The sequence below is a fragment of the Amphibalanus amphitrite genome, unplaced genomic scaffold (assembly GCF_019059575.1).
Source record: "Amphibalanus amphitrite isolate SeventyFive unplaced genomic scaffold, NRLGWU_Aamphi_draft 000023F_arrow, whole genome shotgun sequence".
Taxonomy (NCBI): Eukaryota; Metazoa; Arthropoda; class Thecostraca; order Balanomorpha; family Balanidae; genus Amphibalanus; species Amphibalanus amphitrite.
In genome coordinates this window covers 1,138,889-1,210,977 of record NW_024881519.1, presented here as the reverse complement: position 1 = coordinate 1,210,977, position 72,089 = coordinate 1,138,889, and the positions used below count along the sequence as shown (strand labels likewise).

The following is a 72,089-nucleotide window of genomic DNA, read 5'->3' as shown; positions in this document are numbered from 1 at the left end:
CGCGAGCGAAGTCAAAGGCTACCAGCACATACTTCTGGGCCGCCTCGCCATCCGGAACCTGCTTCTTGGAGGGTGGACACGGCTTCTTCTGCCACCCGTCCTGGACTTGTTGTGTGAGTCGGGCGATGACGTCCTCGACCCCGCGCTTCTCTCTGAACCCGACTTGTTCGGGCGGGACGAGCTGTCGTTCCGCGACGAGGTGGGTGAGTCGGGTCGCGATAACCCGCTCGGCCAGCTTCGCGATGTGTGAGGTGAGCGCGATGGGCCGATAGCTGCCGATTTTCCTCGGGTCCTTGCCCGACTTGGGGATGGGCACGATGACGGCGCGCCGCCACTCACGCGGGACAACGCCGGTCTGCCACGATGCGTTGATGAGGCTGAGGAGGGCGAGGCGCGCTCTCGGACCCAGGTGCTTGACGTGTTCATTGCACAGGTCGTCTGGGCCCGGGGACTTCTGTAGTTGCGCCTGGGAGATCTGGCGCGTCAGCTCCTCCTCAGTGAACGGTGAACAGAAGCCCGTTCTCTGCCCGCGGCACTCGTTGCAGGTCCTGACGTTGGACGCCTTCAGCCTTCTCTTGGCGTCACGGTCTACCTTCGGGTTCCGCACCTGTTTGGACACGGTGGCGTATGTGCGGTTGAAGGCTGTGGCTTTCTCGCGGTCCGTCACGAGGGTGCGTCCGTTGTCCTCCATGGTCTCGGCAGCTCTGTGTTGGTCGTCTGTGGAGCCCTCCCACTTCTTCAGCGTTTTGTGCACGCGTCCTAGGTTCTGGTGTTTGTTGAGGGTGCTCGACACAAAGTCCCTGAACTGCTGCTGGGAGACACGGCGCTCAATCGACGCTGCCCTCTGCTTCGCTGCCACCCATCGCTCCTTGGCCGCGCGGTCTCCGCTCCTCATGTCGCGCCGTGCCGCGCGTCTGGCCTCGACCGCCTCTTCCAGCTCCGGATCCAGGGCCCACGGCTTAGCACCTGCGCGTGCTCCTCTTGACATCTCGCGGCTGTGATTCACGATACTGCTTCGCCAAACTGCCTTTAGATGGTGGGTCAGTCGGTGTCCGTCTGCTGCTGTGCGCCGAGAATTAGCCCTATAAATTACCATGAATTACACCTTCTAGTGTGACGATACAATCGCATTATCATATAGGTCGCGTTTAGATGCAAATGAAGAAACGACTGCGTTGAAAAAATATGTCATTTCATCGAACGCTGAAATGCTCGAAGTGCTCGCTAAAAAATGAACTCGCTAACTGAGCCCTCAAGGTCGGCTGCCGTGTTGCATTGCATTTAAGCCAAAAACGCGGGCTGGGTGTAAGTTGTCGAGAAACAATTTTTGGCCTAAAGTGTTCTCTAAAGTATTATCTACATAGATCCAGGGAACATATTTGCTATCTGTGATGGCTTAGGAGATATTGAATCGTAAGTCCTCCGGTGTACCCTGTTTTGCGGCGGCCCACGTGTTAAAAGCTGCTGAACATTTTTACTTTGACCAAAAAACGCGGGCACAGTTTTGCTTGTACGAAAATGACTCTTGTGCTATCGCATTCAACGTGGACTGAAAATTCAGAAACCAGGGAACATATTTGCTACGACCAGTACTTTTCACGATTCAGACCGAAACGTGAAAAAATAGCCCCAAAACCCTATGGCGGGCACCTCTCAGCGGCGCCCGGCCGCGGGTCGCTAGTTCCCGAAACGACACACCATGCAGTCCCTCTCCCTCGCAGTCATGCCACACGCCTAGCCTCGCTTTCCCACACCCAATCCCCCCCCCCCCCCAGTTCCCTTAATCTATCACTGTCCGCACAGAATGGGCAGCCGTTAAACTCCCATTAAGACGCGCGCTTTTGGAGACAGCTACCGCAGGATGAACGATTCGAATCCCAACAAGTAACAGCTGGATCAGTAACACTGTCAACAGCTCGTGGACCCACGCCGAGGACAGATAACGGCTGGGAGCGCTGGATCAGCAAGATACGTCATCAGATCATGGAGCAGTGTAAAGGATGGATTCCGGCTGGAGCACACAGCCTCCTTTTCGGGGTACAACAACCCAGGGTGAGTGACCCGGCAGAACGCCTTGAAGGTGACCTGCACAGCAGCCGCAAGCAATGACCTGTAGTTCCAGATTTCGCCACTGAATAGAAGAGGCAGCACGCTACGGCCACACCCCGCAACCACAAGGCCTGGCGGGAAAGGTCAGCAGCGAAGCGGGGGGTGCTAGCCAGCTGACGATGGGGACACGCCCAAGGTACTAGTTGCCAGAGCTACCACCAACCGAAGGGGGCAGCACTATCCAGACGCGAGAAAGGTTGACAACAAAGGATGTATGATTCTGGGAGATAAAACCATTTTGACGGAAGATCGGACGGAGGGGTAGCTCCTAAAGTAATCAGCCAATACAGTAGCCGCGGGAGAAATGACTGACAAATATGGGGCTTGTGGCAAATGCAGGCTTGAATTCCAAGGGCTAGAGTCACCGTCAGGTTAATAGCAAAATACAACCAAGAAAATGGAGCAGCCGGCCATGAACAATGTCTGCAAATCCCAAGCCTGGAGACTAAGCAAGAGGACGTCGGGAAAACAGTTATACCAGCTCAGCGCAACGGTCGTGTCGGAAACAGCAATACGGAATACACCGATTCGCCAAAATCTAAGATGAAGGCTAAGATACGAAGTGTCGTCTCCTGAGTACATTGTAAGTGGCTGGAACAAAGAAACGCTGTTGAGGCTAACTAAGCTGTTATAGGATTCAACCCAATTCAAGCAAACAACGACGAGCTATATGGAATGTGATGAGATGTTTAGCTACCGAGGTATTTGGATAACCAGAGGAAAAGAAGGCTGCTGCGGGCAGATGCGCAGTCGATATAAGAATGAAAGTGGTTGAGGATAAAGAAACGGCACGACAGAGCTAATTCACACTTTTATCGTTCTTATATCCTACACATCGGTGAACCGACTGGTAAAACTCCCAATATGAAGATGGTGAGCGGCCAAGTGAAAACGCACGGGAGTAACAAAGACACCCTGGGTGCAATGACTCGGAGGTCGGCTCAGGGCGTGGCAGCCCCTCGAGCTATAAAAGGCGCACGATTCACCCCGGAGACACAGTCGAGCAGCCGAGAGTGACAGTCTGCAGCCGGAGCCGGAGACGCCATCTGGAGGTCGCCGTCGGTCCGGGGTCACCCGCGAGAAGCCTCTTCAGTTCGACCGACCAGAGCCGGAGGACAACCGCCGACGCTTGTGACCACACTGGGAAGCGGAAGCACAGAGGAACTCCAGAATGTGAGTGTTGTTGAAAAGTGTGCTCAATCACGATCCTTGCCCCCCCCCCCCCTTCTGCCCGGTTGCCGTGCCGTGACGACTGCCAAACATTTTCGGTTGCCATAAAATGCACTCTCAATTGGAATTGGAAAACTTAAATTACTTTGAACTTATTGGTCCAGACACCCTAGTAGCATATTAGGATCTGAATTGTGAGGTCATGTCAGAGCCGCCAGTAAATACGTTATTAACAGTTGGAGTATACGGAATACATCGCGATTCGGTCGAGAACGGGATGCTAAAATTTGAATAAGCAGCTCAGTGTCTCGAGCGCTGAAATTGATGACAGGATGCGTGACAGCGTTGAAATGTCTTTGTCTTTGGTTAAACTGGTTCGTTCGATTTATTATCGGCGGGTGCGATTTGAGATTGGAACGTTTGTGAAATTGAGGGTTTATATTCGTGCTGTACTCACTAAAAGTTGCATTGCGAAATCATTAGTAATATTGCTGTAAGAATTAATTGCGAAGTCGAAATCATTCAGTTATAGAACAGGTAAATACGGTTGAAAGAATGTAATGGTTTAAGGTGGCGACTGATTCATGCAATCGATCTATGAATATGGCTATGAGTTATGATTTTCGACAGATACGAATGCTTGAGCTTACGGCGGAATTTCTTCTGTTACTTAGGTGCAGAGTTGAGAGTAGTGGTTTGAGGTCGACGGTTTGACACTTTGCAACTTTAGATGGTCCTTGTACTTTGCGTCATTGAGGTGGCGAAATGTCGAGTAAGAGGTAGATGTAGAATTGTTTGTGGTTAGAACTAATATGCGACTAATATAGGTACCGATCGTTATGCTTTTGTAGAATAAATACTAGAAAGACTATCTTTGTTGGGAAAGATTAAATGGGACAGGAATTTAATTTAAAAAAAACTTACGTGGAATGGAGCTGATGAGATATCGAACAGGGAGATATTGCAGCGATATTTTACCAGATTCACACTCACTGACACATCCGGTGAATCTACCCGGCCAGAAGTGACAACACGCACGAGCACTGTACCGCGACTGTTGGCGCGCCCATAGCGGCGTGGCTGACTGACGGTGTCGACGCGGCGCCCGCCGGCGGCCGTGGTAATCGTCGTTCCCGACGCGGGGTTGAGCCGCCAGAGGGCGCGAGGAGCAGCGGCCACAGTAGGGCAGTGGGCTAGCCGTAATTGGGCGCGTGCGGTAGGTGAAGGCCATCGTAGGTATACGAACATGGTTAGTTGTGGAAAGTTGCCACGGGATAAGAACGTAAACAGTTAATGCATAATTCTAAATACGACATGCTATGTAATATCTAGACTGCAGTTCGTTTGATGTGCATTGTTTACTGTTGATAGGATGATTTAAATTAGATTTCCTCTGAAAAGCTAGCGATCCGTATGACAATATTCTGGCATTCTATAACGATAAATTGTATAGGTAACTAGTAGTCCATCAGAAACTGCCATCAGAAACTATCGAGCGAGTTTCAAGGAGTCATTTCCGTTTGAGCACTCAGTAATTTACTATGACACGGCGGTCACAACCAGACGACAGATCGGTGCGTACTAATTGGTTCTAGATCATCTGATTAAATCAAGAGCGGTTCAAGGTCTGCTAGGGTTGTATACGAGAACTGATGATTAGGTTCACGTGTGCAGCAGAAATCATGACTTGAGATTACGATTTGGTTTGGATAAATAATGCGTTTCTGTTATACGCGTTCTTGCGAGTTAGCGCCAATAATTACTCCACCAATATTGGCACAGGGCATTGTGAGGCACAGACGGCTTGTTTGCCCGTCTCCTATGGCGTAACGTTTACCAGCATGACTGTATGAGACACAGATGCACTTCTCTAAACCCACGTCCAGACCGGAATAATAAGAGGGACACACCGTCACGTACGCAGGGCATATGCACGTTTTCCGCCAGTGGTACCGGCCACTGTTAATTTTCCCGCTTAGGTAACACTGGGTGAGAAGGCAGTGAGAGGTTTCTACGGCAGGGGGAAGGGGAAGATTGGCACAGTGCAGTGGAGAGTAAGTTATGCCAAAGGCAATAAGCCGAGGGTCAGGGGTGAGTCACCCAAAGGGCGGATAAGTCGAGCCGTAGTGTCCCGGGTAAGTCCTCATACTTATTTCGTAAAGGTACTCTTATCGTTACTGGACAGCCTCAGGGGAGGGAAGAATGTACTCCAGGACACGTAAGGCCTTGAAGAGTAAATCCCATGGTTTAAGGATAGTTCCAGGATATGAACTGTGGTCCCTGGGTCGTGAACGGGAATGTTACACGCGGACCGGAAGAGGGCATAGGTAATCTCTCCCGGTAGAGAGATAAGTCGGATATAAATCGTGTATGTGTGTACCATAAGTCTATCGGACGTGTAGTGAATCCCATAAATTAGTAGGGTGGATATTTGTGCAATTATTCTGGACGGCCCTGCGATAAGTATCTTTGTCGCCGGTTAGCGGAGCATGCATATGGATTTCGGAAAGAGACATTTATCTCGCCGGGGACTCGGGGAGATCGTCGTCAGCCAGACACCTAACACTATCGGAGGGAATTTCGGGGGCTGCTAAATCGATTGGGGTGAGTGAATGGAGGGCAAATGCTTTGTGTGGATGAGCGTAAGAATGATGAAGGATAAATCTTAGGATAAGGCCGATAGGAGTTAAGCAGAACTCAGGTTGGGCAGTCAAGCTAATGATTCTCGAGGGCAACTAAACTAGCAACGCTAATACGAACTAAGTGGGCAATTTTCGTAATGGGGAGGCCAGAGATATAGGAATGGGTGACTGGACGAATGATCACATTCAATTAATCAATGTAATTACCACCCATAAGTTTGGCAGTGGTCATCGGGACTTCGAATGCCCTGTCCTTCACCTGCCCATCTGTGCCGCAAACCCAGCTGATCGGATCCCGTCATCCCTAATCCGAGCAGTGAAGAAGCATCTCGTGCATCATGGTCTACACAATGAACAGAATCATCAAGCCTCTAAATTAAAAAGCATCTTCCATCAGATGTATTTGTATGCAAGGTGGATCTATATCTACATCTCCATCAGGTGGATCTCATCTATCTCAGGATCTCATCACTATCTGGATCTCTCTCTAGATCTATCTCGGGATCTCTTCAACGACTCTCAAGCTCCCCTGTTCTACAAGCTCTACTATCGAGTTTTTTCCAGCAGCAAATAGCTCTGTTCTTCTACAACCAGCTGAACGACAGCGGACTGCGGTGGTTGATGAACCGCAACGATGCAGCAGTGTTTACTCGTCCGTCTTCTCTTCCTTTCCCTTGCTACACCATAAAAACGATAGTCTCGCCAGCACCGATGTTGTTTGACCCATAAACGAATAGGCAGAGCAATTCTAAACATAGCTTCATTTGAAAAAGCAGCACAACAACAAAAATAACAGTTGCAGAGTATCAATATCTGCACGCTGCACACCGGTCAGTTGACAGAATTCGCCTCTCTTCAATGAACAGAACGTCTATCATCTCCGTTCGATAAAAACCCTACCAAACCTTACTTCATCTGTTATAGTGGTGCCAATCGGAACCTGGACATTCGGAGTTTCGATTCTTTATATTGTCCAATTCGGAATTGATTGCACAAAGGTATAGTAGTCTGGACAACATTGGACGATAGCCTGCCACACTTACGCATTTTCATCAAGTAATCGTGCGTAGCATTGATTGGCGAATGGAAAGCTTGTTAAGCTCTCAATATAATGAACACCTTTCGGCTGGTAAAATTACATGATAAGCAATATAAATGACGGTTTTGAGTGTCGATAGCTGCATAATTTTCGGACATATTTGGACAAATAATTGATTTTAACATTTTTTGGACGGAAAATCAACAAAAATGCCGAACATTAGACGGATATTAGACGTAAATTTTCTAAAACTGGCATCGCTTATCTGCTACTGCTTTGGGTCGAAAATATTGGCAAAAAAACTGGGAGCGTTGTTTTTTCGGAGCTATCCCTGTCTTCATTGAAATTCTCACACTATGTTCAAATTACCCCAGGCGAAAAGTTATTTTGCCATTTTTAAAAACAGGATTCAAAAGCAAATTTCTTGGATTGAAGGCACTGATTAGGTCATTGTACAACAAAAGCCGTTGCGTATTAGGCGCTAGCAATGCAAGATTTTGCGCTGCAATGAAGTTGCAATGAAGTGTTGTTAGGCGTTTTTCCTTGCGAAATTGATTTTTTACACTGTGCGTCAACATCTACATTCCCTGAAACTTTAAACCCCGTTCATATGATAGCCCTTTTGGTTACGATAATTTCTCTCAATGGTCTTATTGTCATGCCACTTATGGATTTTCCGTAATTTTGTGTTATTCACAATGCATAGGTCATTGTAGAGGTAGAAGAAAATGTAGCCGTTTTTCTGGTGTCCCTCGCCCAGAACGTCGGCCTCGTCGACACAGCTGACTCGGCGATCGTCATAGTGGTACCATCGGTCCCTGCCGAGGCTGTATATGTCCAACACGTAGTGTCCGGAGTGCGTGGCGCCGCCGTAGTGGCTGACGACGCCCACCAGCCGGTAGGTAAAGTCGCCGGCCAGGTTCACTGAGCAGAGACACTGGCCGTCTTCCACGCAGAACTCCGAGAGGTGTGCCCGCTCCAAGGCGTCGGCCGGCGCTCCCTCCTCTAGCAACCTCATGATGGCTTTCTGGGGCTCGCGGTTTTCGTCCTCGCGGGTCCGTGCCGGTTTGGACTCGGAGTCGGCGTCCAGTATCACCAGCTCAGCCTGCGCTGGCGGCGGCGGTGGCAGCGGCTCAGCACCGGTCGCCGGTGACGGGGGACGCGCCGGCGCTGCGGTTCCGGCCGACACCGGCGATCCAGCGGCGGGGGACTCCGGCGGGCCGGCGGTGGCGGCCGGCACTGACGACGGTCCACGGGCGGTGGACGGAGGTGACGGACCCGAGCTGGGTGCCTCAGACTCCTCGAAGTCGGAGAGGGTGCACAGGGAGGGCTTCCTGCACTTCCAATCGGGAGGCCGGGTGACGTTGTCCGCGACATATTCGTTCAGCGAAAGGAACTTGGGAATGCCGACATTGGCGCGGATTTTCTTGGATTCCTCCCTAAGGAAGACGCACCGGTTGAGCTGTAGTATCAGCGTCCTGGGCAGCTGGCTGATTTTGGTGGTAACGCGGCACTCATCATGGCAGCAGTGCTGACAGAGCCGCTCGCGCCGGTCAGGCCGCATGCACATCTGCAGTGCGTCCTGCAGCGTGGGCGTCTCTGTACCCTGACGGCGTGGCACGCTAACAAACCAGCATATGTTATCTTGCCGTTTCAGCACCGTTTCATGACACTTGGTGCACATGTAGCTCTCGACGGTCTGGCCCTGAAAGTTGTCTCGCACCGGGTTGTCGGTCGGCCGACGTGCGTCGATCTCTTCCTTCATGGTGTCTAGCAGGCGCAGCAAGAACTCGTTGGCGTCCTGCATCTCTGTGCCTCTGAACGCCGGGTCGATGTCGGCGAGAACGTCGCGCAGGTCGTTGAGATGGTTGGAGACTAATTTGCTGAGCGCCTTCTGGCGCAGCACCATCAGTTTGGCGACGGCGCGCAGCGTGCGACACTGGCCACTCTCGCCCGGGACGGAGATCAGGGAAATCATGTCACTGAGGAACGGTCGCAGGCCCAGAAGCGACTGCAGGGTGGCGTTCTGGTAGCAGGAGTTTCCGTAGTTGGGTAGGCCGATATACAGAGGGTCCTTGCCGTCCTTGTCGGAGTCGAGCGGCCGGATGGCCGGGATCAGCTGCAGGCCGCGGCTGGCCGTCTGCGCCTTACCGCAGTGCAGCTGCAGGTTCTTGCCACCCTCGCTGGACTTGCGCGGCCACGGCGGCGGCCGTATCTGTGGACTGGCGGCGAACAGCGAGCCGCCGGCGTCGGCCGAGTCACCGAAGAACCGACGCGAGCCGGCGCTGGCCACCTGCAGCAGCTTCGTGTTCTCCTTGTCAGCGCGGTCCGGGCAGCTGGGCGTCCGCTCCATCGATCGCGGCAGTCGCGGACGCTTGGCCTCGGACTGGTGCGGTGAGCCGCCCCCTCGTCGGGTGACATCGCTGAGCCGGCGCGGTGACGGCGACTCGTTCTCGCGCGCCCGCAGAGGAGAAGAGCGCCGCCGTGGCGGGGAGCGCCATCGCGAGCCGCCGTCGTCGTTCTGGTAGCTCTTGCCGTAGCTGCTGTAGCTCGACGTGGGCTTCCTCCATTCGCCTCCTCCCCTTCCACCGCCGCCTTCCGGCAGACCCTCGCTTCGGTAGCCGCCGGTGACCAGGCGGTTGTTGCCGTTACTGTACTCTGACCTGGAGGATCTGGCGTTGCTCGGCTCCATCGGTGATTTGCTGGTGGCTTGTTTAGCTGGTTTCAGGGGTACCCGACCCTCTTGAGTTGAGGCTGCAGTTGCCAGGACGGCCGCTGCGTTTCCCCGAATGATGGCCAAGGACACGCGTTGCCGCAGCCAAGCGACCTCTCTGCGATCTCCTGTGAACTCGGAGATCCTCCTACCCAGCTCTGCAAGGAGGGCTGAGGCCGCTGGCCCCAGGACTCCGGTGGTTTCCACGGCCACTGGGATGAAGATGTGCCTCTCAGCAATATCAGAGTATTTTACTCTTTTGCGAGCTTCTGCGGCTATCGCTGACGAGCCAGGCTCCAAGGCTGCTTTTACAACGGCGCCGTCGGCAAAAGTGTCCACGCAGGTTGCATCCCACACGAGGCTTTTTCCCTGCCTGTATGGGAAGAGAGTGACGCCGTCCGGTCTCTTGCCGTCCCCTCGGTCGAGTCCCTGTGGCTCTAGGATGGATGGCATTCCTGCGCTGGTCAGCGCACGCCTTACCACGTCATTGAGGTTTGCATGACGTGGAAGGCGTCCGGGTGACTTTTTACAGGAGAGCCCATGGTGACCTTGAGTGTCCACTGGGCGGCTACACTGGCTGCAGTTGTGCGGCTTGCATATTGGCGCTCCCAGGCGCAGAGCAACAGCGACTCTGACTGTCTCTGCATCGAGATGGAGGCCGAGATTACTTGCCGGGATAGCCTGCAGCCAAGCGGCCGTGTGAGGTGTAGAGGCGGCGAGGAGGCGAGCCCGGTCGACTTGATTCGCTGATTCCATCAGTCGTTCGTGAATCGTTTCGCATACCATGTCGTCCCAGGCTCGTTGCGGATATTTCTCATGTCCTTCTGGGATGTCGCTTGGTCTTATGAGCTTCTTGAATTCTTGCTTTGCTCGTTCCACGATGTTGGGCGTGGTGAAGCCAACACCCATCGGGCTGATGGTTGCCATCAATGGGGCTGCGGCATACAGGGAGGCCAAGTAGCATGGGAGAGCGAGTGATTCGACGGAGCGAATACCGAGACCTCCGTGCCTTGTAGGTAGTGATGCTTGGGTCCAAGAAGGTCCTGATATTTCAACGTTGGTTACGTCGGCTAGGGTCAGCCTCACAATGTAATCGATTTTGCGAAGACCAGCTTTTTCCATGTATAGTGGGCTGGAACGCATCAGGTAGGTGATTCGGGGTGCCGAGACATGGTGCGCGAGGAAGAATAGGCCGGTGTGCCGATCCAGGAGGCGGATCCGCTCGCAGAGCCGAGCAATCATATCAGCGACTGTTGTGGCAGCATTTGAAAGGTTGTCTTCATGCAACGGGGAACCCAGAAGCTGAAGACATGATAGCGGAGTCTCTGAAATGTCAGGGAGAGCCTGCTTTACTTGCTGGATCAACATGTTTTGCTGATCTTCGTCCGCGTCGTCTAGAACTGTCACCTCGCATTTGGCAGGATTTAAAATGAGGCCGACATCTGGCAGCATCTTGGTGACTGTTTGAAGGTCAGAGATGACGTCAGCAACTGGGCCTGCAATCGTTGCATCGTCAAGATACCATATGTTCAATGGTGATTTGAGGCTGCGTGCGCACGTGTTGACTGCCAGCGCGAATGCGAGCGGGCCCAGCGGGTCACCTTGCTGGACACCCGTTGAGGACATGATTTTGTGACCAGCGTAGAGAAGTGGAGTGGGCGTGCTATACGCCTGATGGGCCATCGCATATACCTCCGGGCAGCATTCCTTCAGACATCGAAGCACGACGTCACGTCTCACAGTATTAAAAGCGTTTTTGACGTCTACCTTGACGAGCACTCGTGTGCCTCCCGGATGGGTCCGCCTTCACGCGGTGGGAGGTGTGGGCCTCGTGCCCGCCCCCGCTGGGGCGACCAGCGGAGGAAACCAAACGGACCCAAACTGCCCTCTACGAGAGGGTCCTGCTGGCGGCTCCCCGTCGCCTGGCGCCGCTCCGCGCCCCTTCTTCTCCTCTACTCTACTCTTCACGCGCCGGGGCTGCGTATGCCCACTGCAGGTCCAGAGCCGCGTCGCACGCGGCCGGACCTGCTGAATGAGTAGCCCTACGGCCGCGCCCCCCTCCGAGAGCACCGACGGAGGGGGTGACGACCGGGGGGCCCGAAGAGGACAGCATCGAAGGAGAGCAAGAAACCGTCGCCATCGTCGCAACCGAGCGCAGCGTAGTCTCCACATAGTTGGTTGGAACGCTGAGGGGCTCCGGACCAAAATCCCGGAACTCCAAAGCTGGCTCCCGTCGGTCAGCGCGGACGTGGTGGCCATACAAGAGGTCCAGCTCTCCTCCAAGAACGTTGTCCGCATCCCGGGCTACCAACCTCCGGTAGTCACGAAAAGAGAGCGCGGCAGACAACTAGGTGCGGCGACCGTGAAGGGCGGAGACGTAGCAATTAACGTCCGTGGTGGAATCCCATTCACCCCCCTGACCGGGCGCCCACTCGCCCCCTCAGACGACAGTACTGAGGTGTGTGGCGTGCGCATACTCGGCAAATCACCGATCTCCATCTTCAACATCTACAGGCCGCCCATCTGTTACGGGCGGCTGTGGCCGCCCGTTGTGGCACGCCTGGCGCCGCCCGTGGCGCCTCCCCGGCTGGCCGCGCCCGGCGCCGCCCCTGCCGCGTGGCCCTGGGGCGGGGTCGGCGGCTAGCCCTGGCTGGGCGGGCGGCGGCCCGGGAGACGGGATCGGAGGGACGTGTGGAGCGGTACGCGCTTGTGCTCCCTAAACTGCAAATAGAGTGACATTCGGATCCGGTGTGTTCAGCTCCCGCAACATTTTGGCGCGGTCGGTAGGACCGGCGACGGCAACGGTGAGTCTGTTGTGTTATTATCGTTTGGCATGATTGTGTTTAGACTGTAGCCGATTAACTAATGGCCGGAGCCGAGCGGTCTGCTCGGATCAGTGGTGGATGAGGGGACGGTAGGGTTACCGCAGGCATTTTTCGGGGCGGTTAGCCTTGATTATTTATTATTATTTAGAGACTGAGTAGTATCGCAGGCGGTTAGCCTGTGAGACAGCGTCGTGCTTTTTTGATAGGGTAAACGGCTATTGCCTCTGTTGGATGGTGTCGCACTCGACTATGCGCGGCCCCTGTATGAGACAGGTAAAAGTTATTGAAACATAAAGGAGGAAACACTGATACGGAACGAACATCGAGTGGGTCGGTAGCATTAGCCTAGCGTGACGCCGAAACTGAGCGCGCGATGCTCCAGGACACAGTAAGTCAGCTTCAACAGGAGGTTGGGCAGCTGCAGTCGTCCTTGGAGGCACTCACTGTTGCTCGTTTCAGCCCTGATACGTCCAAAACTAGCGGGTGTTACGGGTGTGGTGCTCCTGACCATTTTCGGCGGGACTGCCCAGTGGGGCGTCTTGGTCAGCTGAGGTCCGGGACACCGGGGTCACAAAGTTGAGGTGTCCCTCGTGAGGAGGGGAGGCCGCAGTCGAGGTGGGTGCCCGTTAGTCGCTTCCAGCGCTGACCCACCTCGACCGATGTGTCTTCTCGATCCGGTTTTGCGGCAGAACAGGAGCGTGACCGGTCTATTATGTGACTAGGTCAGGATGTGTGTCAAAGGTTTCAGGCGGGAAATCAAATTTGGTCCCTCCTGATCGAAACCGAAAGTAGTGGAAGACCCTGTTACATCAAGTAGGGTCTGCTCGGCTGTTACATCAAGCCGGGGTCCTACCGACCGCGCCAAAATGTTGCGGGAGCTGAACACACCGGATCCGAATGTCACTCTATTTGCAGTTTAGGGAGCACAAGCGCGTACCGCTCCACACGTCCCTCCGATCCCGTCTCCCGGGCCGCCGCCCGCCCAGCCAGGGCTAGCCGCCGACCCCGCCCCAGGGCCACGCGGCAGGGGCGGCGCCGGGCGCGGCCAGCCGGGGAGGCGCCACGGGCGGCGCCAGGCGTGCCACAACGGGCGGCCACAGCCGCCCGTAACAGATGGGCGGCCTGTAGATGTTGAAGATGGAGATCGGTGATTTGCCGAGTATGCGCACGCCACACACCTCAGTACTGTCGTCTGAGGGGGCGAGTGGGCGCCCGGTCAGGGGGGTGAATGGGATTCCACCACGGACGTTAATTGCTACGTCTCCGCCCTTCACGGTCGCCGCACCTAGTTGTCTGCCGCGCTCTCTTTTCGTGACTACCGGAGGTTGGTAGCCCGGGATGCGGACAACGTTCTTGGAGGAGAGCTGGACCTCTTGTATGGCCACCACGTCCGCGCTGACCGACGGGAGCCAGCTTTGGAGTTCCGGGATTTTGGTCCGGAGCCCCTCAGCGTTCCAACCAACTATGTGGAGACTACGCTGCGCTCGGTTGCGACGATGGCGACGGTTTCTTGCTCTCCTTCGATGCTGTCCTCTTCGGGCCCCCCGGTCGTCACCCCCTCCGTCGGTGCTCTCGGAGGGGGGCGCGGCCGTAGGGCTACTCATTCAGCAGGTCCGGCCGCGTGCGACGCGGCTCTGGACCTGCAGTGGGCATACGCAGCCCCGGCGCGTGAAGAGTAGAGTAGAGGAGAAGAAGGGGCGCGGAGCGGCGCCAGGCGACGGGGAGCCGCCAGCAGGACCCTCTCGTAGAGGGCAGTTTGGGTCCGTTTGGTTTCCTCCGCTGGTCGCCCCAGCGGGGGCGGGCACGAGGCCCACACCTCCCACCGCGTGAAGGCGGACCCATCCGGGAGGCACACGAGTGCTCGTCAAGGTAGACGTCAAAAACGCTTTTAATACTGTGAGACGTGACGTCGTGCTTCGATGTCTGAAGGAATGCTGCCCGGAGGTATATGCGATGGCCCATCAGGCGTATAGCACGCCCACTCCACTTCTCTACGCTGGTCACAAAATCATGTCCTCAACGGGTGTCCAGCAAGGTGACCCGCTGGGCCCGCTCGCATTCGCGCTGGCAGTCAACACGTGCGCACGCAGCCTCAAATCACCATTGAACATATGGTATCTTGACGATGCAACGATTGCAGGCCCAGTTGCTGACGTCATCTCTGACCTTCAAACAGTCACCAAGATGCTGCCAGATGTCGGCCTCATTTTAAATCCTGCCAAATGCGAGGTGACAGTTCTAGACGACGCGGACGAAGATCAGCAAAACATGTTGATCCAGCAAGTAAAGCAGGCTCTCCCTGACATTTCAGAGACTCCGCTATCATGTCTTCAGCTTCTGGGTTCCCCGTTGCATGAAGACAACCTTTCAAATGCTGCCACAACAGTCGCTGATATGATTGCTCGGCTCTGCGAGCGGATCCGCCTCCTGGATCGGCACACCGGCCTATTCTTCCTCGCGCACCATGTCTCGGCACCCCGAATCACCTACCTGATGCGTTCCAGCCCACTATACATGGAAAAAGCTGGTCTTCGCAAAATCGATTACATTGTGAGGCTGACCCTAGCCGACGTAACCAACGTTGAAATATCAGGACCTTCTTGGACCCAAGCATCACTACCTACAAGGCACGGAGGTCTCGGTATTCGCTCCGTCGAATCACTCGCTCTCCCATGCTACTTGGCCTCCCTGTATGCCGCAGCCCCATTGATGGCAACCATCAGCCCGATGGGTGTTGGCTTCACCACGCCCAACATCGTGGAACGAGCAAAGCAAGAATTCAAGAAGCTCATAAGACCAAGCGACATCCCAGAAGGACATGAGAAATATCCGCAACGAGCCTGGGACGACATGGTATGCGAAACGATTCACGAACGACTGATGGAATCAGCGAATCAAGTCGACCGGGCTCGCCTCCTCGCCGCCTCTACACCTCACACGGCCGCTTGGCTGCAGGCTATCCCGGCAAGTAATCTCGGCCTCCATCTCGATGCAGAGACAGTCAGAGTCGCTGTTGCTCTGCGCCTGGGAGCGCCAATATGCAAGCCGCACAACTGCAGCCAGTGTAGCCGCCCAGTGGACACTCAAGGTCACCATGGGCTCTCCTGTAAAAAGTCACCCGGACGCCTTCCACGTCATGCAAACCTCAATGACGTGGTAAGGCGTGCGCTGACCAGCGCAGGAATGCCATCCATCCTAGAGCCACAGGGACTCGACCGAGGGGACGGCAAGAGACCGGACGGCGTCACTCTCTTCCCATACAGGCAGGGAAAAAGCCTCGTGTGGGATGCAACCTGCGTGGACACTTTTGCCGACGGCGCCGTTGTAAAAGCAGCCTTGGAGCCTGGCTCGTCAGCGATAGCCGCAGAAGCTCGCAAAAGAGTAAAATACTCTGATATTGCTGAGAGGCACATCTTCATCCCAGTGGCCGTGGAAACCACCGGAGTCCTGGGGCCAGCGGCCTCAGCCCTCCTAAAACGCCTTTTGGGCGAAGAACGAGCGAGCGAGATAGTGAGCCCTGCACGTGCAGAAGGGCGAGAGGGTACTTCCAACGGGCTTGTGCAAAGCACCCTTCTAACCGGTCGCTAGCGGTGTGCCAAATTTGAACGCAATCGGCCCAGCCGTTCCTGAGATCTGGAAGCGGCATTCTGCACGTGCGCACGTGCAAACGGGGTCCAAAATGACTTTTGCACGACACCCTACTAACCGGTCCCCAACTGTGTACCAAATTTGAGCGCAATCGGCCCAGCCGTTCTCGAGATCTGGAAACGCCCCCTGCACGTGCGCACGTGCAGTAGCACCCTAACCGCAACACATGGGAATGCATTGCCTGGTGGGAGCCTACCTGTATGCCAAGTTTCAGCGAAATCGCCCCAGTAGTTACCGAGTTATTGAAATGGGAACAAATTTGGCACCTCTTATTGTTGTATTTTGCACGTGCAGTGGGGGTCACTCACATAGATCAAGAGTATCCGACCTTTGATAGAAGGGATGCAGCTACCTTATAAAAATGACCGCAAGACAATCGCTAAAGCCGCTGCTGAGATATGGGCCTCTCAAAATCATTACTTTTGCAAAACTGCTTGAACACCCTTGACTTTTCACGTGGCACGTGCCACGACGGTCACTGAGATGTATCAAAAGTAGTCAATAACGGGGTAGAAGGGATGGGGCTACCCAGCAAAAAAGACCGCAGGCCAATCGGTCCAGCGGTTGCTGAGATATAAGCCTCTCAAAAGCGTTACAGGCCGGGCCGGGCCGGGCCGGGCCGCTCATACTGAGATTTTTCCGTTAGGCCGCGTTCCCACTACGACCGTTCAACATCGTAAATTGCAAGAACGGGAGAAAACGGACGAGATCGTTGATCTAGAGACTTTTCTAAAAAAGTTGAACACTTCCCTAGATCTGGTATACGGGGCAAGATGGGGAAACATCGTGAGACATCGGCAAACGGCTTGGACAAAGCCGGTTGAGAGGAGCGATGATGAAGGAGGGATCGGCACAATAGGCTATTGTAAAAAAATCAGAATATAGGTAGTTGACGTGGTAAAAGATCCCATGCAACTGAATGAATGATAAAATTAGAAAAAAACTTAAAAGTTATCAGCGTGTTGAAAGTACGCGAGCATGAGAAAATCTATCAACAATGTCAACGAAAAGCATTCACGGCTGTGATAACGCCAATCTATTGACTTTTGAAGACGAAGAGAAAATGTGTGCAGTTGATATAACTCATTGTGGTTTTGCTGTGAATACCTTCGGGAAGCTGTAACCGATAAATTGCAAGTTCCGATGATTTCTTAACAGTTTATTGTGGCAATCCTCGATAAAACATCTAGCAAGATGAAGCAGGCTGCAATGCAACTGAATTCGTCGACACAGGTTCAGCGATTTAGGTTTACGAGTACAAGTATATGGAGCCGGCATTCCAACTTACAGCAGTGTCACAGCTCATGTCACCATCATCATGTGACTACGCCATCTCGTCAGGCGATGCTAGAATTGTATAAAGGCAATTATACTAATATCAACTGAACAGACGAGAAACACTTATGAGTTCAGCAAGGAAACTGACGCCGTGTGCTCAATGAAGATAAACGAGTGTATTCGAGCACAACGGTTCACAGCAGATGGTGGCAACTGTCGACGTTTGTCTGACTCTGCAGTGTGGCGTGGCATTACAATGCAGCGGTCTTCCAGAGGAGAGCTTGGCCTAAGCGTTTGAGATCCCAAGCCTGTCTACCTGAATCTACGATGCAACTCTTGGTAGCTGGCGCGCAACTGGGTGGCTACTTTATCTATCTCCGAGATTCTGAGTTCCGGAGCGGTGCTACGAAAAGAGGGAGATGAAGTGCAAGTCGCACCTGTTCTGACATAGCGAGGATCATTCGCTCAAGAGTCGCATGCGATGTGCATAACAAGGACCACACAGCCCAATGACAATCACATGCTTCGCATGTGGTCGTCCCAATCACATGGCGCGGTCCAGATGGCCTTGATCCAGAAGACACTGTGATTGTTTGAGCCTCGAGTGAGGCCCTCAGTGACGATCCGACGGCGGAGGCTGCGTGTGTTGAACGAGGAGTGGCCGCCCGTTTGAGGTCATAAGTGAGCGACGACGCCGGTGGCCACGATTGTCGGAAACTCTGCCTTTAGTTTCACAAGAGCAAGTGCTGCTACAGCTATGTATCACTGTTAGATGATGTAAATAAACGTCTGTTATTTGCGCCGCATTTGCAGTGGCATGACATTATTTTAAGATTATTATTTTCCAGACGCTGATGGTAGGTAAATGAATAAATTGCACTAGACCTACGGTAAACCTGCCGAAAAGTTGTTATTCATCGCCACTTAGCGCTCGCCTACATCTACATATGTATATAATTAGAGTTATATAGCTTTTATCCGCAAAAATGCACCACCTTTCATGTCTTGCTGCTTGTCCTCTCACTTTGAATATCAAGAAACTTCCCAAAAAGGGCTTCCTGCTCTATGCACTGCTTAAAAATGCTTATTTGTGTCATCTAATATCTGCACAAACCTTCAAGAACGTTCAAAAAGTTGAACACTGTTCAACTTTTTGGCGACCTCACCAACCAACCAACATGGGGAGCAAACTTTCAAAACCTTACAAATGCCTCCACCCGAAAACACGTGTCAAATACCCGGTTCCCACCACCACCGGCAGAGATCGTAAAAATGCATGCTGTGATTTTGCCGATCTTGTCGATTTTCTCCCGTTATTTTACTTTACGATGTTGAACGGTCGTAGTGGGAACGCGGCTTTATATTGAAAAGACTTCGCTTCGCTCGCTGCGCTCGCTCGCTCGTAATTAGAGGCCGGTGTGGGACCTTTAGAGGCCGGTTTGGGCCCTCAGAGACCAGTACAGGGCCTGCAAAGGGCAGTTTGAGACCTTTAGAGGCCGACTTGGGTCATCAGTGGCTAATATGGGTCATTACAGGCCAGCATGGGCCCTCAGAGGTCAGTGTCTGACCCTAACCCTCGCCCGTAAACGGTGTTTTGCCACCTTCGCCCATGCAGGGGGGGGGTTGGTGCGACCCCCCCTGGCGTTTGAAAACCGAGCGTCGTAGAGCTTAGCGGAAAAGACCAACGGATTGCTCTCAACGAGATCTCGCGATTGGTGGTATATTTTTGGTCCTAGGTCAACATTTGACCTACTTATGACCGGTCAAAGGTCAAACTTTCGGAAAAATCTAACTTTTTCAGATTTCCGCGCCAATTGCGGCAAAACGGTAAGAGATATCGACTTGAAACCTTCACTGTCGTGATCCTTGATCAATTCTCTATCGTTTGGTGTATATTTCGATGTCATAACTCTAAAAATGATGCGTTGGGAGCATCGGAAGTCTGCAAGGTCATTTGTGCATTGGGTCACGTCAGGCGTGTGACGTCACTGACCTGACCCTGACCCAAAATGAACTACAAGAAACAACCGACGATGCCTGAAATGGATAGCAAATTCGAATTCAGGGCATCAAAATACCCCGAAAAGGCATACAAGTGCAAGAAGTCATTACAGGTCAACCGAGGTCACTGACCTGACCTTGACCTTCAGTAACCTTGAAAAGGTCAACGGACATTGTGCCAATGTCAAATCAGCCAGTTGTGATTCTAAAACAATCCATCAGTGTGTCAGGTCAGTCGGCATTTATACCAATGTGAAGCAATCTCCAATTTAGCGTAAATCTGGCCGGAGGTTGTTCCCTTTATGATGTCATAACTCCGTGACCTGACATGACCTTGACAATTTTTTTTTTTACCAAAAGTTGCGCAAAGGATGCCCCAAAGGGTACTGAAAATTTGAGCAGGCTATCTGAAACGGTTCGGCGTGTAACTAAGAAAAACCTCGGGGGGGGGGGGGGTGCACCAACACCCCCCCCCCTACATGGGCGAGGGCTAAAATACCGCCATGGGCCAGCGTTGGACCCCAAAGGCCAGCAGAAGGCCCTCGAAAACCAAGATGGGCCTCAGAGGCCGTAATCGGGTCTTCAAGTTCAGAGTTAAGAATCCAGTGTGAGGCACTAAGAGGCTAATGTGGGTCCTTGCAGGCCAGCATGGGTCCTTAGAGGTCAGTGCGGGACCCTAAAGGACCGGCATGAGCCGGCGTTGGACCCCTAAGGCCAGGCTGGGCCCTCAGAGGCCGATGCGGACCCAAGGAGGCCGGCATCGGGTCTTCAGAATTCAGTGCGGGGCCCTCAGAGGCACCTAAAGGTTAGTCTTGGGACCCCAGACACAGAAATGAGGCCACCTGAGGCCGGTTTAGGAACCATCGAATGCCAGTGGAGGGCCCTCAGAGGTCAATGTGGGTTCTCACTCCTCAGAGGTCAATGTGGGTGCTTGACCGCTACTGAAGGGCCCTCCGAGATCAGTGTAGGACCCTCAAAGACTGGTATGGGAGCTGTTAACCCGCGCCGTGCTGGAGGGTGGGGGGGGGGGGGGCTGTATGAACACCCCCTGTGTTTTTTTCGCGAATATCTCCAAAACGGCGGCGCGGAGCGCCACCGTTTGTGGCACACCTTATCATACATCGGTTCTACACATGTTGTGAAAATTTCAGACCAAGGTCATTCAAGGTTAGGCCACCAGGTCACTTGAAGTGACCACACCTCATAAAAAGTTTCAATGTCTGCCATACCCACACCGAGTGACCGATCGCTTTGAAACTTTCAGAAGTTGTTAACAGCAATAGTGTGTACAAAATGTACCTCTCAGAATTTTGATATCGATGACCTAAGGTCAGGTCAATTTTGCGACATCCTCAAGTCATCATAAGTCATGGGAGAAAACTGAAATGCACCTCTTTTGGACGAAAGCCATTATAAACACTCCCAAACACTGAATTACAAGTAACTTAGACACACTGAACATGAAAATAGTGTCCGTGACCCCTGTTATGCCCCTCAGGTCATCTCAGGTCACGAATGGTGTCTAACAGTTTTTCGCGAATAACTTTTGAAAGAGACATGCTAGAGCGATGAAAACACCTTAGATGTGGTCATCTCGACGATACAGATCGATCGATATGCAACATGACCCTTTTCGGTCAGGTCACCTTGACCTGAAGTAAAATTTTCAAGTTGACATTTCAATGTCAAATTATACCTAGTTCATTCGATGCGTCTTATAGACAAGAGGAACACGATGCCGGTAAAACTAAGCTCGTGCATGGCTTGAGTCAAAAGTTATTAACATAACATAACATAACATATATTACAATGTAACAACAGGCTACAGGAGCCCAACAAGGTTACAAGGATGAAATACACAGTGATGTACACATTTATGCACACTGAACAAGATTTACATGACAATGAATGCAATGAGTGTATCCTAACAACGAAACCTATCAGAGTTGTCTACGTCTTCAATGGTGTCAAAGACCGCACCACGCTCCGTAAAATACAAATCCACGTTATGTTTGAATTTGTTAAGGGAGGAACTATCAATAACCCAAGGAGGTAATCTATTCCACATATCAATGACGCGGTTAGTAAAAAAGGATTGCCTTAAACGCGTTTTTGAAAATTTCTTTACCAATTTACATCCATGTCCTCTTGTAGAGTTCGACCTTATCGTGAATAAGCTCTTAAAATCTAGCTTATCAATACCTCTATAAATTTTGAACAATTCAATCAAATCACCTCTCACTCTCCGGTAATGGAGCGAAAACATATTTAACGAGACAAGCCTTTCTCTGTAAGTCATCCCGCGAAAACCATGCACCATCCTAGTCAGTGGCGGATCCAGGGGGGGGGGGGCTGCGGGGGCTGGCAGCCCCCACCCAAGGAAAACTGGCGCCACTGCGCCGAAGGCGCAGTGGCGCCAATTTTCAATTCGCAACTCATCGGAGTGCCGCATACTAGGACTAGGATGCAAAAATCAGTCGAATAACGTCGTTTCAGTACGCTCCTCACCGATATTTCCAATCGTGTGGTGTCACTGTACGGTTCTCCAGGGTATTAGTCGTTGGTCGCTCGGCGAGCGGGAGGGCAACCAGTTCCGCCCCTGTATCGCGTGACCCCTTGCTCCGCCCAGTTACGCACGAGCGTACTCCACGCCGCGTAGTAGCGTGGGGAGGGGAGGGTTAGAATGGTGGCATGTGTAGAGGCTAGAACCGGTTTCCACCGCCATGCCACCGCCCAGCGACATGGAGCGGGGTCAGTGACCAGGGCGCAGGGAAAGGTCAGAGGTCAGCTATAACGTAGAGCTTTGTGTCTCCCTCCCCTCCGTGTGTAACGACCGCACGACAGCGGCCGGCCGCCAATCAGGCTTGACATGTCAAGGTCACCCGCAGTCAACGGGCTCAGAGGGTTGGTCGAGTGCGTATCCGTGGGTGACGACAGTCTCGACCATGTGCTATGATGCCGATAGACTAGCGTGGGTAATAAGTTTTTGTTCAGTGCATATGGCTGCTGGGATGTGTCATCTTGATATGATGCTTTGTAACGCGTATAATACGTTTCAAACCTCGCTGGCAGTGGCCGAGAGGAGAGGGGGGGGGAGGGGGGGGCGGGGAGGCGGGTGCCGCCTCCACATGTTTATTTTTGTTGATAGCTGCGAGAGCTGAAATTTGGCAAGCCTGACCTTTGATTCAAGCTGAATTTTTATGACAGCAGCTGTATTTTCACCTTCGCCCATATTGGTGTTTTGCCAGCGTCTTTCGTAAAGGGGGGGGGAGGAGGGTCCGTTGGACCCCTTTGCCGTTCAGCCCCTGATCGAGCTAGAGCTTCGCGGAAAAAGAGCGTGTTGCCCGTGACGAGAGGAGGCCGATGATACCCAATTTTAAGGTCCTAGGTCATTGGTTGACAGGTCAATATAACTCAAAAATCGGGGAATCGGGACCTGTTAGAGCTTCGTAAAGTGAAGCTGTTATAAGGTTTTGCGGGGTGATGATCACCAATTTCAAGTTAGTTTTGATCACAGATGATGTTTTCGTGCATTTAGGCCAGGTCGGGTCAGGTCAGGTCAGGTCACATGTTACAAGGGAACCAAAACTACTTCTTAAATGTTCAAACGGTTTCTAAATGCGTTAAATCAACCCAAAAATCTACCCTAAAAACATGTAGAACTCGAAAGAGTGAACAAAGGTCATCAAAGGTCAGTGACCTGACTGACCTTCACGTGACATTGATACCCACTAAAATCCATGGGATCAACATCCTTTCACATGTTTGATCGCTTAAAGCCACAAAAAGACAATAAAACGCGCTCTTCTCGAAATACCCCAAAACGCGATTCCGGCCAAACATGGTCTCGGAAAACAGGTCACAAGTCAAAGGTCTTTTGAGTCAGGGTCATACAAATTATAGGGTAGGCGTAATATTAATTAACTCGAGGGTACTGGAAGTTTCGTCGCAATCAGTCGCTTTTTGCGTGAGTTATTTGCGAAAAACTGAGGGTAGGAGGTCTGTTCGACACCCTCCTACAAGTGCGAAGGTGAAGGTCAGGCCGTTGACCAATGACGTCAAAAGTGAACCTCTGTAAGGTCCCAAAATGTCGCGACGTCGCAGCACCCTTCGTGCCAGGGGACTTTTCAACGGGGAATGAAGCTTATATGATCTAGTACTATCTCCCAGAGGCCTCACAACTTGTATGTAGCTATCTCGTATTTTTCTCAAGAGTCACGTCAGGTCGGTCACGCAACCTCACGATTATTAATCAATTGGGAAATACGAAAGCTGGTATTTTGGCGCCGGGAGCCATCTAAAGCTGTCTCAAGCGCATTAATTCGCAATTTTATACAATCTTTGCAAGCCCCAGCGGCCAGCATTCACTTTACATTCTTAAAAGTTAGGCGACTTCATTTATGACGTCACTAAGGTCACAGGAGTTTTCACCAAAAAGTCCCGATCAAATTGAGCTAGCGAGTCGGGAAGCCACCAGTGGACTTGTGAGGACCTACCGAATCTAAAAAGCGATATGACCTCCTTGGGCCAGCTTCGTGGCCTGAGTGGCTCTGCCCAGTGCCCTGACCATGACCTGATGTGAACACCTTAAATTGACCTCAACAAAAACAAAGCGTATACTATTCGACGCGCTTGAGCATGCAAAACCCGATGGTGCCATTATCTTGGCTCTGTAACCACTTATGGTGGCTGTTTACCAAAAACCGATCCCACGATTTGGAGCACTTATACTGACCTCAGAGTTTATCGGTTGACCTGAGACATTCAACTCGGGTACCAGTTGCTGCATCTCATACGACGCACGCGCTCAGTTTTATCCGCAAGGCGCTAGCTCAATTAGGGGCAAAAAGACGGAGAGGGGTCGTAATCGCCCCCCCCCCCCTCGGCCGGGGTATGTGTAGAAAACCCAAAATTCCGTTGAGGGTTAAACACTGAAGTGATATATTATGATGCGAGAAGGTATAGGTCAAAGCGAGTATGCACACGAGCGGGTGTGAATAAAACTGTGTTTGAGGCACTGGCGGATCCAGGGGGGGGCCACCGGGGCCATGGCCCCCCCCCAAAAGCCTGAAAGGGGGGGCCAACATATCTTTTGGCCCCCCCCCAAAACGCTTGGAGAAAAATTAATGTGAGAAGGTTGCGTAGTAGATACCTACTAGAATCAGCAGCGTGATTCAATAGCGTAGAGAAAGTCAGGGGCGCGGGAACTACTTTCAGACTGGGGGAGCACACCATAATAGAGATCAACCTAGGGTCCCCCCAAATCTAGTTTTCTCACGGTTTTAGGCCACTTATTTTTCATCCCTTGGCTTTTTCAACAAAAAAAGAAACAGTTGCAGAAAAAGGACGGTATTCCGTCTGAAAGTTGTGGGGGCGCCGCCCCCACTGGCGGATCCAGGGGGGCCACCGGGGCCATGGCCCCCAAAAGCCTGAAAGAGGGGGCCAACATATCTTTTGGCCCCCCAAAACGCTTGAAGAAAAATTAATGTGAGAAGGTTGCGTAGTAGATACCATAATCAGCAGCGTGATTCAATAGCGTAGAGCAAGTCAGGGGCGCGGGAACTACTTTCAGACTGGGGGAGCACACCATAATAGAGATCAACCTAGGGTCCCCCCAAATCTAGTTTTCTCACCGGTTTTAGGCCACTTATTTTTCATCCCTTGGCTTTTTCAACAACAAAAAAAGAAAACAATTGCAAAAAAGGACGGTATTCCGTTTGAAAGTTGTGGGGGCACCGCCCCCACTGGCGGATTCAAGGGGGCCACCGGGGCCATGGGCCCAAAAAGCCTGAAAGAGGGGGCCAACAATCTTTTGGCCCCCAAAACGCTCGAAGAAAAATTAATGTGAGAAGGTTGTGTAGTAGATACTTACTAGAATCAGCAGCGTGATTCAATAGCGTAGAGAAACCCAGGGGCGCGGGAACTACTTTTAGACGGGGGGGGGGGGGGAGGTCACACCATGATAGAGATCAACCTAGGATCCCCCAAATATAGTTTTGTCGCCGGTTTTAGGCCACTTATTTTTCATCCCTTGGCTTTTTCAACAAAAAAAGAAAGCATTTGCAAAAAGGAGCGGTATTCTGTCTGAAAGTTGTGGGGGCACCGCCCGCACGGCCCCAGAGTTGGGGGGGGGGGGGGCAAGCTGCCACCACTGCCCCCTCCCCCCGGTTCCCGCGCCTATGGAGAAACTACCGGGTTTACTAGCTTCCTTCATAAAGTGTCGTCATGTCTTATCGTCACCCGAGAAGGTCTTATTGCATAAATATCGATTGAGCTGTCAAGTTAACAAACTTGCTGTGGCAGCCTGACCTGACATGACCCGGCAACTTTTCATTCACGGAATATGCGCAATAAATTTTTTAGGAAAACTCACTGAGTTTTCGTTGAAAAAAAAACTTGTTTTGTTTCGTAATTGTACAAGAAGCATATGAGGGACCTTTTTGTCCCTTCCTGCGCCAACGGTAAAAGACTTATTTCGGTCACAGCTCAGGCCAACCTCTAAGGGTCAGTCGGGTCACTTACTTCTTAAAAGGGTCCTTACGGCATCCAAGGACCAATTCCGGCTTTTGAGTGCGCCACATCAGCATTTGATGCTACGACAGATGTCGAAATCTGAATATATGTTACAGGCCGTATGAAAATTCGGTCCGTTTGCAAACGGCCTGACCCAGTCAGGCCATATGAAACTACCTGAAAACACCGGCCGTTTGCAAACTATGACCTGAAATATCAGACCGTTTGAAAACGACCTAGTTAGTTTCGGCCTAGCGGATCCAGGGGGGCCACGGGGTCATGCCCCCAAGCCTGAAAGGGGAACAACATATATTTTTTGTCCCCAAAAACACTTAAGAAAAATGAATGTGAGAAGGGCGTAGTAGGTAGAGAGAAAATACCGTATCATCAAAAATCTGTGAGCTTGATAAAAGTGTTGGTCTTGTCTTCACCCAAGAAGTTCTTATTGCACACTTTAACCATGGATGAAAGAACCTTCATCCCCTGGTTCTCCTTCATCCATGCTTTAACTCTCGATCGACGTGTGAAGTTATCGTGTAAGGTATCATGAAGCCGATCGCGACGAAACTTTAGTACCCTCATGGTGACAAAGTCTGAAAATTTCATGACCCTGACCCAAGTGAACTTTGACTTGTGGCCTATTTCTCGAGACTATCCGTGCGTTCGGAGAGCATGGAATATTCACCGTCCCCGGGAATATTCCCCGTGCCGCGTTCGGAGGCGTATCTCTCTGAACGGCTAATCTCCGGAAATATTCCGCGCGCATGGAATATTCAACGGATTCCACGTGGAATGTGCCTCTCCGAACGCACCATATGTTTGGCCATGTTGGAGGCCATGTTTGGCCGGAATAGCGATTCGGCGTATCCGTATGTCGGCTCACATTATCCGCGCTTTCATAGTCTTTTCGTGGTTTAAAACGCTCAAACATGTGATATGATGTTGCTCCCACGCATTAGGGCGGATGCCAATGTCACCTTACGGTCAAGTCAGGTCGTTGACCTTTGATGACCTCGGTGCACTTTTCCGAGTTTAACATGTTTCTAGGATAGTTTCGTTTAGCTGATTTTGAATTTAGCATTTTGCAGCCATTTGAACATTTACGAAGTAGTTTTGATGCCTTCGTATCATGTTACGTAGCTGCCAGTGGTAGTGGACACCTGCTATACGGACGCCAATAAGTGTACCTACCCCTACTGGTTGATCTGACCTGACCTGCCCCGACATGGTCTAAACGCATGAAGACATTATCTATGATCCAAACTAACATGAAATTTGTGATCAGCACAAAAAAAAAACGTATAGGTATTACAGCCTTACTTTAGGAGGTTCTGACAGGTCCTGATTTTTCCGTCTTTTGGGTCTGTGACCTGACCTGGGCGGTGTTTCACGGCACGCTGCCAGCCGCTGCCAACGCTGATGGCACTTTTGGTTTCAATGGAGACATCAACAAGCCTATACCCACAACACTACCGAAGGCTGACCTTAGCTCGCGGAATGCGCTGTCAACGGCTGTCAGCACGACCGTGAAACACCGCCCTGGAAGGTCAACCAATGACCAAGGACCTTAAAATCGGGTATCATCGGCTTCGTCTCGTCACTCACGGGCAACACGCCTGTTTTTTTTTTCCGCGAGCTCTAGCTTAACCCGCGCACCGACGGGGGGGGGGCGGATATCCGCCCCCCCCCTGAGGTTTTTCGCGGATAGCGGGAAAACCGCGGCGCGTAGCGCCGCGAAATTTGGTATGACTATTCTCTCATCAATTTTACACATGGTGTGCAAGTTTGAACCTCCTAACTTTTAAGGTCAGGTCACCAGGTCACTTTGAATGACCCAACCTCAAGTCACTTTTTTGCAACTTTGTCACCGTGCCAGAGCTACAGTAGATGTCGGAGGCCTTTGAAAGTCGCAGGATGTTATTAGGTCATTAGTAGCTACAATTTGTATATCTCGGAATTTTGATGTCGGTGACCTAAGGTCAGGTCAATTTCGCGACCTCCCCATTATAAGTCAATGGGGGAAAAATCAACTCCCTGTTTTTACCACTAAAACGGGTCGGAATGGCCCCATATACCATACATGACTTCACATACGATCAACCTTCACTACCTTGAGGTCTGTTTTGCTGTTGGGCAGCTGTAAGGTCATGTGACGTCATCAAAGGTCACCAAAGGTTTTTTGCCAATAACTCCTTACAGGAACAAGATACAGCCGCGCGGATGGTCTCATTGTGTTCAGCTCGTCAAGACGCATCGAATGATATACATGATGACCTCGAGGTCACGTGACCTGAGGTCAACCTTTGACCTTGACCTTTCGAGGTCAACATATATATCATTCGATGCGGATTGACGAGAGGATCACGATGATGCCCTTAGTTTGTTCCTATCTTGACTACTTCGAAAGTTATTCGAGAAAAACCCTCTCCATATCTAGCGCCGCCATTTTGACTTTTTCGACCCCTGTGACGTCATCTTTGACCTGACCTGAAAATGACCTTAGTAAAAATTGTAGACCTTGTCCGTGCGTATCCGATGCCGTTTACCGCTTGTCGCTATCTTGCTTCGTTCTCGAGATCTCAGGGGGGGGGGCGGTCATCCGCCCCCCCCCCGTCGGTACTAAGTTGGCGCAGACCCCCGTCGGTGCGCGGGTTAATCAGGGGCCGAACGGCAGGGGGTCCAACCGACACCTCCCAGCCCGCGAAGGCTGCGCCACGCACCGACCCGGAGCGGGCTAATTGGTCGACAAAAGCAATTTGAAGTGTTTTCAAAGTAATATTTAGGCTCGGGTTGGGTGGGCTACCATTTCTATATTTTTTTTATTTTTAGTTAAAAAAAAAAATATCGTTTCAGGGCTGTGACGAAAAAATAAGTGGCCTAAATCCGATGAGAAAACAGGATTTGGGGGTACCCTAGGTTTGGTTACTTGCAGGAGTTGGCCCCCCCCAAAACGCAAGTCTGGATCCGCCAGTGGTTTGAGGTATGCCTTTCATTTACTATACATTCGATTTGCTTTAGTTATTGGTAAGAACAGATACAACCAAGAAGAGCGCCTCTGAAGAAAAGGTGGCGCACCGGCCGGGTGCGGTTTTAAGGTCTAAGGTCAGTCGGGGACCTCTAAGTTTGGATCAAGCGCTGCATGTTAGGGGTAAAAAAAAATGGAGACAAAAAAGCATCCCGATTTTGGCAGCATCGTCATGTTTTGTCACGGCACTCATCCACTCCCTCGGCCGAAATATTATTTCCTTTTTGTATGAGTTCTGGCATAATCCCGCCCATTATGTTGCATGTTGTTTGCCATGAAAAAAACAATGCATGTTCAGCTACGTTCTACGCAGTACGCACTAACCTAACCGCCATCCCATCATCCACCACTAGCCACTATCCCGTTTCCGTGCTTCCTTCTACCCCACACGAATCAGCCGAGATATAGTCAGTCGGGCTAGCGCTATCCTATCCTCCCTTCCTGACTGCACAGCGCTAAAACCCAGAGCCGAGACTTCCCGAGCGCGACCTCTGACCCCACGCGGTCCGAAGGGTCGGCCGATGCCTAAGGGCGCGCCGCGCGCCGGCCACCCAGATAACCTCTGCCGAGTCTCCCTTTCATACACCGTTTACTACGCGCTCGATTCATTCATGATTCTGTGTTTCCGCGTTCCTGTCGTTAGATGGCTCTACTGATGTCATAGGCGATGCCAGGAAGATTGCGGCCAGAATACCCCAAACGGCAGAAAATGAGGTTTTTGGTGAATATCTCGGAAAGTATTTGGCATACAACGATGCAATTTCACAGTTTCGTGGTAAATGTGCATACACATAATTCGGGTTGAGACTTATGCATTTGAACATTATATAGGACCAGATATGTCCCAAAAAGCAAAACCAACAAGACTTTTACTGGAGAACCGTACATACTGATCCTGGGCGCCTCTTGTCAGGGCCACTGGGCGCCAATATTTCAGCGCCAATACGATGCGACTATGGCGCCCATCCGGGGCGTGGCGCCCAATTATGACCTGCAGCCCCTCCCCAGTGAAAATCCTGGATCCGCCACTGATCCTAGTGGCCTTCCTCTGCACACGCTCTAGAGACTTGGCGTCTTTTTTAAAGGGCGAGTACCATGCCTGTGCACAATACTCTAAATGTGGACGAACAAGAGAGCAATAAAGTTTTTTCATAACGTCTTTACTTTTATAATTAACGTTTCTATATATTACTCCCAACATTTTCAGAGACTTTTTACGGGCTTCTTGACATTGATGACTGAATTTTAGATCATTTGTGATTAAAACACCTAAATCTCTTTCTTCAAAAACATTTTGCAGTTGACTGCCGTTTAAATAATATCGATCATTTTCATTTACCCCAACGCTAAGAACTTTGCATTTCTCTACGTTAAATTCCATCTGCCATTTTCTGCTCCAATTGAAAAGAATGTTTAAATCTGATTGTAATGTTTTCATGTCCTCGTCTGATGTAATTGCTTTTGCCAGCTTAATGTCATCAGCAAATTTCCAAAGCCTACTGCTTAAATTATTATCCAGAGAGTTTACAAAAATAATAAAGAGCAGTGGGGCTAGATCCGTACCTTGTGGTACACCACTCTTAACCTCCGCCCACTCAGACTGTTGTCCATTCAAAACAACTCGCTGCTTACGTCCTACCAGCCAGGTCTCTATCCATCTAAGGAGGAAACCGTCTAAGCCATGACACTGTAATGAAACTAATAATCTTTGATGTGGAACCTTGTCGAAAGCTTTACAAAAATCTAGATACACTACTGCTACCTTCTGTCCCCTGTCTAATAGCTCTGTTACATATTCGAGAAAGTCTAGCAAATTTGTCAGACACGATCGTCCAGCTCTGAATCCATGTTGAGAAGGCAATAAAAGTTCATTTTGCTCTAAGTGATTCAGTATATTACATTTTATTATTTTCTCGAGTATTTTACAAGCGATAGAAGTTAAGCTAACAGGCCTATAATTTTCAGCCTTAGTTTTACTACCCCCCTTAAAGATTGGTACCACGTACGCATGCTTCCAGTCTTCAGGAATAATACCTGTTTCAAATGAGTGTTTGAATATTATATAAAGAGGCACGGAAAGCTCTTTTGCAGCTTCCTTTAGTTGCTTTAAGGCTTTCGAGATGTTTCAAGATGTCGGTTTGAACTAAATCGATAGTTGTAAGTTTGCTGAACAGTCTGGCATCATTTCTACTTATTGGCATATTTGCTAGACACTCATCAGTAAAAACACTTGAAAACTGCTTATTAAATGTCCTAGCTTTGAGCTTATCTTCATGATAAACTTGCCCATCTTTTTCTATTAACCCGATTCTTGGATCATGCCTGTTAACTTTATAAAAACCGAAAAACCGCTTGAGATCACCTCCACATTCATTTGCCAATCTAATCTCAGCTGCTCGTTTGGCCTCTCGAATTATCTTTTTGAGTCTCGATCTGGCTTTGATATAATGCGATTTATTGTCAGCCGATGGAGCTGTTCTGAACAGACGAAATGCTGTTTTCTTTTCACTAAAACTCTTTTGCACATTACTGTTAAACCAAATTGGTTTTAATGGTTTTCCTGACAGCTTTCTTTTCATAGGAATAAAAAGATCTTGGGCCTCTGCTATTGTTGTTTTGAAAATACTCCACATTTCGTGAACATTTTTCCCTTCAAGCATTCGTACCATTTCATGCTTCTAAAAAATGCCCGAATAGCTTCATAATTTCCTTTTGCAAAATTTTGGGTAAGGTTTTGTCTGATGCTTGTTCTCTTTAATTTACATTTAATGTTGAACCTTATAATCACATGGTCACTGTTACCAATTGTTTCACCCAATGTGACATCTTCAATAAGACTTTCGTTGTTGGTTAAATTAAGTCAAGTATTTCATCTTTTCTGGTGGGCTCCAGAACATGTTGAGTCAAAAATAGTTCATCAAAGTTTTCCCTGAATAACCTCGTTTCCCCAGTAATAGATGTTAGACCCCCCACAAGTCTGGGCAAATTGAAATCCCCTAAAAGAATTGTTTCACTGACAATGCCCTTTTCTATCTCGTCAAGCATGGCAAGATTATTCTTAGGTGTTGTTTTTATCCGCTGGGACTGAGAGCGTGAGATGATGTTTTTCGTACTCCAGCGTAGGTGGGTAGCCATACGGCTGCCACGGTTGACAGTGATGACGTCAGTCATCTTTTGCAAGCTCGTTAGAGATTTGGCCTATACGGGGATTCGAACCCCGGTCCTTTGGATTCGCGCTCCAATGCTCTACCTCTGAGCTATACAGACCAAGCACTTTAACGAGCTTTCTGCCAAGTTTTATGCGGATCATTCTTAGGTGTTGTTTTTATCCGCTGGGACTGAGAGCGTGAGATGATGTTTTTCGTACTCCAGCGTAGGTGGGTAGCCATACGGCTGCCACGGTTGACAGTGATGACGTCAGTCATCTTTTGCAAGCTCGTTAAAGATTTGGCCTATACGGGGATTCGAACCCCGGTCCTTTGGATTAGCGCTCCAATGCTCTACCTCTGAGCTATACAGACCAAAAGATGACTGACGTCATCACTGTCAACCGTGGCAGCCGTATGGCTACCCACCTACGCTGGAGTACGAAAAAGCTCTCAGTCCCAGCGGATAAAAACAACACCTAAGAATGATCCGCATAAAACTTGGCAGAAAGCTCGTTAAAGTAATTGGTCTGTATAGCTCAGAGGTAGAGCATTGGAGCGCTAATCCAAAGGACCGGGGTTCGAATCCCCGTATAGGCCAAATCTTTAACGAGCTTGCAAAAGATGACTGACGTCATCACTGTCAACCGTGGCAGCCGTATGGCTACCCACCACGGACGTATAAATAAACTGGACCCACATCCACCTCCATTCAGGTGAAGCCGACAAGGCGCCATTTTACGTTGCCAAAAAACCGTGCTCTGGAAGGTCATCGAGCCAATACAATTAGAACTGCGTCCAAATGGATGATCGGATCGAGATGCTGGTGGTACCGTTCGACGGGTAATTCCTTGAGGCAGATGATGATGGATGTCACATGTCACCCGGTGTCACATGGCGCGTGCCACGTGCCGACAAACTTACAAAGGGCAAAAACCTTTAAGCGACGCTTCAAATCAAACGAAGGGCCGCACAGGTGCCAAACTCACAGGTCACATGTCCCAGTGTTCGACCACTAACATATGGTATGCTCGGCATCAGGAGGTGCGGAATGCACGCGCTAGTGGCGAAAAACATGTTTTGAGGAGGCATCCTCCGATTCCGGAAAACCTTGACCTAGGCACACCAAATTTGGCACACTGACACTACTGGACACGCGCTTTAAGGTGCTGTACAAATAGGCGTGCTGGGGTACACGGTGCACGTGCTATGCACGTGCAAACCTTTTGATGTTGCACTCTGTGTCACATATGCGGGTAGGGCAGGTAGCGCTGGCAAGCTCAAAGTGCCAAATTTACACACACCACCCAGAATGCATTCCAGCATAGTTATTGAGCATATCCATCTCCTGGTGGCCCCCAAAGGTGCGCTCTGCACGTGCAAAAAATTATCCGCGCCGGGCGGTGAAGATGCTTGGACACCCTATGTGGATTTATGTAAATATCTCGAAAACGGCGTTGTGTAGCGCCGCCGTTTTTGGCACACCTTTTCATACATCTTTTTCACACATGCTGCGTAATTTTCAGACTTAGGTCACTCAAGGTTAGGTCATCAGGTTGCGTCCAAGTGACCCTACCTTAGAAAAAGTTATAGTGCCCGTCATGGCTACACAGACTGAACAATCGGTTTAAAACGTGCTGCGATTGATAAGAGCAACAGTATATACGTAGAGTACCTCTACCTCGGAATTTCAATCAGTGGCGGCGGAACACCTTCAATTAAAGGGGGGCACTGCCGACTTTTGGTCCCATTCTTTCCATGCAGGCTATGTTAAAATGCGAAAATCAAAGGGGGAGACACGGTGCCCTGGTTCCGCCGCCTATGATTTCCATATCACTTGCTTGCTCAATGCTCATTGCTCAGCTCGTATTGTAAGAGCACTGCGGCACAGCATAGATGCAGGCGCTTTGCTACTGCCATCTATGGGTGAAAGATGAAGATAATGGTTATTGCGGTACAGTATTACCTACTGCAGGCGCAAACAACGTAGGTAACAAAGATGCCTATGCTGCGCTGGCCGGCGATTGAGGCGTAAATTTGCGTTGCTGGGTAGCAAAAAGTTTAGGAGCCAGAATTTGACAAAATAAATGATTTGCCGTGCTCGTGGTCTGAGGTCGCAAAATCAACAGAACCCTAGGTCAGTGATATTGAAATTTCGAGGTAGAGGTAGGTACTCTAAGTATATATGTACTGTTGATCTTATCAATCGCTGCACGTTTTAAACCGATTGTTCAGTCTGTGTAGCCATGACGGGCACTATAACTTTTTCTAAGGTAGGGTCACTTGGACACAACCTGATGACCTAACCTTGAGTGGATTAAGTCTGAAAGTTACGCAGCATGTGTGAAAAAGATGTATGAAAAGGTGTGCCAAAAACGGCGGCGCTACACAACGCCGTTTTCGAGATATTTACATAAATCCACATAGGGTGTCCAAGCATCCCCACCGCCCGGCGCGGATAATTTTTTTGCACGTGCAGAGCGCACCTTTGGGGGCCACCAGGAGATGGATATGCTCAATAACTATGCTGGAATGCATTCTGGGTGGCGTGTGTAAATTTGGCACTGAGCTTGCCAGCGCTACCTGCCCTACCCGCATATGTGACACAGAGTGCAACATCAAAAGGTTTGCACGTGCATAGCACGTGCACCGTGTACCCCAGCACGCCTATTTGTACAGCACCTTAAAGCGCGTGTCCAGTAGTGTCAGTGTGCCGAATTTGGTGTGCCTAGGTCAAGGTTTTCCGGAATCGGAGGATGCCTCCTCAAAACATGTTTTTCGCCACTAGCGCGTGCATTCCGCACCCCCTGATGCCGAGCATACCATATGTTAGTGGTCGAACACTGGGACATGTGACCTGTGAGTTTGGCACCTGTGCCGCCCTTCGTTTGATTTGAAGCGTCGCTTAAAGGTTTTTGCCCTTTGTAAGTTTGTCGGCACGTGGCACGCGCCATGTGACACCGGGTGACATGTGACATCCATCATCATCTGCCTCAAGGAATTACCCGTCGAACGGTACCACCAGCATCTCGATCCGATCATCCGTTTGGACGCAATTCTAATTGTATTGGCTCGATGACCTTCCAGAGCACGGTTTTTTGGCAACGTAAAATGGCGCCTTGTCGGCTTCACTATCTTCCATAGGAGGTCCATTGGGATTGTCAGTCCAGTTTATTTATACGTCCGTGCTACCCACCTACGCTGGAGTACGAAAAACATCATCTCACGCTCTCAGTCCCAGCGGATAAAAACAACACCTAAGAATGATCCGCATAAAACTTGGCAGAAAGCTCGTTAAAGTACTTGGTCTGTATAGCTCAGAGGTAGAGCATTGGAGCGCTAATCCAAAGGACCGGGGTTCGAATCCCCGTATAGGCCAAATCTTTAACGAGCTTGCAAAAGATGACTGACGTCATCACTGTCAACCGTGGCAGCCGTATGGCTACCCACCTACGCTGGAGTACGAAAAACATCATCTCATGGCAAGATTAGTTTGTTGTATGTAGTTAGGATTTTAAATGACCTTTTCCTCGATAATTAATAAGAAATTCAATAAAAAGTAAATATTTTATTGTTTGGCAAATTTTCGAACAACAGTTCATTCTCAAGCCACATGAAACAATTGACAACGAAGTTTTATAACTGCCGCCAAGCTACATTTTTTTGAATTATCACACGTGATGTACAAGGTGGTCTTCTTAAAATCAGAAATCTGAACTTAATCGATCATATCCCAAGCTGCTCCGAATCCACATATTCACATATACATACATACATGGCCATCAAAAGTAATATGCGAGCACAATCACATAAATATATACATGGTTCGTTTTGGTCGTGGTCGTGATGAATAGATCGCGTAGCATTAAAAAAGGTGACAACAATGACAATATAAACACTTTGGAAGTCTCGTAGCAGATTATGTCGTATAAAGTTCGGTTCGGTTTAAACAATCATACAAATGCATACAACTACTCGTAATATGCGAGCACTCTCAATTCCCATACATGAATATGGTTCGTCTTGGTCGTAGTCGTGCTAAATAGCTGATCGTGTCGCATTAAAAAAAAAAGAAGACAACAACAATAACAATACAAACACTTCGAAAGTCTCGTAATAGATCGTGTCGTAAAAGGTAGGGTTTACACAATCATACATATGTATACATCTTCGAATCAAGCGCAGTACCTAACTATTATCCACACATAACAAATTTCAATGACAGCCAGTGGATAATGAAAACAAACAACTATCATTCTATAGTATGGGCCATGAAGACATGTTGGAGTTGAGTTTTGGGCGCTTCTTTTGGATCAGGAGGGATTCCGCGATTTTCCTATCTGGGTGGTCTTTCGACTTATACAAAACGCGTACTTTGAGGGGAATGCCTCCTTCGTGGGTGGAGTGGCACTCTTGAAAATGATCTCCCATGGGGGTGTCATGTGTTTTGTTGAGCGCGTCCCTCAGGTGTTCATTGAATCGTAAGCGCACCGGGCGCTTCGTCTCTCCCACGTATGTTACGGTCATCCCATTGCTTTGACAGACAGTACATGTAATCTCATAGACTAAGTTTTTCTGCGTGCAGTCCCCAGAGAACCCCGATCTGCATGTGTGACATCTTTGACCTCCTGGGCATAAGGGCTTACATAGTGCTGACCTCACTAGTTTATCTTTTAGTTTTTGTGAATTTGTCCATGCTAACTTTACATTGAGGCCTGATTGTCTCACTTTGCTCTTAACTTCGCACAACAGTCTTTCATCTACGTAAGGAAGTGTGAGGAATCCATCACAAGGTTCTTGGGTCCTGTTCCTTCTAGTTCCTGAGTGAGTCTTATTCCCCCTAGCCTCTCTGAGCAACCTGTTCAGGACGTGGTTTGGGTAGCCATTCTTTAAGAGTAACTGCCTTATCTTTTCTACACTTTTCCTCTCCTTCATGCTGCTTGATGAATTCCTGATAGCCCGTTTAAATTGATTTCTAGCCACGTTGAGTTTGGTCGACTTTGGATGTGCAGAATCGAAATGAAGGATAATGCCCGAGTTCATGGGCTTGATGTAGAGCTCTGTCTCAATTTTTGTGACATCGTCCTTTTCCTCGACCGTCACCAATGTGTCTAGAAATGGCACTCCTTTTTCTTTGTCAGAGTAGTCTAAAGTGAACTTTACCGATGGATGTAGGGAGTTGAGGTAAGCGAGGAAGTCTTTGAGCGTCTGCTCACCGTGAGTCCACACTCCAGCATAATCATCAATGTAGCGTACCAGGAACGACGGGCTGTGAGTGGCTCCTTCTAGGGCACGCCTTTCAAACTGGTCCAAGAAGAGAATGGCTATGGGAGGAGCACAAGGGTTTCCCATCGCGATCCCCAGTGTCTGACGGTAGTACTCATTGTTGAATGAAAAGACGTTCTTTGTGAGGCTTTCTTGCAGCAGTTTCCTAATGTCCTCTACCGACAGCCCAAAAGTGTCTACATCTTTTAGATGGGTGGCCAGCTTATCACAGACTGCATCAATGGCCTCCGAAATAGGAATGCTGCCGTACAGGTTCACCACATCTATGCTAAAGAAAATGGAACCTTTTGGGATCCCCTGTTCTTGAGTGTGTTCATCTAGTCTTTTCAAAAAGTGTTCTGTGTCCCACAAGTGTGTTGGAACAAATTGTAGTAGCTGTTTCAGGACGCGCTCTAAAAGACATGACATCTTTTCAGTAGGACCATCGCAAGCTGAAATAACAGGTCTGAGTGGGACCCCCTCCTTATGGTCCTTCGGAACACCATAGAAAACCGGTGTCCTGCTGTGGTTCGGGATCAACTCCTTAATCGTGCCCTCTGGTAACTTATCTCTAGAAACATCCTTGAATATCCTTTTACATTCTGCCTCGACTTTAGGTACTGGGTTCTTGTCTATAGCTTCATAGTTGTTCCGATCGTCTAAAATAGCATGAGATTTGTTGACATACTCCGTCCTATCCATGATAATAAGACCTTTGCACTTGTCACTCTGCTTTACAACTACGTTGTCGTTTTTCTGTATCTCGTCCAAGAACTGCATTTCACTCTCAGTTACGTTGCTCTCAGACACATGGTGCTTTTTGTAACACCTAACTACGTCTTGTTTTAGCTTTTTTAGCTTACATTCAACTTCCATAGCTGAGGGCGGGGGGAATCTTTTGTCCGTGTCAGGGAATCTGAAAGACAGACCTGACTTTAACCTTGGCATACCATTTGCCGTCATTCCTGGAGGCTGGTCAGCAGACTGACCGGTCGCTGGAGGTCGGTCGACAGACTGACCGGTCGCTGGAGGTCGGTCGACAGACTGACCGGTCGCTGGAGGTCGGTCAGCAGACTGACCGGTCGCTGGAGGTCGGTCGACAGACTGACCGGTTGCTGGAGGTCGGTCGACGATCTGGCTGGTCGCTGAAGATCGGTCGACGGACTGGCTGGTCGCTGGAGGTCGGTCGACAGACTGACCGGTCGCTGGAGGTCGGTCGACGAACTGGCTGGTTGCTGGAGGTCGGTCAGCAGACTGACCGGTCGCTGGAGGTCGGTCGACAGACTGACCGGTTGCTGGAGGTCGGTCGACGATCTGGCTGGTCGCTGAAGATCGGTCGACGGACTGACCGGTCGCTGGAGGTCGGTCGACAGACTGACCGGTCGCTGGAGGTCGGTCGACGAACTGGCTGGTTGCTGGAGGTCGGTCGACGAACTGGCTGGTCGCTGGAGGTCGGTCGACGGACTGGCTGGTCGCTGGAGGTCGGTCGACAGACTGACCGGTCGCTGGAGGTCGGTCGACGAACTGGCTGGTCGCTGGAGGTCGGTCGACGGACTGGTTGGTCGCTGGAGGTCGATCGACAGACTGACCGGTCGCTGGAGGTCGGTTGACAGACTGGCTAGTCGCTCGAGGTCGGTCAGCAGATAGGCTGGGCGCTGGAGGCTGGTCAGCTGACTGATCGGTCATAGGAGGCCGTTCGGCAGGCTGACCGGTCGTTGGAGGTCCGTTCGAGGCTGGTCCGTGCGTCGTGTCGTTTCGCATTCTTGAATTCGTCCGTCGAATCTCATCTTGCCAGCGTTTGGCGTACGCTAAACGTTCGACTCCCTTTTCCACCTCCAATAGAATATTGCTGGATATCTTTTGTGTGATAGCGAAGTTAGGTCCCTTGGAGAGAAGCGCCAGATCTTGTGCTTGCAAGTCTAGTGACGAAAAGTTTTTAACCCGATCTTGAGCCAGAGGTGGACTGCTCCTCTCTTCGTTCTGGTTCGAAGTTTTCAGTCCGATCAGTTTCTGAAACTTCCTGAGCAGTCTTGGACGATTCTCTTGTATGGTGATGTCGAACACCTGGCTGCAGGTTTGTCTGATGTTGTTGACACTTTGAGCTTCGAGAAACTCTTCGGTTTCCGCGAGAAGTCGATTACGTTGCCTCAAAAGGTAGGCCTTCGTACGGAACGCCTCCGAGATTGACTCGTTCAGCAAGTTAGTCTTAAAGACATCACATCTAGTCTTGACAGAGACATTGTTGCTAAATAGCTTATTTACAGAACTTAAGGCATCAGTGATGAAACGGGGACTAACCTTTGCTTTGCGGCAGGCAGTTAAAAACTCAATTCTCAACAGCGTTTTAGCTAGTTTTTCTGGGTTTTTCATCATTTTTGTGAGCACTTCTTGGCGGTCACTTCTTGTTGTGTATGAAGAAATGGTATGCAGTGCTCTAGCGAGGAACATCTTGATATATGTAGTTAGGATTTTAAATGACCTTTTCCTCGATAATTAATAAGAAATTCAATAAAAAGTAAATATTTTATTGTTTGGCAAATTTTCGAACAACAGTTCATTCTCAAGCCACATGAAACAATTGACAACGAAGTTTTATAACTGCCGCCAAGCTACATTTTTTTGAATTATCACACGTGATGTACAAGGTGGTCTTCTTAAAATCAGAAATCTGAACTTAATCGATCATATCCCAAGCTGCTCCGAATCCACATATTCACATATACATACATACATGGCCATCAAAAGTAATATGCGAGCACAATCACATAAATATATACATGGTTCGTTTTGGTCGTGGTCGTGATGAATAGATCGCGTAGCATTAAAAAAGGTGACAACAATGACAATATAAACACTTTGGAAGTCTCGTAGCAGATTATGTCGTATAAAGTTCGGTTCGGTTTAAACAATCATACAAATGCATACAACTACTCGTAATATGCGAGCACTCTCAATTCCCATACATGAATATGGTTCGTCTTGGTCGTAGTCGTGCTAAATAGCTGATCGTGTCGCATTAAAAAAAAAGAAGACCTTTTACCTACCTTTTACGACACGATCTATTACGAGACTTTCGAAGTGTTTGTATTGTTATTGTTGTTGTCTTCTTTTTTTTTAATGCGACACGATCAGCTATTTAGCACGACTACGACCAAGACGAACCATATTCATGTATGGGAATTGAGAGTGCTCGCATATTACGAGTAGTTGTATGCATTTGTATGATTGTTTAAACCGAACCGAACTTTATACGACATAATCTGCTACGAGACTTCCAAAGTGTTTATATTGTCATTGTTGTCACCTTTTTTAATGCTACGCGATCTATTCATCACGACCACGACCAAAACGAACCATGTATATATTTATGTGATTGTGCTCGCATATTACTTTTGATGGCCATGTATGTATGTATATGTGAATATGTGGATTCGGAGCAGCTTGGGATATGATCGATTAAGTTCAGATTTCTGATTTTAAGAAGACCACCTTGTACATCACGTGTGATAATTCAAAAAAATGTAGCTTGGCGGCAGTTATAAAACTTCGTTGTCAATTGTTTCATGTGGCTTGAGAATGAACTGTTGTTCGAAAATTTGCCAAACAATAAAATATTTACTTTTTATTGAATTTCTTATTAATTATCGAGGAAAAGGTCATTTAAAATCCTAACTACATATATCAAGATGTTCCTCGCTAGAGCACTGCATACCATTTCTTAGTTTGTTGTGTTTGATTGGGAGGTCTGTAGAAAGCACCTATTCTTATTTTATCGTTTTTGCCTAAGTTAGGAAAGATATCGATCCAAAGAGATTCGACGTCGTTGGACGTGCCAATATCGCTCCTTTCAAAAGGTCTTAGATTTTTCTTTACTTAGACCAAAATACCTCCACCTACTTTGATTTTCCTTTGGTAGACAAACATGTCATAACCAGTAATATCATAATCTTGTGTACGGTCCCCTAACAACTTTTCATTGATCCATGCCTCCGTTATAACAACCACATCAAGATCCTCGGTTAGTATGTAAAGTTGTAGCTCTCCGAATTTATTTCTTATACTCCTAGCATTGGTATAGAAACACTTGAGGACGTCCCTAGAGATATTTCTATTTGAGACTTCCTGACCTGTAAATGTCACTAGTTTCCCTGCTGTAGTTCTTTCTCATAAAGTTCACTCAGGAGTAACACCCCATTCCTACTTAAGTGATAGCCATCCATCGAATAGAGGTCCCTCCTATCCCAGAAGTTATCCCAGTAGTCTAAGAACTCTATATTGTTTTTCTTACAGAGTTTGCTTACCCTTTCGTTAATCGCAATGGCCCTCGATGACCATTCTGTACCAGCACCAATTTTGGGCAGAATGCTAGTAACTAGGCCTTTCCTCCCAGACTTAACCAATTTTGTGATCACCGTCCTGTAGGTATCAATGAGTTCCTCCGAGTGCGTGTTTCCAATATCATTGACACCACCGTGCAATATGACAACACTGTTAGGGCTACTTCCTCGAATTACGTCATCAAACCTATCAGATAAATCCCTAAGTTTCGCCCCTGGCAAGCACACTCGCAATCGCTTGTCCCGGTTTCGTTCACAGAACGCTCTATCCATGAACCTGATCCGAGAGTCTCCATAAACTAGCACCTCCCGTTCCCCTGGCTTACGAGCATCGGAATTTTCACTAAAAACATTAGACACCGTTTTGCAGACTGTGTGACGACCAACAGCTGCCTGACCATTCCCCTGCAGACCATGTGTTGAATTTAAACCATTATCAGTCGAACTCTTTTCTACATCCCCCGATAGTTTAGCCTCGACGGGTCTCGTTCCTTTGTGACTTATTCCAGGCGACGAGTCACACAGCAGCGCATCTACTCCCTTTACATTTTGCCCGCTTTTAAACAGTTCCTTTGACAGTGTCTCTTGTCTCAATTTTATGTCTCTTACATCCTCCCGCACCTGATCGATACTGAACTGCATCAACCTAATCGCTTCCATCAAGTCCATTAATGTGACACCTAAAAAGGAAGGGCCTGGTAATGGCAGATTTCTGTCCATTGTTTCCATACTTGTACTCACACCGTTTTGACTAACGCAACCCCTGTCGTGTGTGACCTGAGAAGTGTAGAGGTTTCCCCTGTCACCCAGACGGTGTGACGGCGGTCCCTCTGGCTGTCCTGTAGCTGTCGGCTCCTCCAGCTGTCTTGAATCCAGCCCTGGGGCCGCGGAGGATGGGATGGTCGCCTGCCCCTTTGGCTGTCCGGAGGCCAGACCTGGTGCCACGGAGGGTGGTGTAGTCGTTGACTTCTCTTGATGCCTTGAGGCCAGCCCTGTTGTTACGGAGGATGCTGACGACAGCTGCCCTCCTGGCTGTCCTGAGGCCGACCCTGGTACCCCGGATTGTGGTGCAGTCGTCTGCCGCTCTGACTGTGGGTTTATAGCCGATGCTTTACCTTCGGGCGGTGATGATGGATTCTCCTGCCGTCCGAAGACTGATACGGATGCTCCAGTGCCCGCTAGTTCACGGTGGTGCACACAGAGCCAGATGTCGCTCTGTTCCCCAACGCAACTGGTATGTGCCATTTTCTGGCATGAACTGCTCGCACAGGACCGTACTCCCACTGTCTTCTTGCCTCTCAGCCGCCTGTACGTCAGTGGCAAAAGGCACACCGAGCAAAACATTGCCTTTGATTCTTCCTCTGACAAAGCCCGGCTTATCTTCTCCTTCATGTCTGATTGAATGTTTGTCATAGGAAAGCTTGCAACTAAATGATCCAAGAAGGGGACTAGATAGTGCTCCGTAAAGATCATCGCTGCTCCCGTGCCGTCCTGTCCCTTTTCATTTGACTGTATCAAAATAGTTGAAGTGGTGTAGTAACACGTCATAGCTACTTTCAAGCGTTTGTAAACCAGTTTCATGAATACCTTTGTAATCAATTTAGAGCGGTCCTGCGACGTCTTCTTATCTGTAACTAAAACTTCTTCGTTCTCTGAAAAGCTCCCATACTCGTTCTTGAACAGCTCGAAAAGCGCAGAGTTCAGTTTGATAGTCACTTGCATTCCATCACGAGTGCTTACAGAGTAATCAGAGCGATTCAGGCCTCCATCTTTCTTCTTGAGTGCCTTTGTACGATTTAAAACAAAATTTTCAATACTGGAAATTGGTTCATCAGCTAGCTTTGGAGAAGTTTCATCCTTCATTTTCATATCTGTCGGCCCTGGGTTCAACGATGTCAAGGTCAGGGCGCTCGGACCAGGGTTCAGTTCCACATCTCCCGCTAGAAGTAGCAGCAAGAGGACGATATAAAGACGCTTGCTGTTATACTTCTGACATCGCTTGCTAGGTGCGGGACGAGGGATCAGGACAGTAAGCTGCGCTGACACTTTGCGGCTGCACCATGGCGTGTACTGAACACTGTGAACAGTGTCCTCTACTCTGCATACCGCACACACAATCACGGCAGCGAGCAGAGCGAACGTGTGTACTTTTCCTCCAATCATCTCCCGAGACTGGCTCTAACGAAAATCTCGACAATAGATGGCGCTAGTGTCGCCACAATCTTTCACAACCTCCCCGGGAAGACAGGACTCTTGACAAGTCACGTGCGGTGTCAAGGTTGATTGTCTCAATTTCGTAACCGAATTATAGCAAAACATGCACAACTTAGGAGATGATTTATAAAATGTTTCTTACTTGCTCGTCTTCACCGCGCGGCCCATAGCAAATAATGCTTCATTGAAGTGATTGTCGATATTCTTGCTTCTGGACACATTCTTACATTTTCATAGATCCGCGTCAAAAACATGCGTCATCCATGTCTCAAACTCGCCGCAACTCGTCGATGTGACCCAGATATGGAAAGTGTCCCTTTTAACTAACTTATTGCGATATTTATGCTACGTAGGGTTGGCTAATGACTTTTAGCATCAAGCCCTATCGTTCGGCAAATGTCATCTGACAAAAACCGTCCAAAATGAACATGAAATACGGACTGACCAAAAGGCTGTCAAACCCGTCGGACACTCCGACGACCTTGTATACATATATACCCCCCCTGCAGGCCAAACTGCTGATGTAAGGTCAAATCTGAGAGAATTATTCAGAAAGGTCGTTGCTAGGGCTATCGAATGCGCTTTTCCACGGCGCTGTAGCTCTATTGGTTACCGAGTTATGCGTTGGCTTCTTGGACATTGTTGACAATACATTCGACCTGAAAATCGGCGAAATTTTGCCTTCAATGACCTCTAGTGACCTGACCAAAAAAGTGACCTAAGTGATTTCGTCATTATTTTTGGCGCTCTTTCGAACGCCGCCTTTCACGTCTCGCTACGTGGCCCCGGGGTGTTCAAACACCCCTCCCCCCCCCCAAACAGGGCGTGGAAATCCAGGACCCCCAGCGGGGCGCAGGTTAATAGCTGGCGTGAGTTTCTTGAGTCTCGTGACAATCGAATAAGGGCCAGAGCCCCATACACCCATGGGGGCCCATTGGCTGTCGGGGGGAGGGGACAAATGAATGATATGATGGCCCCCTGATTTACCTTTGGAAGGGGAACGGCATGTCCCTGATTCATCCCCCCTCTGCGACCGCCACTGCACTGAAAGTGGAAGGGAGAGGGGCAGATACAGACATGGCTGGCCCCTAGCCTGTTTGAACCGAGGCAGGGGGGGGGGGGGCATTGTCACCCTGGACCCAAGCTACTGCGCCCTTGACGAACTATGCCGAGCCGAGACCCCAAGCAGATCCAGTCAAGCGTTGGTCGTTTGCATACGCATTCTCTGGCACCGTGCCAGTATTGTATTATACCTTTTCAGTGCTCGCTGCCCTGCCTCGTATTCAACAAAATGCTGCCACCAGGATTTACAGTTTTGTCGCTGATATGGTTTCATTCATTGAGTGAAGGAAATTGCGATCAATAACGCTGTAGAAACAAAAGGGAATCTTCATTAACGGGCAAGCTGAACAGTCGCCAAGTTGTGGTGTTAAGGGTACCGGGTGGTAGGTACAGACAGACACCAAAGTCAGCAAAAAGTGGGGGGGGGGCAGTTAACATTGCTGGCCCCCCACATCCGAAAGTGGGGGGCATGGCCCCCCCGGCCCCCCTGTTCCTACGCCTATGTAATTTCATCGTTTATCAGCCCACCTGCATGCCTGCCTAGTTGATTTACTCGAGCCAGTATGTGTGATGGCTAGTGTGTTAGAGTGTCGGTCGATGCCTATCGCCCGTGCCGCCGCAGGGGCAGGTGTCAGTGACAGTGGGCTGACAGTGTCGCGCGATCCGGCCGATACGTGCTCCCGGCCACAGCGGTGACGGCGCGGCCGGCTCATGACTGATTCAGGCCCGGCTGGTGCCGAGCAGTGTGTGCTTACACCTTGATCTTGATGAATATATATTCAGCACGAAATAGGAAACGATCTCAGGCTTCGGACATTTTATTCCCATGAAATGAGCATCCATGCCAATTCGAAACGGTAAAATATACGTTGCTCGATAGACACAACCTTTAACAACCTTTGTTATTCTATGCAAAAAAAATATATACGTTACAGGGAGTATGCGATTTCAGTTAGTTTGCAACGACCCTAGGGTGGTTGTAACCTCCCTGAACGATCAGTTTGTTTGCAACGACCCTAGGACGTTACAAAATAACTGCTCGTTCCGGGACGTTGTAACGAAACTAGGGTCGTTGCAACCTCCCTAGTTAGTATGCAACGAACCTAGGGTTGTTACAAAATAACTAGGGAGTTTAAGAAATCATCGAGTCTCGTTTCACAGGGGGCACATGGGGGGGGGTTGCCACTTGCCACTCTCCCAGGTAGTCTTTCTGCTCTGCACTCAACATTTTTAGAGCTAGAAGCCTGATTTTTGGTATAGCTGCTCCTCTATCCTTTCTTGATGTTCACTAAAAATTTCAAGTTTTTGTGGTTTTTGGTTTCGGAGATATGACCTTGTTTTTCAGGTCATGTCATGACCCACATGGCCAATTCTCAACATCTTGCGTTGGCTATGGGCCTTGTGAGCTTTTGACACCTTGATTTCGGCCTTTTTGCCAGTCTTACCTCCCACCTATCATGGAACATGTTTTTCGACGATGTACAGATGTCAAGGTCAGGGTCAAGGTCAACCTAGGTCATCTAAAATAATTGCGTTTTAGGCAAGCTGAATTTACTTTTCGTGAAGTTTTTTTGACTGCATTCTTGGTGAAAGCTTCTCAGATCATGATTTCATGTAATATGGACATTGGACACATAAACAACCGGTACACACACAGACACACACAGACATACAAACACATATCATTGACCTTGACCTAACTTGACCTGAAATGACCTCAGCAGCAAAAATCTGGTCGGGTAGTGTGACAAAGAGCGCACTTATACAACGGTGACCCAAAACAGCAACATTTTTTAGTTTGAACTGACCTGGAAGGTCAATGACTGACCTGAAAAGGTAAAACTGGGTATCATTGGATTCGTTTTTTCCCAAAGAATCTTTTTGGTCTTTACCGCGAAGCTCTATCTCCAACAGGAACGAAATGGCGCGAGGGGGTGGCAACCCCCCCATGTGCGTTCTAGGATGGGAAAATGGCATATGCGGGCGAGGGTTAACTCTCGCCCTTATTGGTGTTTTGCTAGCTGCAAACGCACATGGCGGGGCTAGGTTATTGGTTGACTTTCCAGGTCAGGTCAGTGACTAAGAAGTCGGGAAAATCGGGACCTGTTAAAACTTTGGAGAGTTAGCTTGTTACGAGGTTTTTCGGTGCGCTGATCACGAATTTCATGTTAGCTTTGATCACCGATGATGTCTTGATGTTTTTGGGTCAGGTCGGGTCAGGTCAGGTCAACCAGTAGGCGTCTTGCTAGCTGTCCATAGTAGGTGTCAACCACCACTGACAGCCTCGTGACATGGTACGAAGGCGCCAGAATTACTTCTTAAATGTTCAAATGGGTGCTAAATTCGAAATCAGCTCCAAAAACTAGCGTAAAGAATATATGAACCCAGAAGAAGTGAACTAAGGTCATCAAAGGTCAAAGACCTTGATCTGACCTTCACGTGACCTTGACACCCACTATAATGCATGGGACCATCATCATTTCACATGTTTGAACGTTAACAATCACAAAAAGACTGGAAACGAGCGGAAAATAACCGTTTTTACGAAGGGCTTCCTGGCAAATGCCCATCTAATTTGAACAAATCTGCACCAAATGTGCACCTAATCTGCACAAAATGTGTACTAGATGGCCGTCGTGAAATACTCCTGAGCTGAATGTTCAAATTTTGTTCTCCTTTACTTTTTAAATGAACTATATTGAACAAGATTTTCAATGGACAAGATTGCTGACGGCCCTCATGTGAAACGACACTCGATGAATTCTTAACCCGCGCCCGGCTGGGGGTCCTGGATTTCCACGCCCTGCTGGGGGGGGGGGGGGGTGTGTTTGAACACCCCCCCCCCCCCTTGTAACTCGGCTCCTGGGCCACGTAGCGATACGCAGAAGGCGGCGTTCGAAAGAGCGTCAAAAATAATGACGAAATCACTTCGGTCAATTTTTTGGTCAGGTCAAAGGTCAGGTCACCAGAGGTCATTGAAGGCAAAATTTCGCCGATTTCCAGGTCGAATGTCGAAAATTTCCAAGAAGCCAACGCATAACTCGGTAACCAATAGAGTTACAGCGCCGCGGAAAAGCGCATTCGATAGCCCTTTTAACGTCCTTTCTGAGTAATTTTTTCAAATTTGACCTGACGTCAACGGTTTTGCCTGCAGGGGGCAAAAACTGCAAAAATAGCCGATTTTTTCGGAAACAGTTTTTCTGCGATAACGTTTGACCCAAGCCTTGTACGAGCTTACTTTCACCGGCATCGTGTTCCTCTCGTCAAGACGCATCGAATGAACTATAACTTGACCTTGAAAGGTCAACTTGAAAATTTGACCTCAGGTCAAGGTCATGACCTGACCGGAAAGGGTCATGTTGCATATCAGTCGATCCGTATCGTCGAGCTGAACACATCTAAGGCGTTTTCATCGCTCCAGCATGCCTCTATCAAAAGTTATTTGCGAGTGTTGCGAATGAGTTGCGACCCTAGTTTGGTCCACCTGCAATGGGTGCCCTCGCACTGCGGACTGGAGGGGAATGAGAGAGCGGACTCGACCGCCAAGGAGGCCAGCAATCTCGCCCAGGACCAAGCCCCCATCGACGTCCAGACGGCCCACCGGGCCGCCGCCAGAGTGGCGAGGGCCCGGACCATCCGAGCCTGGCCGGCCGGCTGGTTCCGCCGACTGACCGGGGACCGCCTCCCGCCGGCCGTGGCCGGCGGAGACCGGTCGGCGGCGGTGGACGTACACCAGCTCCGCGCCGGCCACTGGACCAGCTCTACACAGTGTCGCCACAGAGTTGGGCTGGCGCCCTCCCGGGGGTGCGAGCAGTGTGACGATCAACACTGCAGGGCTGCGCTCTGCCCCGTCTGCCGGGAGGAGGCGGACACCCCCCAGCATGTCCTCCTGCGCTGCCCGGCCCTGATGGCCACCCGACACCGACTGCTGGGATCCATCAACCCCGACCTGGAAGAGGTGCGGAGCGGCGCCATCGTGGCGGCCCTGGGGGCCGCCCACAGGTCCCTACAGAGCCTGACGGCTACGTCTCAGCTGTGAGACGGAGGGACCAACAACAACAACAACAACAGCACTCGTGTTGCTTCTGTTTGATCTGGTGAACTTTTTGTATAGTTTCTTGTTGCGTGTACTGCGGCCTCACAGCCGAGTGGCGTGCCGACGCCGAGTTGAACATGTCTCAGTTCCGGACCCAGCAGGTCAGCTGCAAAGCGGGCGGCGATGCGTGCTGGTAGGCGGCGGTAGACACTGCCGACGGCGATCGGGCGCAGGCCTCCGTCTTTCTTCCGGAAGGCGCACAGAGAATTATTTACTTTGTATTGCAACTCAGTGATTTAGAACCACCAGGTAATCGTGCACTGAGTGAGTGTAGGCCTTGTGTGGTTAAAAAACGTTTTTATGCCTTATTTTTCATTTGAATGTCAGGATGTATGGAAAAGACAAATGGTATATAATATGAAGTTTTCTGATTTTATTACCATATGATAATGTGGGCATCTCCCCGCCCACTCCAGCCGTTGATTGGCTGATCAACTTTTAGTTTGGCGCCTCGTAGTTTCCCCAACGGCAGTGCGGATTTAGTGTTGGCATCACAATTTGGCCTGACATTTTTTTTGGTGGATGCTAGTGATGCAAATTTCCAGTGACAGGGAACTTAGTTTTATTAGTGTTTTGGTTAATATGCAACTTATAAAATACCTTAAAACGGGGTGTTAAGGGACAGTTTTGAGGTGTTTTTGTTATATAACTCAAGAAGGGTTGGAGATAGAAGCATCAAATTGTCAGCATTTTATGTGGAATTTGGGGCTTTACATGCCTGCCACATTAAAGTTTTTAAGATTTATACCTGCATATTATTTTTTATTGTTTTTCATCACTGTCCTTTAGCACCCCAATGTGGGGTGTTAAGGGACACCTATATTCTTCCAAGAAATGGTCATCAAATGCCCACAATAGGGGTGTGGAAGGGCACACAATTTATTTATTGAAATGTTTTGCATATTCTGTCACAAAACAAGTCAGGTTCATTCACCACTAATGACCTTTTTAGCCAATTACGTGTAATGCAGTTTACGCTTCTGGAAAATGTGCTAATAATAAGGTAAACAGAACCAAAAAGTACCCTTCTGTCATCAATAAAAACCCACCTTGAAGCTAGTCACTTGTCATTATGTTGCCCTCTTTGTTTTAGCCTTTTTATGATGACATCACATTTACCTACATCAGTCTCCATTGACCCATCATTGTAAAAGAGTGTTGAGATGTTTTGTTATATAACTTAAGATGTAAAATGACGATAATAACTCAAGTTTATTGTACAAGACAAAGCTTTCGATACATAAAGTATCTTGATCACTGTCAATGAGATGTAGAATATTTGAAAATTCACAAATAACAAAAACCGACGCAAGTCGTTGCATTTCTTTCTTCCTAACATATGACATTCACCCTATGACACTTTCACTGCTAATTTTGCTGCTATGCTAGACCATGTAATAAACCCGTTTCTTGTATTGAACGTATTTCTTGACATGATATGAGCCGCTTCGAGACATTTTCGTTTTCGTTTCTTCATATTTCGTTCCAATATTTTGGTATCGTCCCACTTCGGCAGGTGCTGGCATTCTTCTATGTGTAGTACGATCGCATTGGAAGTCCGGTGAAATTTGACATCGCTCTTATGTTCCTGTAATCGCGTTTTTAATCCCCTTCCTGTCTCGCCTACGTAAGTCTTATAACACCCCGAACAAGGCACTTCGTAAACAATGCTCTTCTCGGAGCCTTCGTTTTTCTCTTTTCTTTCTAATATGTTCTTGATTTTCTGTCCTGAGTTCACCATCTGCAGTACATGCAGATGGTGACATTATGCATGCGGTTTGGATGTTTCAAGTTTAACAAATCAGAATACGTTCAACACAGTGGGTTAGCCATGGGGTCACCGCTGAGCTCCATTGGCGCGTGTCTCTATATGGAAGATTTAGAACGGTCACGACTTCTAGATATAATCGGCCCTGATTCAGAATGGATGCGGTACGTGGATGATGTTTTGGTAGTGGTACCGCAAGACATGGACTTGGACGAAAAACTGAACCTCTTGAATGCTGTCAACCCAAAGATACAGTTTACATTGGAGAAGGAACAGAACGCCCAGCTGCCATTTTTAGACACTTCCATCTTGAGGACAGACAGCAACTTCAAATTTAAAGTTTTCAGAAAGCCTACCAATAAGGAAGATTACGTGCATTTTTATTCGGCTCATGCAGACAGGGTGAAAAGTGGTATAGTTATTGGCTTTTTCCTTAGAGCGTTTAGGATTTGTGATGATGACTACTTACAAGAAGAACTTCAGCACATATACGAGACCTTTGAAAGATTGAAGTACCCAAAGGGTTTTCTGATACAGCAGAGGAAAAAAGCAGAAGAAATCGTCAAGAAAAAGAAGAGAGGACAAACGAAGAAGCGTACAGACAAGCCTGATAGATGGATAACGATTCCCTATTCAAGAGAAGCGAATGCCATCTCAAAACAACTAGAGAGCATGGGTGTGCGGATTGCTACGAACTCAGGACAGAAAATCAAGAACATATTAGAAAGAAAAGAGAAAAACGAAGGCTCCGAGAAGAGCATTGTTTACGAAGTGCCTTGTTCGGGGTGTTATAAGACTTACGTAGGCGAGACAGGAAGGGGATTAAAAACGCGATTACAGGAACATAAGAGCGATGTCAAATTTCACCGGACTTCCAATGCGATCGTACTACACATAGAAGAATGCCAGCACCTGCCGAAGTGGGACGATACCAAAATATTGGAACGAAATATGAAGAAACGAAAACGAAAATGTCTCGAAGCGGCTCATATCATGTCAAGAAATACGTTCAACACAAGAAACGGGTTTATTACATGGTCTAGCATAGCAGCAAAATTAGCAGTGAAAGTGTCATAGGGTGAATGTCACATGTTAGGAAGAAAGAAATGCAACGACTTGCGTCGGTTTTTGTTATTTGTGAATTTTCAAATATTCTACATCTCATTGACAGTGATCAAGATACTTTATGTATCGAAAGCTTTGTCTTGTACAATAAACTTGAGTTATTATCGTCATTTTACATCTGTCATGGATTCGTTATAACTTAAGATGTGTTAAAGATAAAAGCATGAACTTGCCAGCATTTTATGTGGAATTTGGTGTTTTACATGCCTACTGAAAGAAAACTTAATGAAATTATATTTAGATATTATTTTTAATTTTTTCTTCCCTGTCCCTTAGCACCCCACATCCACCTCAAAATATGCATGTATTCTTTTTCCATTCCAGGGGAAACTCAGCCTGGATGTAGTTGAATTGCAATGCCCCGTCTGCCCTGGCACTAATTTTTATGACTTGTTTATGTACACAAAACATCTCAGAAGCCACCAGAATGAGGCAAACTTTCATGTGGCTTGTATGTTTTGTGATAAAACATTTCAAAACGTTACCAACTGGAGGAGGCACATCAATGTTCATCGGCTGCGTGAGGCAGAGAAAGATACTTCTGAAACTGAAGGGGCCGTAAGTTGCCCAAACCAGCCAGTGGCGTGTATGGGCGATGGACCGTCAAGCCTTGAGACAGCTGAATCTTGTGTGGAGACAACAGAGGACAGGGAAGGTACCACAGTTGTGGATAATACAGCTGTGGGCAATGATGCATCTGAGGTCCAGACTGAACCAAGCCATGGCATAGAAGATGAAGCAATGGATTTTCTTATTGACTTGAACATGAAAGGCGCATCGGAAAAGGTGTGTTCTGATGTTGCAAGTGCAGTTGCACGTTTTGCTGCCAGAGCATGCCGAGAGCAGGCTGCGGCACTATCCCATGCTGGTGGTGATATCTGCATTGACAACCTGCCAACAATAAAAACATTTCGGGACCTTCAAACACCACACAAACGAGAAAAATACATGAGAATGAACAGAGTGCTGGTTAAGCCGCGCACTGTGAAACTAAGTGGCGGTGAAAGTTACCAGTATGTGCCTCTACTGGAGCAGTTGTCTGCGATACTTTCCCATGAGAGTGTTCGGTCTCATGTGGTAAAACATAGTCCCAGTGCTGCGGATGGACACTGCTATAGATCATTCCGTGATGGCACTCTTCATTCTGACATCAATGAAGAAGTGTGTCTCAGCTTGTACTTCAATGAAATCGGGATTGCAAATCCCTTGGGAACAAAGGCCTCAAAATCAAAAGTAGGTGCATTTTACTTTGCACTGCCTGACCTACCATCTGGACGGTTGCAGCATATCTTCCTGGTCCTTTTGGTGAAGTGTTCTCTTCTGAAAAAGCATACGTTTGAAAAAGTCATAGAACCACTGATGCAAGATCTAAATTCATTTGGTACTGAAGGAGTATCGGTAGGTACCGGTGATTCAGTGCAAGTCTTCAGAGGTACAGTTCGGTTCCTGATTGCTGACAACTTGGCTCAGCATTTCTTGGGTCGCTTCAATGAATGTTTTTCTGGAGGCAATAGGATCTGCCGTTTTTGCACCATTAGTGCATCAGACATGAAATCGACCTTCAGATCATCCGCTTGCAAAAGAATAACTCAATCTGAATATGATTCCCAGGTGGCGGCACTGCAAAACTCTGAGGCAGGACAGGGTCTTCATCAGTTATACGGTTTGAAAGAGCACTGCGTTCTGAACGATCTCCCATCATTTCACATCATTGACCGGCAGCCGCCTGACATTGGCCACGATATTCTTGAAGGCGTGGGGCCCCTAGTGATTAGGTGGACATTGACGTCACTCATTCGGAAGTACAAAGTGTTGTCCGTGACGACTCTGAATGAGGTGCTGAGAAATTTTCCATATCACCGTAGTACGGATAAAAATCCACCGCAAATGGCGTCTGTCGGAACTGGTGTGTTGATAAAACTGACTGCAAGCGAATGCTTCACGTTGATTCGTTTGCTGCCACTGATGATTGGGGACACAATCCCCTCAGAGTGTCCAGAGTGGGATGCGTTTATTCGCTTGCGGGACATAGTTTTCTACTGTTGTGCTCCAACCCTGACAGATGCGGAGCTGATACATCTTCAGACAGATGTGGAAGATTGGCTTGAATCTCTTGTTGAGATATATCCTGGATGCTTCGGCATGCGCCCAAACTTTCACTATATGTTGCATTATGTCGAAGAAATCCGTCGCCATGGACCTTTGAGATTCCTATGGACCCTTCGCTTTGAAAATAAACACCAGGAGTTGAAGAGCGCACTAAAAAGCTCTCAAAATCGAATGAACCCGTGCCTTTCAATGGCGAAACGTCATCAGCTGCATCTGGCAAAAAAGCTTGGGCAGACCACCTTCATGCATACAAAAGATATTTTGTTGTTGGAAGAGCGAGTATATGCCGATGCTGGAAAGGCATCTCCCGTTATGAAGAGCTGCCGCGTCAATGGAATTCGCTATCAAGTGGATGACGTCCTGGTAGCAGCTATTCCCGAGGTCGCCTTCTCAGTGGCGGCGGAAGCAGGGGGGCAAGGGGGGCAGCTGCACCCTAAAGCTATGGAAAGGGGCGCCTCGAAAATCTGTAGAGGAGGCAGGAAGTTAAGAGGTGCGGCAGCCATAAAGCTGAGCAGTGCGAGGCGACACCACAACTGATAAAGGCACTTGTGACACGAAGAGGGTGGCAATGACGTGGGAAAAGTATCTTTTGATATGCTGAAGAGTGGAGGGCATCCTTATCTGAAACAAAGGCAGATGCTGCCGACCCTGGCCCGATTTCACCAAGTGAATATATTCTTGGTGTACTTTGGAAAAGTACACCGACAAAGTACGACGACAATACTATTCTGTTTCACCGCAGGAATATATTCACTACGCCCGCTTTACGTAGTTTGAGAGCCACCGGCGCGCATGCATACAGCTTGTCGGGGACATGCATTCACTATGTATATTTTTCCGTATTTAAAGTCGACGAGCTTAAATGCTCAGATATACATACAACATTATGAAAAAAAAATCTGGCTACGCTAATAAAAATTAAATTTGCTGATCATACAAGAGGAAGTGCCTAAGAAAATATTGCTAATAATGCTCTTGATTTTTGCTCGGAGCATGACATTCCAAAGCCAAAATGTAAACAATCGGCAGCAAGCCGCGCAGCACAGTTGAAGTTACTGGCGTGTGTGGGTTTTATTGGATTTTGAATTGATATTAATTTTTTCTTCCAAGTTACTTCTCATTAAATATTGCTTTAATATTTGTTCACATCTTCTACGCAATTCTGGAGTGGTTTAGAGCAAATATAAATAAAGCCGAACAAGAAATGGCATTACTTGAGGCACCTATCTAACTACCGATCACTGATGGTAGCAAGGAGCACGGCCAACTAGCCGACAAGTTATCTGAAATATTACCTGAATCAAGTTTTTAAATAATCGAAGGGTCTACCGACGACTTCAAATATGGAGAATATTTCGGAATCATTCTCTGAACCTAAACGGAAGCGGGAAGCCGGTGATAAATTGAATCATTTGGCCACAACACAAGAGAAATATGGACATTGGACAGCATATGGATACTGCAAAGAAATAGTAAAAGTGGGCGACGAAAACGAATGTAATGAAGCGTTGTGACTTGTGATGCAACATGCTGGGCATGTCAATCAAGGCGTTGCTAGACTGGACTTCATTTCTTCCTCTCGCCCTCGCCAGCTATTTACTTTCTCTTCGGTAAAACGCTGTATAAAGAGCACGGTGTAATAATCACGGTGATAAAGATTTGAAACGCTTTTGGCCTTTTGTGTTATCAAAATACAATGTGAACTGTCGTTTTTTTTTTGGAAGTGAAAAACTCTAATGTAATCGGGAATGCGAATGAAAAAGGGAATTCCCTGTTGTGTTTCTGCATGATGGGGTGATTTTAATCGCAGTGATGCCACGATGAGATAAGCCTTATAAAAATAGCTGTTCTGGGGTTTAATTTCAATATAAGCCCTGACACACGATACCCTATATATCCAGCAAGAAATAACCATTATGACCTCTAAAACTTTTTGCGTAGCCCGTGGCATGTTTTTATCATACGTTGCATCGATGAAGTCATTAAATTTGTAACATTATCATACAAAAAAATTGATGTATGCCAAGCTGTTTCTCAAAGTATGCCACAAAAAGTAGCATACTTTCAATGCCAGCAAACTCGGCAAACAGCTGTTGAAAAAGCAGATCGGCGTACCAGAAGTCCCTCAAACGTCTTTGGCACACCTTATCATACATCTGTTCTACATACGTTGTGAAAATTTCAGACCCAGGTCACTTAACGTCAGCTCACCAGATCAGTTCAAGTGACCTCACTACATCGAAAGTTTCAATGTCTGCTAAAGCTACACCGAGTGACCGATCGCTTTGAAACTTTCAGAGATTAGCCCGCGCCCTGCTGGGGGTGTTTAAACACCTCTCTTGTGTTTTTTCGCGAATATTTCAAAAACGGCGGCGCGGAGCGCCGCCTTTTTTTTGGTACACCTTATCATGCATCAATTCTACACATGTTGTTAAAATTTCAGACCAAGGTCATTCAAGGTCAGGTCACCAGGTCACTTGAAGTGACCTCACCTCATAAAAAGTTTCAATGTCTGCCATAGCTACACCGAGTGACCGATCGCTTTGAAACTTTCAGCGATTGCTAAGAGCAATAGCATGTACAAAATGTATATCTCAGAATTTTGATATCGATGACCTAAGGTCAGGTCAATTTTGCGACCTCCCCATTATAATTCAAGGGGAGAAAATTGAAATGCGCGTGTTACAGAGGTTCTTTTATCACACATGTCCCGTGCACATATGTTTTGTGATGATTAACGTATTGAGGTCGGGCAAGACGAGAGAACGAGGGTGAAGAAAATATATAGAAAAATGAGAACGAGGCCATTAAGTTGTTTTAAGAAAGTTAAGCGAAGTTAAGATAAATAAAGCATTAAGTTAAAAAGCTAAGCGTAACACAACGCGAGGAAATAACCATTAAGACTATCCGAACATTTGGTGCCAGTGAACACGGATGAAGCAATGCCGGGAAAAAGACAGAGAAGTAAGAAGACCGGAGGTGAAGAAATGAACAATACCAGCAACACTTCTGTAAACCCTGAGGAATCAATGATGGAAGCCAGTGTGCCTCATAGTTTGTATAGGCGAAAGCAAAAGTTAGTGACGCAGATACGTAACGACGAGTGTGAATTACATGCTATGCTCATAGAGGGAAACGCATCAATCTCAGTCATACAAGCACTGATTGCCAAGCTGGGAGAGCTAACGACACAGTTGTTGGACATATTAGAAACTATGCAAGATGAAGATAACTCAGAAGACGGCTCATCTGTGCGATCAGGACCTCTGTGGAAGAATTATGAAGCTCTAGAGAATGACATCGCTGATTCGGTCTCGCTAGCAAATAAATACATTCGCCAAAAGATATCAGAGAACACAGATCGTTCAGATTCGCACAGCTCCAGTGGTTCAGTGAAAGAAGTTGAGAAAGTAGAAGCGTGCACGATTCCTGGTTTGAAAAAGCCTGAGCTGCCAGTCTTCAGTGGGGATCAGATGCAGTTTAGTGACTGGTCGGAGATGTTTAATGCATTCGTCGACAGCGAGAAAATACCGGCTAAGTTCAAGATTATGTATGGTCACTTTTCGGATTATTCTCTGGGATAATAATATCTAACTCACAAGTCCATATATTTCGGATGATATTGCTCACCCTTGGTCACTGGACAAAATAAAAATCTTGGTTTTGTCCAGTGGTTTTTATTTTGTCCAGTGACCAAGGGTGAGCAATATCATCCGAAATATATGGACTTGTGAGTTAGATATTATTATCCCAGAGAATAATCCGAAAAGTGACCATACATAACTAATTTCCTGGGAAAAATGACATTAAAACAACATAAGTTCAAGATGATTTACATGAAAAACTATCTCGCGGGAGAGCCTCTGAGAATTGTAGAAAGGTACAGACCCACAGAAACGGGATATGCAAAGGCGAAAGAAGAGTTAGACAAGAAATACGGTGGAAAAATGTTCAAAATCCGAAACGAGCTTGATTCAATAAGACGCACGCGGCCGATTCAAGTGGATGAAACCAAGCGGCTAGAAGAATTCTCTGACAGAGTGACAAGTTTAGTGACAAACTTAAAGGAAAGTGGATGCGTGTCAGATCTCACAAACACGTCTGCATACTACTTACTTGTTGTAGAGAAGCTCCATCATTTCTACGTGAAGAACTACAACAGATGGCTAAGCACTGAGCACAGAGAAGACAACTTCGAGTCATTCGCCGAGTGGCTGACAGATGAAGCGCTATTCGAGAAAAGAGCAAAGCAAATGACACAAACCACGAGCAGCATGCCAAACACTCGACATCAGCAAAGGAAGACATTCCGAGTGAAGACCCAGAATCAACATCAGCCAGCAGTGCGGCAGTCCTTCAGTCCGCCGTCAGATACAAACTGCATGGTTTGTCAAGCTGATCACGCCTTGGAGAGCTGTGCTGTTTTTCAGAGCTGGACAGTGGGCAAAAGATACGAGTTCTGTAAGCAGACAAGAATCTGTTTTAGATGTCTCGCCGGACAACATCGTGGAATAAGATGCCACCGGTTTCCTGGATGTCAGTTAGAGGGGTGTGGAGGAAGCCACCACACCTTACTGCATGCCAGTCTGCGACAAGATAAGCAACTGGAACAGAGAGGACGGCTGAAAGAGCAGCACCGACAGACGGAGAACACAAGTCAGAACCGTCAGACTACGAGCCATCTACCTCAGCAAGGTCAACTAGAACAGAGCGGACAGTTGAGCTGGTCACAATACCGCCAAGAAGGAGCTCACAGCAGTGGATGTCAGCCATCGCGCAACACGCCAAACACCACCAGCAGTAGCAGTAGCGGGAACACACAAAGCTCCGGAATAACCTACAATACGGCAGCCTCCAGATCACCACCAGGAAAAGAAGCGACCGCATTCCAGACAGTTCCAGTGCGCGTGCACCACAACGGCCGTTCGGTTACCCTCAACGCGCTACTGGACCCATGTTCTGACGCATCATTCATCAGTAAAGCAGCTGCATCCGAGATCGAATTCAATGGAACGAGCCAAAAGTTTGAGCTGGGAACGGTGACCGGCACACAAGACGTCACTATGAAAGCAGGTTCTGTGAAGTTATCCAGCCTGCACAGCAGTTATGAAGCCGCTCTGAACGTGTTCGTCATACCCAGTTTAGACGGAGCATCTGTGGGCATAAACTGGAACGACGCTAAGAAGAAGTGGGCGCATCTGCGACACATCCAATTCCCGGAGATGTCAAGAAGTCGTGGGGTCGATCTGCTGATAGGAATCAGCGCCGATACGATGCCCCTCTTCGTGCCACTGGATACTGTTCTTGGTACGACCGGAGAGCCAGTGGCAGTGCTCACACCGCTCGGTTGGACAGCGTTCGGCTGTATCGAAAGAGCAGCTGAAAACACCAGTGAAGATGTGTTGTAATAGAATTGTGCTATGAATTAGTAGAACGTAGCGTGCCTTGTGTGTGTATTGTGCGTGTGTGCTTATGACCGTGTTTGTGTGGGCGCGCCGAGGCCGTGGGACCGGCGGGCCGCATTTCCTGCGCCTGCGGCGCTAGTTTTATGGCGCACAGCTGTGTGTGCACTGTGGACCGCCGGCCGGGCTCGGGCGCGCGGCGGCAGTTGGCGCCGCGACACGATGACGTAAGGAATACAGCGTGTGAGAGGTGGCTCGGTTTTCTACAAGCTATTTCGGCATTGTGTGAGAGACAGAGAGTAAGAGCCATGAAGGACGAGAAAAGTGCGCCTGAGAGTGGAGTGAAGCCGGCGAGTACGGCGGACGCTGCAGCCGATCTCCGACTCATACCTGAGTTCGACGGAGCGACTCAGCCTGTCACAGAGTGGCTGGAGAAGGTGGAGCTGGTGTGCCGTCTACGTGGCATCGACGCGCTGCACGTCGTCGTTCCCCTCCGCCTAACTGGCGGGGCGTTCGCTGTCTATCAGCAGCTGGACGAGCAGGACAAGGCTGGCTACGAGACCATCAAAAATGGCCTGATTTCGGCTTTCGCAGAGGATAAGTTTGACGCCTATGACCGGTTTGAGAAGATGAAGCTCCGTCGAGGTGAGCCGGTGGATGTCTTCGTTGCAGAGCTGCGTCGCCTGTCCGGCCTGTTTGGCGGTATGTCAGACGGCGGCCTAGCCTGCGCGTTCGTGGCAAAACTGCCGGAGACCACCCGCCGTGTGCTTCGTGCAGGAAGCCGCGTCGAAAGCATGACGCTGAGCGAGCTAATCAGCCGGGCCCGAGCTGTGCTCGCCGATGAAGAAGAGACTGCCATGGCAGGAGCGACGGGAGCAGCAGCGCGGACGTCGGCGGCGCCACCCCGCGTGACCTGTCACTCATGCGGACAGCCCAACCACCTGTCGCGGGATTGTCTCGCTGCTCGCGGTCAGCGGGAGCGCGGCGGGGCCCGCGGCGGTCGGCGCAGTGTGCGCTGCTTCCGCTGCAACCGGCCCGGTCATATCGCCTCGTCCTGTCCGGAAAACGACGGCGGAGAGGAGGGCTCGGCGCCAGCCTCCTCTCCCGGTCTCCAGTGAGCGGGGCGCTGCCCGTTGTGCGAGTATCGGTGGACGGCGCCACCTGTGACGCCCTGCTGGACACGGGATGCAGCTTGTGTGTAGCGCACGTGTCGGTGTGTCGAAATTGGAATCGAGACGCAGTGAGCGTGATGACGGTGAGCGGTGACCGATACTGGTGCGAGGGAACGGGTGTCGTGGAGGTGCGATCGCAATCTGGCGAATCGGTATCAGTGCGCGTGCTTGTGGTGTCACGGAAGCCGCTGGGCTTTGAGTTTATCCTGGGGATGAACGGCGTGAGTGCACTGGGTGGCGTGACGGTGAGTGCGGAGAACCATGTGAGGTTCGGAGCTGAAACGACCGGGGTGGCGGCGGTGGCCGAGAGACGGGTGTCCGAGACGGCGCCGGCGGCAGCAGGGGCGGCGGCGGTGGCCGAGAGACGGGCGCCCGAGACGGCGCCGGCGGCAGCAGGGTCGGCGGCGGTGGCCGAGAGACGGGCGCCCGATACGGCGCCGGCGGCAGCTGGGACGGCGGCGGTGGCTGAGAGACGGGTGCCTGAGGCGGCGCCCGTGGCAGCTGAGACGGCGGCACTGGCCGAGTCGACTGCACCCACCGAGGCGGCGGAATCTGGGTCAGCGGCAATTGGGGCCCTGACAGTGACCGAGACGCGGGCAATGGCGGCGCCGGAGGCGGCGGCGGGTATATGGCGCGAGGAGGAGAAGGACTTTATTGTGAGCTACGATGAGAGCCAGAAAAAGTGGTCTGTGCAATTGAAATGGTGTGGGGATGAGCCAGGGCAGTTGTTCAACAAAGCGGAGGAGTACTCAATACCATCAGAGGCCAGGCAGGAGTATGAGCGACAGCTCACAAAGTGGGTGACAAACGGATGGCTTGTTCCCTATGACGAGCGTGTCCACGGACAGGCAAAGGGCACAATACCGCTGATGGCGGTGATTCAGCCGAACAAAGACAAAGTGCGCCCGGTCATGGACTTCAGAGAGCTGAATGAGTATTTGGACTCGCATACGGCTGCCGCAGACGTGTGTAGCGAGAAAATTCGCGAGTGGCGCCGGTTCGGACGGAACGTGTCGCTTCTGGATCTCAAAGACGCCTACCTGCAGGTGCATGTGAGCAAGTCTCTGTGGCCCTACCAGACTGTTGTGTTTCAGGGCAAAAGGTGGTGTCTGACGAGACTAGGGTTTGGAATCGGCTGTGCGCCGCTGGTGATGAAAAAAGTGCTCAGCATGGCTCTCGGGCTGGACCAGAGAATAGACAGCGCGACATCCTCCTACGTCGATGACATATTTGTGAATGAGGAGGTCGCCACCGCAGCTGAAGTGAAGGCCCATCTCGAGAACCATGGCTTGGACTGCAAAGCGCCAGAAAGTGTGATCGATGGTGCCCGTGTGCTTGGCCTAAGGGTCTGGGGGGAGCGAGACGGGCTGTTCTGGAGGCGTGACAGAACCGACATCAGCCCGCCCCCTAAACTGACGAGACGGGCAGTCTTCTCTCTGTGCGGACGACTCACCAGTCTTGTTCCTGTGGCCGGCTGGCTCCGCGTGGCCGCGTCATATCTGAAGAGGCGTGTCACCGCTGTGTCCAGTGGATGGGATGACGAGGTCACTGACCCGGAGCTCTGTGCAATGGTCATTGAGATGGTGGAGCGTGTGAACACATCTGACCCCGCGCGGGGCCGGTGGGATGTCTCTGGAGACGGCGGAGGTGTGGTGTGGGTCGATGCCAGCTCCCTCGCCATCGGGGCCGTGCTGGAGATCAACGACTGCGTCGTTGAAGACGCCTGCTGGCTGCGGAAGAGCTCGGACACCCACATCAATCTCGCAGAGCTAGATGCTGTGATTCGAGGGCTCAATCTGGCACTGTCCTGGAATTTGAAGAATGTGACGATCATGACCGACTCGCGAACCGTCTATCACTGGCTGTCCGACGTCCTGTCTGGCAGAGCCCGTGTAAAAACCAAGGCAGCGAGCGAGATGCTAATTCGGAGACGTCTTGAGACAGTGAAGAAGCTGGGTGAAGAATATGCCATGCAACTCTGCGTGAAATTCGTCCCATCGGCTGAGAACCGGGCCGACGCGCTCACGAGAGTGCCAAAAAAGTGGCTGACCCCGCAGGGCGCGTCGATGGTGTGCGGTGCCGTCGTCACAGAGCCCGACATCGCACGGATTCACCACACCAGCGGCCATCCTGGCATCACACGAACCCTGAGACTATGCAGGAGGCAGAGCTCTGACGTCACCAGAGCTCAGGTGCGTGCCGTGATCCGCCAGTGTCAGGCGTGCCAATCGGTCGACCCTGCGCCGCAGCGCTGGGTGCGCGGCACGCTAGGGGTGAACGAGTGCTGGGAAAGAGTGAGCATGGACGTCTGCCACGCCGACAATCAACTCTACCTGACCCTAGTGGATTGTGGGCCGTCTCGCTACGCGATCTGGAGGCGCCTAAAGCGACAGGACGCTGAGAGTGTCATCGCGCAGCTCGAGTCAATCTTCCTGGAGCGAGGCGCTCCCACTGAGCTGCTGACGGATAACTATCCATCGTTTCGAAGTGCCGTGTTCAATGAGTTCGTCAGTCGGTGGGGAGTCTCCGTTCGATACCGAGCAGCTCATGTCCCGTCCGGTAACGGCATCTCGGAGCGCAACCACCGCTCCATCAAAACGTTAGCGGCCAGAAAGAAGTGTTCGGTGGTGGAGGCGGTGTATCGCTATAACGTGATGCCACGCGCGGAGGATCAGAGCTCCAGCCCCATGGAAACGCTGTTTAATTACCGAGTGAAAGTCCCAGATGTAGACACGCCAGCTGATGCCGATATCAGCCGCTTTACGGTCGGGGACAAGGTTTGGGTCAGGGACCCGAGCCGCCGCTGTGACGTGGCCAGTTCACTTGGGACGGTGAGCCGTATTGTGTCTGTACAGTGTGTTGAGGTGGATGGAGTGCCGCGCCATGTGCGGGACCTGAGGCTGGCCGTTCTCCCACAGCCGGCCGAGGGCAGGAGTCCGCCGATCAGTGAGAGTGACGACGAGGGCGCCCCAATTATCTTTTATGAGCAGCGTGTCACTCCCGACGCTGCGGCTCGAGGCGAGTCGGAGGGGGCCTCGCACGATGGCGAGGAGTCGGCAGCTGCTCGCAGGAGCACGCGGGAGCGGCGTCCCGCTACACTGACGCAGTATGGTGATTTATAAATCAGGGGGGAGTGTAATAGAATTGTGCTATGAATTAGTAGAACGTAGCGTGCCTTGTGTGTGTATTGTGCGTGTGTGCTTATGACCGTGTTTGTGTGGGCGCGCCGAGGCCGTGGGACCGGCGGGCCGCATTTCCTGCGCCTGCGGCGCTAGTTTTATGGCGCACAGCTGTGTGTGCACTGTGGACCGCCGGCCGGGCTCGGGCGCGCGGCGGCAGTTGGCGCCGCGACACGATGACGTAAGGAATACAGCGTGTGAGAGGTGGCTCGGTTTTCTACATGTGTCATGCCTGAAAAACATGTCAAACTTTGCAAAAACCCTGTGAACACATGTGAAGAAAAGAGTGTTTGAAGATGAGGTCCAGATCATGCAGTCAATGACTGACTTGGAACTGATGCAGGTGAAGTCAAGCGAAGAGCATCTTCTCTCACGTGAAGAACAGACTGCAGTTGAGAAGGTTAAGAAGTCTCTGAAGTACACGGGTAGTCGGTACGAAGCAGCAGTGCCATGGCGCAATGAAGAACCGTCACTCGAGAACAACTACGGCATGGCGATGAGTCGACTCGTGAATACAGAACGATCTCTTTTGAGGCGGTACGACGAAGATCTTCCAAAGAAGTACAATGATGTAATTGAACAGTACGTCCACAAAGGATATCTAACAGCAATCACAGACGAGGAGCACGGACAACTCGAAAGTAAAGTGTGGTATCTACCACACTTCCCAGTCGTTAGAAACGACAGATCGACGACGAAGGTCAGAGTCGTTTACGACGCAGCTGCCAAGTGTGGAGACATCAGCCTGAACTCACAACTGCTCCCCGGTCCATCTCTCTACAGTGACCTGACGGAGACACTCGTCGGATTTCGTCGACATCCAGTCGCCTTGATCGGAGACGTATCTGAAATGTTTCTCCAGGTGGAGCTGGCGCCGGAAGACAGACGATATCACAGAATACTCTGGAGAAACATGAGAACAGATGAAAACCCAACAATATATGAAGCAAATCGCTGGATATTCGGAAATGCTGCCGCTCCTTTTGTTGCTCAGTACGTGTTAAGGGAGCACGCTCTAAGACGGGCGGACGAATATCCACTTGGAGCTGAGGCCCTCACCAGCATGTTCTACATGGATGACTGCATTGCCTCCTATGAATCCAGCACAGTAGCCGCGGAGGCAAGAAGACAAGTAGCTAGGGTACTGCAAGAAGCTGGAATGAAGATAAGAAAGTGGATGTCAAACCGTGAAGAGGTGATGAGCACCATTCCTGAAGAAGACCGTGCGAATGAAGCTGAACATATCATTGAAGAAAGGAGTTCAGCCTCCACCAAAACGCTGGGCGTTGTCTGGTCGACAAAAGAAGACCGCTTGTCCGTCGATTCTTCAAGACAACGCTCGACTGAGATTCTCACCAAGAGAAGCTGCTTGAAGGAGATGGCAGCAGTCTTCGACCCTCTCTGCTTGTTCCCACCATTTGTAGTACGATCGAAGATGCTGTTCCAAGACACATGGGCCGCAGGCGTGGACTGGGATGATCCACTAACAGAAGACCTAGAAGGCAAGTGGAAAGAGTGGCTCTCTGAGCTCGGTGACCTCGGCAGTCTTTCAGTCCCAAGATGCCTGCATCCATATGAAGGAACACCAAAGCAAGAAATACACGTCTTTTGCGACGCATCAGAACAGGCTTACGCAGCAGCAATTTACGTAGTGTCTGAGTATGGTGGCGAGCGCTCCTCACATCTAGTTCTTTCACGTGCTAGAGTCACACCACGGGCAAAGCAGCACACCATTCCACGCTTGGAACTGATGGGGGCACTTCTCGGAGTACGTCTTGTGAAGAAAGTTTGTGAAGTCCTCAAGATACCAGTTGATGACGTTCACTTCTGGTCCGACTCCATGGACGTCTTGTGTTGGCTCCGAAATGAAGTTCGCCGCTTCCAAGCATTCGTGGCCCATCGTATCTCTGAGATCAGAGAGATGACCAAGCCTGACCAGTGGCAACACGTACCTGGTGTCGGAAACCCAGCCGACCTGCCAACGAGAGGTCTGACGATAGAGCAGCTGCGCGTCAATGAACTTTGGTGGCATGGGCCGGCCTACCTGTTGAAAGGAAAAGATCAGTGGCCTCTGAAGAAAGAGTTCAACAAAGAAGAGCATGATCAAACGGAGTTCAAGAAACAAGCACCTCAGAAAACAGTGCTGGCAACTTCTGTTCCAGACATGCCAGACGAATTCCGTCTTCGACCAGAGAACTTCTCTACATGGCGCAGACTAGTGCGTGTAACCGCTTGGGTGTGGCGATTCATCCAGGCGGTGAGGTGTAGAGTAGAACCAGCAAGTGAAGAACATGAAGTCCAAGAAGCTCAGAGAGTAGAGCTAGACCCAGACGAACTGCTGAGAGCCGAGAAGTTCTGGATACGTCAAATACAAGAGGAGGCGTACGGTTCTGAAATCAAAGAACTACGAAGAGAGAGCGAAGTAACAGGGGGAATCTCAAGCAAGAAGTCACGTAAGCAGAGCTCGATCAAACAACTTACCCCTTTCCTGGATGAAGATGGAATTTTGCGAGTCGGAGGCCGGCTTCAGAAGTCTGAGTTGGCGTTTGATTCAAAGCATCCGGCTATCTTACCAAGGAGACATCACATCAGCAAGCTGATCATTCGACAGCACCATGAGGACGCAGACCATGCAATGGGGACGGAGCACACTCTGTCCGAAGTCAGACGTCACATCTGGATACCAGGAGCCCGTCAACTCATCAAGTCAGTGGTGAGAAACTGCATCGTCTGTCAAAAGGGCCGCAAGAAACCGGAAGCACAGCTGATGGCTCCTAAGATCGGCAGTCAAGTTTGTCCATCGTTTCGAGCGTTTGACAAATGCGCAGTAGACTATGCAGGTCCATTCGAAACCAGACAAGGAAGAGGCAAGACACGACAGAAACGATACTCACGTCTCATGCAACATGACCTGATGTTCCTTTACGGTGTGTTTCACGGCCACATTGACTGTCCTCAGCTGCTACATCAGTTTCAGCTGTCGACACCTGTCAGACGCAACAGGTCCCCAGCTCTTTGGCATGTGCCGTTTGCTCGAGTGGCAACGATCAAAAACAATACCTTCTGCCGTATCCCATCGAGGTGCAATGAGCTTTTAAGAGACAACACATCTCTAGACTTCTTTTATTCTCCGATATCAGTGTACAAGGCCTCTGTAAGGCTCCATGCTGCACGAGCTGGCTTTTATTGAGCTTTTGTCCGTCCGAAGGGATGCGTGTATTTATATAGATTTATCTTATATTTATCCATGACTTCACCTGTAACCGGGTTTTATCTGTACCTGTTGGTGATGAGCAAATAAACAAACAAACAAACTTGTGCCTGTTCAGCTGTCTACAAACAAGAGCTGTTCATCTCGAGATGGCCTATGGGCTAGACACGGACAGCTTCATCAGAGCTCTCATGAGATTTGTATCCAGAAGAGGCAAACCGTCTGAGATCACATCCGATAACGGCAGGAACTTTGTCGGAGCCACGAAGGAACTGAAGTGCTTGGTAAGAAGCATTGACTCAAGCAAAGTGCAGGAAGAGCTGTCAAAGCATTGTATCAGGTGGCAATTCACCCCACCAGGAGCTCCCCACTTCAACGGCGCGTGCGAGGCAATGATCAAGTGCGCCAAGCGGGCTCTGAAAAGAACACTCGAGAGGGCCGATCTTACCGATGAGGAGCTTCAAACTGCCTTCTGCCGAGCCGAGGCACTGCTGAACACCAGACCAATCACAGTCGTCTCAGCTGACGCCAACGATGAGAAGCCACTGACGCCAGCAGACTTCATCTTGGGGACGGCTAGCATCGAGACCTCACCGGCATCACAGGATGACGCTACAACTCTTCGGCAGCGCTGGAAACGGCTCCAGCAACTATCCATAGAGTTTTGGAAGCGTTGGCTTCGAGAATATGTACCAGCTCTCCAGGCGAAGTCAAAGTGGTTGAAGCCTCAGACCGACTTGAAATCAGGCGATTTGGTCCTGGTGATCGACGCAAATACCCCGAGGAGTCAGTGGCCACTGAGGCGAATCGAGGAAGTGTTACCGGGGAAAGATGGCCACGTGCGTGTGGCTACAGTGAAACTGCACAATAAGGTCGTGACGAGACCAGTCGTGAAGCTGATTCACATCGATGTGCTCCAGTGAAGTAGTAGCCAGTAGTCAAAGTAACTAGTGGAAATGTGAAAGTGATACCTCTATGTAGAATTGGTTGAATTCGTGTCAATTCAAAGTCGAGGGGGGTGTTACAGAGGTTCTTTTATCACACATGTCGCGTGCACATATGTTTTGTGATGATTATCGTATTGAGGTCGGGCAAGACGAGAGAACGAGGGTGAAGAAAATATATAGAAAAATGAGAACGAGGCCATTAAGTTGTTTTAAGAAAGTTAAGCGAAGTTAAGATAAATAAAGCATTAAGTTAAAAAGCTAAGCGTAACACATAGCGAGGAAATAACCATTAAGACTATCCGAACAGCGCGTCTTTTGGACGAAAGACATTATAAACACTCCCAAACACTGACCTTGCGTTCAATGTCTCTCGGACGACGAAGATTCTACGTCGTCCGGCCAATCCCGTCCAAGGTCAGTCGGCTGCAGTTCTGGAACGTGATTGGCCGGACGGCGTAGAATCTTCGCCGTCCGAGAGACATCGAACGCGGGGTGAATTGAATTACAAGTGGTTTAGACACACTGAACATGAAAATGGTGTCCGTGACCCCTGTTTATGCCCCTGAGGTCATCTTAGGTCACGAATGCGAGAGCACAAGCCAGATGTGATAATGGGAACTGAGTCCTGGCTGTCAAATGACATAAGTGATGCTGAAGTATTCCCTCCCAACTTTATTACATATAGGAAAGACCGATGCAACAAGACGGGGGGCGGGGTATTTATAAGCGTTAAAGATGACATAGTCAGCTATAAAGAAGAGCTCAATTTAGAGGGTAACTGCGAAGCTATCTGGTGTCAGATAGTAAACAGACGTAAACAGCATTTCTTACTAGGATGCTTCTATGACCCCCCGAGTGATTGCGCCTCGTCTTTATCAGCTTTCCTGGCTGTGCTAGAAGAAAGAGCTCGATCCCCAAACCAAAAAATACTTGTTGGGGGAGATTTCAACCTCCCTGATATCGACTGGAATTACATGACGTCCAACAACGGGGCAAGGTACCAGCATAAGAACGATTTATTGCTTGACACTCTCAATAATTGTGGCTTAGAACAAATGATTACAGAACCAACTAGAGTCGCTGGCAATGCAAGGAATATACTTGATCTTATTATAACTAATAAACCGCAATTTGTAACGAAGGTCACAAACTGTGTGGGTATTAGCGATCATTTAGCGATTACGTTTGAGCTGAATGACGTTTGGCGACGGAAAAGATCAAAAGAAAAATTAAGCTTTTTAATCGAGCAGATTTCAATATCATCGATAACTTACTTTACGAGCAATATTTGCAATTTTGTGAGGAATCCACATCGCGGTCAGTTGATGATAGCTGGATCAAATTTAAGGAATCTATAAGAAACGTAGAAAGACGCATACCTATTCGTACAGTTAATGTAAATATAGATCCCCCTTGGTACAATCATAGACTGAAGCGTCTCGATGACAAGCAGAGAAAGTTACATCAAAAAGCCAGGCGGCTTGGATGGGACTTTCTCCTGAGAAAATACAAGGAATTTCGAGCATCTGTCAAGCAGGCTCACAGAGAGGCAGAAAAACAGTATAAACTTAATCTTGGTTGTCTGTTAAAGGAAAACAGTAAATGTTTTTGGAAGTATGTCAAAACTAAGCGGGGCAAGGAGTCGGGCATCAAATCTCTTCTTTCTAAAAGTGGTTCCATTGTACACCAACCACAAGACATAGCAAATGTCTTGAACAGCCAATACAAAAAGGTTTTTGTTACTGAAAACGGGACAGTCACTCCAAATCTAGAGAGCAGTCGCACAAACGAAGAAATGCAACCAGTGACTATTGATTATCAGGGTGTTTTAGGTCTCCTGGAAAATATTAAAATCCACAAAGCATGTGGACCTGATGGTATTTGTGGAACCATTCTTAAACGCTGTGCTAAGGTAGCTGCTATGTTCCTAACATTTATATTTAAACAGTCTCTAAATATAGGAGATATACCAAATGACTGGCGTCAAGCTCTGGTTCATCCCGTTTTTAAAGGGGGTAATGCAAACCAAGCAGAAAACTATCGTCCTATTTCGCTAACATGCATTTGCTGCAAGATGATGGAAAGAATATTAGGATCCTCAATTGTAACCTACCTAGAAGACTTAAACCTCTTTTCAGAGACTCAGCATGGATTTAGAAAACATTTGTCTTGCGAGTCTCAGTTGATAATGCTTTGCCAAGACACCATGTCTTCAATTGATAAAAGAAACAGTATAGATCTTGTTTTCATTGACTTTAGCAGGGCTTTCGATAAGGTGCCACATAAGCATCTCATAAACAAACTCAAAATGTACAGCTTAGATGAGAAAGTAATAGGATGGATACAGGCTTTTCTTACCAATAGATCTCAAAAAGTCATTGTGGAAAATTCATACTCAGATAAATTACCTGTCACATCTGGAGTCCCGCAGGGCAGCGTCTTGGGCCCAATTTTGTTTCTTTTGTATATTAACGACCTCCCTGACATAATGAAATGCAAGGTAAGAATGTATGCAGATGACGTAGTCCTGTACACGGAGGTCAGCAGTGATCAGATATCAAGCGACACCTTACAGACAGATTTAGATGAATTGTCACGATGGTGCAAAAACTGGAATATGACTATTAATGTTAAAAAGTGTGCTATAATGCGAATGTCCAGACAAAAATGTGCAAGAACACCGAAATATTATCTAAATGGTTTAGAAGTCCAGGTAGTTAAAGAATATAAGTACTTAGCCGTTCACCTTTCGAGTACATGTAGTTGGCAAAAACATATACAATATGTTACAAGTAAAGGAAATCAAATGTTGAGATTTGTCAAAAGAAATTTTAGAGGCTGCCCGCAGACTGTTAAGGAAAGCGTCTATTTGACCTTAGTCAGGCCACTGTTAGAATATTCAAGCTGTGTCTGGGATCCAAGTGCAGAGGGAACGAAGCATGAACTAGAAATGATACAAAGACGTGCTGTAAGATTTGTTTTAGATGATTATTCGAGGGATAGTAGTGTTAGCAGGATGTTGTCTGATATTGGCTGGAAAAATCTAGAGGCCCGACGCCGAGCTGCTAGATTATGCTTGATGTTTAAATTATGCAGTGGCTTTAGCAGATTAGATGTCAGTGGCATCCTCATACAACCTGATTACATAGGAAGAAATGATCACAGCAAAAAGGTTAGACGACTTCAATCACGACTTTTGTCCTATAACAACTCATATTTTCCTCGAACTATCCGTGACTGGAACAACTTGCCTGCGAGGCTCATAGAAGCAGAAAGTGCCGCAGCTTTCCAAAAATATGTCTTAGAAGAAAATAACAATTAGTTTTTATTAACAATAACAGTCCCCTTGCGAACGACAAATGCTTGAAATCAATTGTATGTCGACTAGTTATTTTCACATTACATAACTTATGCTCTGTGTACTGTGTGCCTATCATTGTAAAAATGTCAAAATGTGCATGGAACGAACGTGTGCGATTGGCTTGTTAGAAATGAGAGAGCAACCTGAATGTGATTGCGTATGACTGTTAGATGGATGGATGCTGGTCATCGTCATCGTCATGCGTTTTAGCAAACATCACCAAGGCCATTCTTTGGCAACTGTGATTGTGTCGCATGAATATATGAATATATGAATGGTATCTTAACAGTTTTTTCGCAAATAACTTTTGATAGAGGCAGGCTAGAGCGATGAAATCGCCTTAGATGTGTTCAGCTCGACGATACGGATCGACTGATATGCAACATGACCCTTTCCAGTCAGGTCATGACCTTGACCTGAGGTCAAATTTTCAAGTTGACCTTTCAAGGTCAAGTTATTGTTCATTCGATGCGTCTTGACGAGAGGAACACGATGCCGGTAACAGTAAGCTCGTACAAGGCTTGGGTCAAAAGTTATTGCAGAGAAACTGTTTCCGAAAAAATCGGCTATTTTTGCAGTTGTTGCCCCCTGCAGGCAAAACCGTTGACGATAGGTCAAATCTGAGAGAATTACTCGGAAAGGGCGTTAATAGGGCTATCGAATGCGCTTTTCTGCGGCGCTGTAACTCTATTGGTTCCCGAGTTATGCGTTGGCTTCTTGGAAATCGTCGAC

At 49.1% G+C, this 72,089-nt stretch overlaps 1 protein-coding gene and 4 non-coding genes across 5 annotated transcripts; 3 read left to right on the top strand and 2 right to left on the bottom strand.

Moving 5' to 3' along the window:
• Positions 1 to 32,158: 32,158 nt before the first annotated feature.
• Positions 32,159 to 32,230, bottom strand: Trnar-gcg. Its single transcript has one exon. It is a non-coding gene; the product is annotated as a tRNA-Arg (tRNA).
• A 182-nt stretch (positions 32,231 to 32,412) lies between these two features.
• On the bottom strand, positions 32,413 to 32,484 carry Trnas-gcu. Its single transcript has one exon. It is a non-coding gene; the product is annotated as a tRNA-Ser (tRNA).
• A 153-nt stretch (positions 32,485 to 32,637) lies between these two features.
• On the top strand, positions 32,638 to 32,709 carry Trnas-gcu. The gene has a single exon. It is a non-coding gene; the product is annotated as a tRNA-Ser (tRNA).
• A 2,706-nt stretch (positions 32,710 to 35,415) lies between these two features.
• Trnas-gcu lies at positions 35,416 to 35,487 on the top strand. The gene has a single exon. It is a non-coding gene; the product is annotated as a tRNA-Ser (tRNA).
• A 21,815-nt stretch (positions 35,488 to 57,302) lies between these two features.
• LOC122392535 lies at positions 57,303 to 59,230 on the top strand. The gene is made up of 3 exons (XM_043387502.1): positions 57,303 to 57,630; positions 57,913 to 59,008; positions 59,226 to 59,230. Exons 1-3 carry the CDS (start codon positions 57,559 to 57,561, stop codon positions 59,228 to 59,230), a joined length of 1,173 nt encoding a protein of 390 aa, XP_043243437.1. The 5' UTR covers positions 57,303 to 57,558.
• The last annotated feature ends 12,859 nt before the right edge of the window (positions 59,231 to 72,089 follow it).

Bases quoted from the DNA above. Each gene is read 5' to 3' on its own strand.
- LOC122392535 (XM_043387502.1), top strand. From the start codon at position 57,559: ATGCAGTTTAGTGACTGGTCGGAGATGTTTAATGCATTCGTCGACAGC. The intron at 57,631-57,912 runs ATTATGTATGGT...CATAAGTTCAAG, and splicing joins AAATACCGGCTAAGTTCAAG to ATGATTTACATGAAAAACTA.